The 65,117-nt window shown below is 39.9% G+C and overlaps 2 protein-coding genes across 2 annotated transcripts; both read left to right on the plus strand.

Moving 5' to 3' along the window:
- Positions 1-20,303: 20,303 nt before the first annotated feature.
- LOC127547687 (chymotrypsinogen 2-like) lies at positions 20,304-28,563 on the plus strand. The gene is made up of 7 exons (XM_051974656.1): positions 20,304-20,371; positions 23,001-23,104; positions 23,332-23,411; positions 24,276-24,354; positions 26,363-26,543; positions 26,695-26,828; positions 28,337-28,563. Exons 1-7 carry the CDS (start codon positions 20,320-20,322, stop codon positions 28,496-28,498), a joined length of 792 nt encoding a protein of 263 aa, XP_051830616.1. The 5' UTR covers positions 20,304-20,319; the 3' UTR covers positions 28,499-28,563.
- A 23,308-nt stretch (positions 28,564-51,871) lies between these two features.
- On the plus strand, positions 51,872-60,573 carry LOC127547688 (chymotrypsinogen 2-like). Its single transcript, XM_051974657.1, has 7 exons — positions 51,872-51,965; positions 54,498-54,601; positions 54,823-54,902; positions 55,815-55,893; positions 58,486-58,666; positions 58,818-58,951; positions 60,347-60,573. The coding sequence occupies exons 1-7, from the start codon at positions 51,914-51,916 to the stop codon at positions 60,506-60,508; spliced, it is 792 nt and encodes a 263-aa protein (XP_051830617.1). The 5' UTR covers positions 51,872-51,913; the 3' UTR covers positions 60,509-60,573.
- Positions 60,574-65,117: the final 4,544 nt, after the last annotated feature.

Here is a 65,117-nt window from a genome sequence, read left to right on the forward strand (position 1 = left end):
GTTCAAAGCAAATAGCATAAACTCCTTTTGTTCTCTAGAGGCCTTATCTAGGCTAGCTCCATTCAAGCCATGCCTGTATTAAACTACCCAAGTGCCAGGTTTTTTAAGTTTAAAATCACAAGCAAATTCCCAAATTTCTTAATTTAGCAGAGCTCTGAACCAACAGGACAAACAGCACACAGACATAAGACTGTGCAGCCAAAAACATGAAACAAAACATTTAACACCAACCAGGGGCTATTTAGAAATCTTATACTAGCCCTGAAGGAAACTGTCAGCTCCAGAGTCTTTCCTTCCAGAATCCAAACAGAGCTCTTTTTTTTTTTTTTTTTTTTTTTTTTTAAGCCAGATGGTGTCTTTAAAAAAGACAGGTCTTAAGACTTATAGTACCCAAAGGGTACTCAGACAGACTTACTCTCTAATGGCCTAAATGGGAGTGTTCACCGTCAGGCAGTTGTGGCTGGAAATTGTTGTCTTTCCCTGAGACTCTGGAAAAAATTCCAGGGGGCCAGTCTCTCCAGGCTAAGAATCCAGATCCCCAGCCACCCAGAGACCCAAGGGGGAGACCTGAAAGTCTCTTATCTCTAATCCTACAAATCTTCTAACACCTTGGTGGGAAGCCTCCAACATGTAATGCTGGGGAAACTGAGGCAGGGTAGAGATTAGAGAGTATTTAATAATTTATTTAATGGAGAGATATGCTGAGAGCAGATAGATCCATGGTTTGGTCCCAGGACTGAATGAGACTATCATCTCCAAGAATCCAGCAAACAATGTGAGTTCTCAAAGACATATATACATACACATGGCTCAGAAGCAGGGGGTGGGCTAAGGTGGGAGCAGAGTCAGGGTGCTGAGAATGGGAACAGGACTCTGATAATCTGGTTCTCACAGGGCTTGGGGGATGGGATGACCTAATGGAGGAAGGAACTTCAGAGATAGGGAGAGGCATCTTGATAAGTCGGTATCTGACATTCCAGTAATTTGGGATGGGGAGAGGTATTCTGATCTTCTAAAACATGAGATCTTTTATCCTTATCAAATATTCTGATAAAGAGGGAGGGGAAGTTTTGCAGGCCTGAGCTTTAGCTGAAGCAGAGAAACTGAGTCAGGACTGGGTCAGGATAATTAGGGAGACTGAGAACAGTGGCACAACAAATCCGTTTTGATAAATGCTTGTTTTGTATTTTGCCCTCTTTCCTTTTTATTCTTTGTCATAAGGTTTGACTCTTTGAGTAGAGGAGGAATAAGGGACATACACAGAGATAGAGAAGCTACAGAAACCAAAGGTGTCAAGAAAACATTCTAAAAAAAAAAAGAAAGAAACTTGTTCATATTCTTCACATACATTAAATATTTTTGATTATGACAACTTTCTGCAAGCATCCACCATGGGGCAGAGGCAATGATAATCTTTCCAAGTAGAGAGAATACTTGCATTGATGAAAACTGTTTTTGAAGTATTGGATTCATGATTAATGAATTCTACAGAGCTACAGAGCATTAAGGCAAGGCTACCATCTAGAGGCCAAATGTTTTAATTGTTTCTCAGGCTGCAGATTGGCCCTGGCAATTAAATGAGAGAGTAAGAGGAAAGCTGTCTATTTAAGTCCTTCCCCCTGTCCAATTTAACTGTAAAAAGCATTAAAAAAAAAAAATCACTTGGGCATGTGTTTCAGAGTAGTTTGTAAATATTCAAAAACTTTACCAATTCTTAAAAATAATATAGCCAGTTCAGTTTTTGTTCAATTTTTAATGGCAAGCCTATCAAAGACATAAGAACAATTAAAAGTAAAAGTGTGGGACAAATTACTGTAGGGGTTCAAAAAAGGAGGAGCTTGAGGAAAGCTGGTGAAATAATGATGACATCATAGAACAGTCAGGGATGACATCATAGATCATCCATTGTGAATAATGTCATGGAATGATCAGTGATGAATCATGGAGGGGTCAGTGATGGCTTCTTGGACTAGTCAGAAGTGGTGTCATGGAGTAGGCAGGGATTACATTAAGGAGTAGTTGGGGATGATGTCATAAAGTAGTTGGGGTGATGTCATGGAGTAGTCAGGAATGGAATAGAAGAGATCTGAGCTGCAGTGTGGGGAAAGACAGGTAGGAAAAACAGAAATCACAGAAGAGGAAAAAGGAGAAGGGAAGGAGTAGAATAATTGAACCAAGCTACATATCCATTTTGAATAGGTTGGTATTGGTGAATTTCTTGAAGGAAGGAAAAATGCTCCTCCTTCTTTGGAAAAAATGGAGAGAGACAAATGGAGCAAAAAAGGAAAAAAAGACCCTATGTAAAGGATTTCTAAGGACTTGGGGAAAACCTGGAATTGGGGAAATGGAAAGAGAGCTGGACTGGGCAAGTAGATCATAAGGACCCGCACCAAAGCTTAGTTCAATCTATTCTGTACATTGGCATTGGACAATTGGAAGAGGCTTCTCTGAGGGAATCACTAGAGGAAAGTTTGTGTACATATATATGTGGTGCAGGCATGTTTGTGTATGTGAATGGGTACCTTGGTTCTTGCCCTCTCACAGAAGGCTAGATGGCATAGTGGATAGAGCACCAGCCCTGAAGTCAGGAGGACCCAAGTCCAAATCTGAACTCAGACACTTAACATTGCCTAGCTGTGTGACCCTGAGCAAGTCACTTAACCCCAATTGCCTCAGCAAAAAAAAAAAAAAAAAAAAAAAAAGGAAAAAATTTAAAAAAAAGGAAAAAAAAGAGAGGGGGTCAGTCCTTTCTCTCTAGTTCATATGCTCCCTGCCCTGGGATCCTGGGGAAAAAATACCATAAAGCTTAGGTTGGACTCACATCTAGGGGAAGACTTATAAATACATGTTGACAAATATTGACAATAACATGCCATAATTTATCAATCCTGTTATTCTTTCTGGGGGGTGGGGGAGAGAAGGACTTCCAAGAGACTTGAAGGACTACTAGACAGATATTTCATATTCACCTCAGATCTGTATCTTCACAGATCTTATTCCTTTAATGAGTCAGGCACGAATGGCTGCAAGTAGGCGTCTCCTCTCCAAAGAATACAGAAAATCCATTCCACCAGGCAACCAGCACTTCATTAAATGGTTCTGGATCTCTCAATCTAAAACCATCATGGCTTTCTGAAAACATCTATCTCAGAAATGTTTAGTCATGTGATAAAAATAAGGAAACACAAAGCTGATCTTCAGCGATCTAATGTATCTTACATTAGAAACTTGAAATTCATCCATCCAATGCTCACTTAGGCATATAGCTTCCATAGTTACTCCTAGGGAAGGGGGAGAGGAGCAAGATCCTTTCTCCCTCCCACTTTACTGGAAATCTCAGAGAGCTAATAGGCTCAGTGAGAGAGGAAAGAGAGAAAGGCAGGGACCCCTTTTAAGCCTAAGTGGGTGGTTTTTCCTGGCTTACTTGCTGTTTGCCTTTGACAGCTTCCCCCAACCTTATCAAGAAGGACCAAGATTGCCAATTAGGAGTCTCTTGTCATCCATGCAAGGAATAAAAGCACATACATTAGTAAGATAGATCAAATATATTACTATCATTATACTGACATTGAATTATATTGAGGAAAACATCCTCTGTAAAGCACTATATAAATGTGATATATCTATATGTACACACTTTTAAATGCACACACACATACATGTACATATATACATACACACATGTGTATACATGTGGGGAGCATACATAATGGATGCTCTTCTGATAGTTAATCAGTCAATAAACATTTTTTGCGTTTATTATTTGCCTGGCACTGGGCTAAGTGCTAGGAGTACAAATACAAGCAGAAAGAAAGATAGTTCTTGCCCTCCTACTCTCAGGCAGTTTGCATTCTAACTGGGGAACATATAACAGAAAGCTCAGAATGAAATGGGGAGACAAGTCCCAGCTCAAGGATATGATAAAGTCCTGAGTTCAGCTTGGAGAGAATCTCAGAATTTTTAGTTTCCTTCCAGCTTTTTGGGGGGTTCCTCTCCTAATATTTCTCTTGTGATTAATTTCTTTTCTTCTTCAGATTATTTTACTTTTCTCTATACCTGTCAAAGTAATGAGGAGTTTGCTATAAGGTTTTTGAAAGATTGATTTTCCTGTTACGTTTATAGATGTAATATCTAACACAATGTTTCCTCCTGTAGTAGACATTTTTAACAATTACTTATTGATTGAGTAAATCTACAAATAGGGGAGGGGGGATGAGGGCAGCTCTTCCTGACTTCAGACCTCCCATTGTAAGCACCAAGAAATCATCCACGTGCCCTTTCAGAGCAAGTCCCAAAGCTGATTGGGTATAGGGGTCTTTTTGCTCATTGACAGAAATCAATGCCTTGTTCCTGTGGAGGGTAGGAGTAGGACAGAACTGATAGGAGCAGAAAGGGAAGAGATTCAGACTTCTGGCACTTCAGGCTCTTCAGACTCTGCAAACACTTTTAGGTTTCCAGCTTTGAGAGAGATTAATGGTGCTCATTGGACACTAGAGCTGACAGTCTCCATCATGTTCCTGTCTCTTTTGTTGTCAAGCCGTTTCAATTATGTCCAACTTTTCATGACCTCATCTGGGGTTTTCTTGGCAAGGATACTGGAGTGCTTTGTCATTTCTTTCTTCAGCTCATTTTACAGGTGGGAAACTGAGAAAAATAGGGATAAGTGACTTGTCCAGGGTCATATAGCTAGTGACTGAGGCCAGATTTGAATTGGTCTTTCTGACTCTCAGGCCAATTCTCTATACACTAAGTTATTTAGATAGTTTAGGAAGTTTTCTCTCTGGGTGACATCTAGGATTGTCTCCCTTGATCCCAATGGGCAAAATTGTTTTTTTTTTTAATAATAATAGCTTTTTATTTTTCACAATAGATACAAAGATAATTTTCAACATTCACCCTTGCAAATCCTGGTTCCCAAATTTTTCTCCCTCCATTTCTCTCCACTTCTCCCCTTTTGTAGACAGTAAATAATTAAATAGAGGTTAAACATGTCCAATTCTTACAAACATATTTCCACATTTATCATGCTGTACAAGAAATGCAAAAAAATGCTGTACAAAAAAAAACAAAAGCGGGGTGGGGGGGAAGGGGAGGAGAGGATGAGAAAACAAAGCAAGCCAGCAAACAATAACAAAAAGGTGAAAATATTTTGTTGGGATCGACATTCAACCCCCATAGTCATCTCTCTGGATGCAGATGACTCTTTCCATCACAAGTCTCTTGGGGATTGGCCTGAATCACCTCATTGTGGAAAAGGGCCAAGTCCATCACGTGTGATCATTGTCTAATCTTGTTGCAGTGTACAATGTTCTCTTGGTTCTACTCACTTCACTTAACATCAGTTCACATAAGTCCAAGTCTTTCTGAAATCAGCCAACTGATTATTTCTTCTAGAACAATAATACTCCATTACCTTCATATGCCATAAGTTAGTCAGCCATTCTCCAGCTGATGGGCATCCACTGAGTTTCCAGCTCCTTGCCATACAAAAAGGGTTGCCACAAACATTTTTGCACATGTGGGTTCCTTTCCCTCTTTTAATATCTCTTTAGGATATAGACCCAGCTGGATCAAAGGGTATACACAGTTTGATAGCCCGTTGGACTTAGTTCCAAACTGCTCTCCAGAATGGTTGGATCTATTCACAATGTATTATTGTAATGGGCAAACTTCTTTATTGTGTATTTTCTGGTATATATTCTCCTATATATAATTTCTCTGATCTCAATTTCTTTCTTTTTTTTTGGCATCAATTTCATTTACCTTCCTTTCCCAACCTCCCCGGCACTATGATATCTGCCACCCAACTGTCCACAGCTCTTCCTGAATGGTACCCAGGGACTCAATTGTATTCTGCTTAACTTTTTATTCATTAGACATCATTTATAATTGGGAGGTTTTGTGTGTGTGTGTGTGCTTACTCAGCTTCCTGAAGTCCTCTCCTCAGGTACCTATGTCTTTCATGTGTCTTGCCATAGACAAGGCTGGGTATATACCACGTTTAATAAGTGCAGTAATTTGTTCAATTCAATTGGACTGATTATTTGGAAATGAGCCCATCTGTGGAAAAATGACTATGTCTTAGATCTGTGGCCCCAGTCAAATTCAGGGAAACCTCTAAGGCCCAAAGCAGCAGAAGAAACCAATTCTCATCATGTGGGAACCAGACCTGCTGTGTCTGCCTTCATTGACCCACCAAGGAAAAATTCCTAGGGCCAGAGTTCCCAGAATCTGTTCCCCTTTTCATTTACTCTGCAATCATTTCAAATAAGTGACGCAATCCTCTTTCCAACAGCTCAATTTCAAATAATGTCAAATGAACTTTCCCATATGGCCAGCCTATGTCCTTGGAGTTAGTTTTTTTTTTTTTCCCCACAAAGATTAGGATCCTTCCGGCTTTGAGGAAGAGTTTAACCAAGGATTCTCAAAGTTCTGGAGATGCAAGCCCCCACCTTAATGGCTTCTATCCTAGAACATCCAGAGGAACAGGAGACTTGGGATCCAGCCAGGGATATGCTGGAGCCAGCTTGAACCAGCTCATGAGAACTAGTTGTTAAATTTTCACTGTGAGCATTTGACAAAAACTATAAATCAAGGCATCATTTATTGTTTTATTGACAGTCTAGAGTTAAAAAAGCCTTTCCCCCCCCAGTATTTGATGAATTAATTTTATTATTTAAAACACTAAATCAATGGGAAAAATCCTGTACACAATTGTGGACACAATTTTTAAAAAATACAGTGTTTCCAAAACCTCAGTTTTCCCCTCAGTCTGGATAATGATTACAAAAACATCAAAAGCAAGATTTTTTAAAACTTGCCTATTTGTCTTTGCTTCAAGCAAAAAATAAAGTTGAATATGATTGTTATTTAAACAGTTTTGGAAATCCACAAGTGACATTCTGATAGCAACATTATGAACCTTCGTTACATGGTTGGAGATACTCTTTATCTTCCTTGGTTAGCTGGTGCTTTCTTTGTGGAGATATGAGAGGAGATGAATTCATGAAAAGAGTGATTTGAGAGAAAAGATTAGTTGTAGGTCAAGAAAAGGGGTTCACTGATAAAATGAGCACTCTAAAGCAGAAATTACATCCAGGTAGAGAAATGTAACAATCCCTACTACCCACATGTATGTGTCTATTCACAATTTAAGAAATATTAGAAAGAGACATTATCTTCTTGGGGATGATGACTTTAGGGTGTCCATTTAAGAAAGTCTTAACAGTGTGTTGGGCAAACATTTTCCCCCTTAGACAACTGGTTGTTAAATACTTGCGCAGCAGACAGCATTCTACAACCCTGAGGATAGGAAAAGAGAAATGCCATTTCCAGAGGATCCTGAGATCTATCTTCCATCCCCAATCCCAGTTGCCTGGCCCCAGGCCCAATGAGCCAGATAACACAGGCTTCTTGCCATTAAGAGTAACCACAGCTTTTTCCTACCCACCCTACCCAATGATCTTGCTCAGAGATCATTTTTTAAATGCATGAGGGCCAGAGGAGAGGAAGGTCACAGTTTTTGTGACACCTTATTATTGTTGTTTGTTTTTCATTTTCAAAAAGCACCAATGATATCATAAGGTGATATCTTGACTCATGGGTGGATTGGATTAAAGTGAGATAGAGCTGTCCAAAGTCATCAGCCTCATTCTCTTGTCCAGAGTCATAGAAGTCCAATGGCAAGACAAAGGATGATTGGCAATAAACCAGGATGCAATCGATGGTGTTTGGTGTCTTTGATGTCTGACCAAGTTCTAACCATCCTCCTTCATTGGCCATTGGAACCAATTGTTTTTATCTAACCATCTGCCAGAAAAAGTCTTCCCATGCTAGAGGTAGACACCCTTCAGACTCATGGGTGGGTCTGTTGGTTACCCTCAATCTGGTTTAGTCCATCTATCAAGACGGTCTGCCAGGATATAGTCACTACATGTGCTACAGCTTCTTGGAACCCCAGGCGAGAGTTGAGAGTCAAGTAGACCCCAGAGATGAATGAGCTGCTCTGAAAAAGGCTCAGCAGCCCTCACACTGCAGGGGCCAGTGTTCTTTAAACATCTCATATTGCTAAGTGAAATGAGCAGAGCCAGGAGATCATTGTACATGGCAACAACAAGACTATATGACGATCAGTTCTGATGAACGTGACTCTTCTCACCAATAAGATGATTCGAACAGTTCCAATTGTCCAATAATGAAGAAAGCCAACTACACCCAGAGAGAGAACCATGGGAAATGAGCGTGGTTCATAACAAAGCATATTCGCTTTTTATTGTTGTTTGCTTGCATTGTATTTTGCTTCTCTTTTTTTTTTTCGGGTTTGATTTGATTTTTCTTGTGTGGCAAGATAATTGTATAATTATGTATGCAGACATTAGATTTAACATCTATTTCTACCATGTTTAACACATATTGGATTACTTGCCATCTAGGGGAGGGGGTGAGGAAAATTACTACACAAGGTTTTGCAAGGGCTAATGTTGTAGCATTGTCCACACATATGTTTTGAAAAATAAAAAGCTGACTTCCAGCAAAGATAGTGGAGAGGACACACACATCTACTAAAGTTCCATGTTTTCTCTCATAATTTATTTCATGACAAGCCTCAGAATTAGTGCTTGACTGAAGAAAAAAAAACACAAATAATTACCAACAGAAGACATACTTGAAATTTGCCAGAAAAGGTCTGTTTTTGCTCAAGGGCAGTGATGGTTAGACAGGGCATAGGCTAAGGGCAAGCAGCAGCAGGGAGAACACAGCAGGCAGCTCATAGCTGAGCAGACCAGAGTGGGGTGGGGTGTGATCTCAGCCATCTCTTCAGGGAGAGTTTTATTACAGTAATGGCTACTTTGCCCTGGCAGCAAGCCAGTAGACAAGCAGAGAAGCTAAAAACACAGGAGGTGAAGACTATAACCCTGAAAAGCTAGGGACTCTCAGGACCTGGCCACACCCACCCACAGTGTCTCAGCATGCTCTCAGAGTCTCAGAGCACAGACACAACGCAGCCATTGCTGTCCTGCTAGTGCCTCACTGCTGCCCCCCCACCCCCGCAGGCTGTACAGGAAGCTCGGTAATACCATCCACCCCCTCATCCCCCAAAAGAAAAAGCAGATTGCATTTGTTTTTTTGGGGTTTTTTGCTAGTTTCTCTTCTTTGATTCTTCTCTGACAAAATGAGCAAAAAATGTAAATGGACCTTAACCATTTATAGCTTCTATATGGATAGAGAACAAGCTTTAAACCCTGAGGAAACTAAAAACAAACTGTCTCCAGATGAATTCCCAAAGGGAGATATGATCTGGTCCTCAACACAAAAGACTCTCAAAGAAGAAATTTAAAAGGCTTTCACAAGAGAGCTAGAAGAAAAATGGGAAAAGGAAAGGGAAGCTTGGCAAGAAAATCTGGATAAGTCATCCCACTCATTTAAAGATAGACTGGATAAAGAAATCAAATCCTTGAAAAACAGAATTAGTGAACTGGAAAAAGAAAACAGTTCTCTAAAAAATAAAATTGGTGAGATGGAAAAAAATTCCATAGAACAAAACAACTCACTTAAAAATTCAATTGGACAATTAGAAAAAATAAAAAAGTGAGTGAAGAAAATACTTCATTGAAAATCAGAATTGAACAAATGGAATTGAATGACTCGAGGAGACACCAAAAATCAGTCTGGCAAAACCAAAAAAATGAAACAATGGGAAAAAATGTCAAATACCTTCTTTGGAAAACAACAGACCTGGAAAATAGATCTAGGAGAGACAACCTGAGAATTATTGGACTTCCTGAAAAATATGATGAAAAAAAGAACCTGGACACTATCTTCCAGGAAATTATCAAAGAGAACTGCCCAGAAGTTATAGAAACAGAAGGTAAAATAGAAATTGAAAGAATTCATTGATCACCTACTGAAAGGGATCCTAAAATCAAAACACCAAGAAATATAGTGGCAAAATTCCAGAACTATCAGATGAAGGAAAAAATACTGCAAGCTGCTATAAAAAATCAATTCAAATATAGAGAAGCCACAATAAGGATTATCCAGGGTCTAGCAGCAGCCACATTAAAGGATCAAAGGGCCTACAATATGATATTCCAAAAGGCTAAGGAACTTGGTATGCATCCAAAAATTAACTTACCCAGCCAAAATGAGCATCTTTTTCCAGGGAAGAAGATGGACATTCAACGAAATAAGTGAATTTCACCTATTTTTGATGAAAAAAATGGAACTAAACAAAAGGTTTGATCTACAAATATAGAACTCAAGAGAAACCTAAAAAGAGAAAAAGAAATCCTGGGAACTATATTTCTGCTATAAAGATATATATAAAGAACACATGTATATTTAGTTCTAGAAACTAGAGGTGGAAAGGAAATTGGACCCAGAAAAGGATAAAGTGGGGGTACTACATCTCACAAAGAGGCAAAAGAAACCTATTATATCTGAGAGAAAGAATGGAGGGGGATGAACATAGTATGTATCTTACCATCATCAAATTGGTTTAAAAAGAAAAATATTAGACATATTTGATTTATGGTGAAACTTCTCCCATCTCATTGAAAAGTGGGAGGGGAAAAGTGAAAAGGGAAGGAGTAAGCTAAGTGGAAGGGAATATAGAAATTGTGAGGAAAAGGAGTATGATAGGGGGAGGAACTCTAAGGTAGGGCAGGGCTGTGAGAAGCAAGTGGTACTCACAAGTTTAATACTGGGGAGGCAGGAAAGGGGAAGGAACAGAGAAAAGCATAAACAGGGGTTAACAAGATGGCAAGTAATACAGAATTGGTAATTTTAACCATAAATGTGAATGGAGTAAACTCCCCCATAAAGAGGAAATAGTTAGCAGAATGGATTAAAAACCAGAACCCTACAATATGTTCTTTACAGAGACACTCCTGATGCAGAAAGGTAAAAGGTTGGAGCAGAATCTACTATGCTTCAGGTGTAGTCAGAAAAGCAAAGGTAGCCATCCTCATCTCAAAACAAGCAAAAGTAAAAGCTGATCTAATTAAAAGAGATAAGGAAGGGCACCATATCTTGCTAAAGGGTAGCATAGATAATAAAGCAATATCAATATTAAACATATATGTACCAAGTAGTGTATCATTTAAATTCTTAAAAGAGAAATTAAGAGAGCTGCAAGAAGAAATAAATAGCAAATCTATAATAGTGGGAGATCTCAACCTTGTACTCTCAGAATTAGATAAATCAAATCACAAAATAAATAAGGAAGAAGTCAAAGAGGTAAATAGAATACTAGAAAATTAGATATGACAGATCTCTGGAGAAAACTAAATGGAGACAGAAAAGAGTACACTTTCTTCTCAGGAGTTCATGGAACTTATACAAAAATTGACCACATATTAGGACATTAAAAACCTCAAACTCATGCAGTAAGGCAGAAATAGTAAATGCATCTTTTTCAGGCCATGATGCAATAGGAAAATAGACCAAAAAAATTAATTTGAAACTAAATATTCTCATACTAAAGAATAATTGGGTGAAATAGCAAATCATAGACATAATTAATAACTTCACCCAAGAAAATGACAATAATGAGACATCATACCAAAATGTGTGGGATGCAGCCAAAGTGATAATAAGGGGAAATTTCATATTTCTAGAGGCCTACTTGCATAAAATAGAGAAAGAAAAGGTCCATGAATTGGGCTTGCAATTAAAAATGCTAGAAAAGGAACAAATTAAAAACTCCCGGTCAAACACTAAACTTGAAATTCTAAAAATAAAAGGAGAGATCAATAAAATGGAAAGTAAAAAAACTATTGAATTAATTAATAAAACTAAGAGTTGATTCTATGAAAAAACCAACAAAATAGACAAACCCTTAGTAAATCTGATTTTAAAAAAGAAAGAGGAAAATCAAATTGTTAGTCTTAAAAATGAAAAGGGAGAACTCGCCACTAATGAAGAGGAAACTAGAGTAATAATTAGGGATTACTTTGCACAACTTTATGCCAATAAATTCACTTTAAATGAAATGGAAGGATACCTTCAAAAAATAAGGAACTTTTTACCCAGATTAACAGAGGAAGAAGTAAATAGATTAAACAGTCCCATTTTAGAAAAAGAAAGAGAACAAGCTATTAACCAACTCCCTAAGAAAAAATCCCCATGACCAGATGAATTTACATGTGAATTCTACCAAACATTTAAAGAACAATTTACTCCAATGCTATATAAACTATTTGAAAAAATAGGGATTGAAGGAGTCCTACCAAATTCCTTTTATGACACAGACATGGTACTGATACCTAAACCAGGTAGGTTGAAAACAGAGAAAGAAAATTATAGACTGATCTCCCTAATGAATATTGATGCTAAAATCTTAAATAAAATATTAGCAAAAAGATTACAGAAAATCATCCCCAGGATAATACACTATGACCAAGTAGGATTTATACCAGGAATGCAGGACTGGTTCAATATTAGGAAAACTATTAGCATAATTGACTATATCAATAATCAAATTAACAAAAACCATATGATCATCTCAATAAATGCAGAATAAGCATTTGATAAAATCCAACATCCATTCCTAATAAAAACACTTGAGAGGACAGGAATAAATGGACTTTTCCTTAAAATAGTCAGGAGCATATATTTAAAACTGTCAGTAAGCATCATATGCAATGGGGAAAAACTGGACCCTTTCCCAGTAAGATCAGGAGTTAAACAAGGTAGCCCACTATCACCATTATTATTCAATATTATATTAGAAATGCTAGCCTCAGCAATAAGAGTCAAGAAAGAGATTAAAGAAATTAGAGTAGGTAATGAGGAAACCAAACTATTACTCTTTGCAGATGATATGATGGTATACTTAGAGAATCCCAGAAATTCTACTGAAAAGCTATTAGAAATAATTCACAACTTTAACAAAGTTGCAGAATATAAAATAAATCCACATAAATCCTCAGTATTTTTATACATCATCAACAAAATCCAACACCAAGATATACAAAGAGAAATTCCATTCAAAATAACTGTCAATACCATAAAATATTTGGGAATGTATCTACCAAAGGAAAGTCAGGAATTATGTGAGTAAAATTACAAAACACTTTCCACACAAATAAAATCAGATTTAAATAATTGGAAAAATATTAAGTGCTCTTGGATAGGCCAAGTGAATATAATAAAGATGACAATACTCCCTAAACTAATCTATTTATTTAATGCTATGCCAATCAGACTCCCAAGAAACTATTTTAATGACCTAAAAAAAATAACAAAATTCATATGGAAGAAGAAAAGATCAAGAATCTCAAGGGAATTAATGAAAAAAAAAAATCAAATGAAAATGGCCTAGCTGTACCTGATCTAAAACTAAAATATTATAAAGCAGTAGTCACCAAAACCATTTGGTATTGGCTAAGAAATAGATTAGTTGATCAGTGGAATAGGTTAGGTTCACATGACAAAATAGTCAATAACTATAGCAATCTAGTGTTTGACAAACCCAAAGATCCCAACTTTGGGGATAGGAATTCTTTATTTGACAAAAACTGCTGGGAAAACTGGAAATTAATTTGGTAGAAATTAGGCATGGACCCACACTTAACACCATACCAAGATAAGATCAAAATGGGTCCATGATTTAGGCATAAAGAATGAGATCATAAATAAATTAGAGGAACATAGGATAGTTTACCTCTCAGACTTGTGAAGGAAATTATGACCAAAGAAGAACTAGAGATCATCATTAATCACAAAATAGAAAATTTTGATTATATCAAATTAAAAAGCCTTTGTACAAACAGAGCTAATGGGAACAAAATTAGAAGGGAAGCAACAAACTGGGAAAACATTTTTACAGTTAAAGGTTCTGATCAAGGCCTCATTTCCAAAATATGTAGAGAACTGACTCTAATTCATAAGAAATCAAGCCATTCTCTAATTGTTAAATGGTCAAAAGATATGAACAGTTTTTGGATGATGAAATTGAACCTATTTCCACTCATATGAAAGAGTATTTCAAATCACTATTGATCAGAAAAATGCAAATTAAGACAACTCTGAGATAACATTACACAACTGTCAGATTGGCTAAGGTGACAGGAAAAAATAATGATGAATGTTAGAGGGCATGCAGGAAAATTGGGACATTGATGCATTGTTGGTGGAGTTGTGAACGAATCCAACCATTCTGGAGAGGAATCTGGCATTATGTCCCAAAAGTTATCAAACTGTGTTTGATCCAGCAGTGCTACTACTGGGCTTATATCCCAAAGAGATTTTAAAGAAGGGAAAGGAACTTGTATGTGCCAAAATGTTTGTGGTGGCCCTGTTTGTAGTGGCTAGAAACTGGAAACTGAGTGGATGTCCATCAATTGGAGAATGGTTGGGTAAATTGTGGCATATGAATGTTATGGAATATTATTGTTCTGTAAGAAATGACCAGCAGGATGAATACAGGGAGGCTTGGAGAGACTTACATGAACTGATGCTAAGTGAAATGAGCAGAACCAGGAGATCATTATATACCTCAACAACAATACTGTATGAGAATGTATTCTGATGGAAGTGGATTTTTTCGACAAAGAGAAGATCTAATTCAGTTCCCATTGATCCATGATGTACAGAAGCAACTACACCCAAAGAAAGAACACTGGGAAATGAATGCAAACTGTTTGCATTTTTGTTTTTCTTCCCAGGTTATTTTTACATTCTGAATCCAGCTCTTCCTGTGCAACAAGAGAACTGTTCATTTTTGCACACATATATTGTATCTAGGATATACTTTAACATTTTTAACATGTATAAGACTGCTTGCCATCTAGGGGAGAGGATGGAGGGAGGGAAGGGGAAAAGTCGGAACAGAAGTGAGTGCAAGGGATAATGTTATTTAAAAAAAATACCCAGGCATATGTTCTGTCAATAAAAAGTTACAATTTAAAAAATAAAATAAAATAAAATGCACTCCACTAAAATGCAAGCTTCCCAAGGACAAAAAAAAAAAAAAAAGAAAGAAAAAGCTTTAATAAAGAAAAAACAAAACAACACAGCACAACAACAAAAAGAAAACGTCATATAGCCCACCACTATGTTAGATTCAATATGAATGTACTTTTGCAACCACAGACTATTTATAATAGTTCACAGTTTATTATAAAACCATTTTTTGCTCGTTCATACTGGAATGTTTGTGCCTGTTAATGATTTTTAAGTTCACAATAAGAGAATTTTTTTTTATCCCTGAAGGGAATCAAACAGTAACACAAGAAAAGCATGAAAATGTTTGGAGGTGTATACTTCCTGCAATTCTCAAGTTTCTTCTTTCTTTGCCTTTGAAGAAACTCATTCTGGTTTGGAGATAGAAAGACAGAGAATAAGGGAGCTCTACGTGAGCAAAGGTACCTCCAGGTACTTATTACTTCTGGCTCCTGACTTAATACTCTGAGGCTACATTGAAAGGCAGAACTGAAACAGAACAAAGAGTTTTTAGGGAAGTTCTAGGGTCCTGGAGCAGGCTTTGGGCTGAGAAGACAGGCAAGTGACAGGTAAAGGCTAAGAAGGACCAAACAGGATGGGCAATTATTGTGAGATCTCGGCCTCTGGGGATGTCAGATTCAAAAACTCATCCCTACCTAGTGCATCTTTCCTGTTTTCCCTGATCTTTGGCAGAGTTGATGTTGCTGGGTTCCAAACATATACTTTCCTTATTCTTTCCCCCAACTACTAGCTAGGAGGAGGGATGGGGAAGAAGGTTGGGTGAACCAATTTAATTATAATTTTGCTATGCAAAAGCTCTTTTTGCTCTTTTGTTTTTACTGTGTTTTAATAAACACTGTAGCCAGATGGCTCTGTGAATAGAGCACTAGGCTAGAGTCAGGAAGACCTGAGTTCAAATGTAGCCTCCAAACTTATCAGCTGTGTAATCCTGGGCAAATTACTTCTGTTTGCCTCAGTTTCCTCATCTGGAAAATAAGCTGGACAAGGAATTGGCAAACCCCCCAGTATCTTTCCCCAGAAAACCCCAGTTGGGGTCACAAAGAATCAGTTGGTAGTCATTTTTTGTTCTTGAAGAGGACCGGAATGACATCACTAACAGTCAATTTACAGTGTGGCTGATCAGACCAATCCAAGTCCAGAATGCTCTATCACAGAGCATTAATAGACTATGTGAACATCTGGGATAGATTCTCCAAATTTCTATGTCTCACAATTCTTTTGAGTTACTTCAATTCTGCTTTGCCCTTAGAACGCCGGACTTTTGATGACAGCATGCAGTGCTGGGCAGTCCTGAGCCATTGTCTCCCATGTCACCCAGCCAATTCCAGGGATTCTTCAGGCTGCTCTTGAGAGTGTCCTTGTATTAATTTTTTTGACAAAGAGCTGGATGCAACTATAAACGAAATAATGAAAGCCACTGAGAAGTTGATCATATTCAACTATGTGCTAGGAAATGTTTAACAACTATCTCTTTGGGGGAAAACAATATACCTATGACACATTTTTTAGGTTTCATCTGCATTAACACTTTTTCTGTCACTTATTTAATTTTAAAAATCAACAAAGCAATAAATCAAACCCTGATTTGTAGCATGTAACTATTTCCAAGATGTAGCCACACTAAAATGTAACAATTGGCTCTCACAATCGAGTAGGAGCTGAATCCCGCCAATCCCTGCATATAAGTCTTATACATAAAGTTTCTCAACTGCAGGATCAGGGAAGAGCCACTGAATTTTCATAATGTTCAGAATGAAGAGTGATATTCCATTTGTTTTCCTTTAGGCTAAATTTTTGGTAGAGTTATTGAATGCTATTAAACCTATTAAGCAGAGAAAATAGATTTAATTTCTTCTGGTAGGAAAATGAGTACTTTGCAAGTTATTGCAAACCCTTGCAAGTGTAGGGAGATAAGCAGAGGGAATCCTGAAGCCTTTGAGAATGCCAGGACATATCCTGGCACACTTGGTTGGTGGCTCTAGGATAGTGCCACCTAGTGGAACAAGTTACATATTATATTCCTTTATTGGTTAAGAGACAGCTGGCTTTTCTGTAGGTTGCAAAAAGTAGGGCTGTATTCTAGTGTCACTGGATTATTTGCCATCTAAGTGAGGGGGTGAGGGAAAAAGAGGGAGAAAAAAATTTGCAACATAAAGGTTTTGCAAGAGTGAATATTGAAAATTAAGCAGATGTTTTGAAAATAAAAAGCTTTAATTAAAAAAAAGAAAAGTATAAAAATAAAATAAAAAAATAGTTCAAGCAATGGTCAATGAAACGTAGTAAATTCCTTTTATGAATGACATATAGTATTGATGAAAATTGCAGGGAGAATCAAAGAAAAAAAGAATCAAAGGTATCTAGATAAGTATAACAAAGATGCAAATATTTGAAATAAAATATTAATGAAGAAAAAGATAATATACTCTGGTGAGATTGAATTTGTAAGAGAAAGTCAAAGCTGACTTAATATTAGGAAAACCATGAAATGAACACTATTAATTTTAAAAAATTAAATGATAATGAGGTAAAGACTAAATGCACCCATTTGTGTTAACACTAAAAAACACAGGAATAATTAGACCTTTCCTTAAAATAATAAATAATTTATCTCTCAAATTGAGATTACTATTATTTGTAATAGAGATAAATTAGAATCTTTCCCAATAAAGTCAGAGGTGATACAAGGATGTCTGTTGTTATTTCTATTTGACACAATTTTAGAAATATTGGCTCTAGGGATAGGACAAGAAAAATAATTTGAGGAATAAAGTATAGATTAAAAAAGGAAATGGAATTATCACTTTTCATAGAAGATATGATGGTGTGCTTCAAGAACTTGTAATATAATACATTACAGCAACTAGAGTATTAGGCTTGGACTCGGGAAGATTCATCTTCATGAGCTGAAATCTGGCCATGGACATTTGTCTGCTGTCTGACCATAGGCATGTTACTTATCCTTGTCTGCCTCAGTTTCCTCATCTGCCAAATGAGCTGGAGAAAGAAATGGAAAACCACTCCAGTATCTTTGCCAAGAATAACTTAAAATGGGGTCATGAAGAGTTGAACAGAGCTAAAAGAATTTAACAACAACAACAAAAACTGAAAACAAATTGAAATCAGTAACTTCAGCAAGTTTTTAGTATATAAAATAATTCACACAAACCATTAATATTGCTATAAAATGCTGATAAAACTCAACAAGAAAAGACAGAAAAAGAGATTACATTTTAAATTACTACAGAATGTATAAGGAGTCTACCTCCTGCCAAAATATACATAAAACCTATGTGATATAAATACAACTCCAAGCCACTATTTACACACATAGGGAAATCTAAATAATTGGGAAAATATGGATTGCTCATGAGTAGAATAAACCAATATAATTAAAATGACAAAACTACCTAAAATAATTTACTTGTTCAATGCTATATCAATAAAAGGGAAGAAAAGTCAAGAATCTCAAGAGAAAAAAAATGGGGAAAAATAAAAAAGAAGGGGGCCTAGAAATATAAGATCTCAAACTATACTACAGAGGTATAAATATTCAAAGTATCTGTTACTAGTTACAAAATAGTTTCATCAGTAGAACAGATTAAGTAAAAAATAGAGAGAAGCAAATGCATCCAATAATTCAGTGTTCGATATAAGGGGGTTGTTATTATTGTTGTTGATAAGTCCTGTCCCATTCTTCGTGACATAATGGATCATATTATGCTAATACTGTCTGGGAGATTATCTTGGCAGAGTACCAGAGGGGCTTGCTATTTCCTTCTCCAGTGGATTAAGGCATATAGGGTTAAGTTACATACAGTTGGTGAAAGTTGGAGGCCACCTTTGAATTGAGGACTTTCTGACCCCAGGCCCAGTGTTTTATCCTCTAAGTTGCTACTGAGATAAGGACTCACTATTTGACTAAAACAGCTGGGAAAATTGGACAGCAGTGGAGTTGAAATTAAACCAATAGCTCATACCTCATACAAAAATAACCTCCAACTGGGTACATGACTTAGATATAAAAGGTCAAATCATCAACAAATGAGCGAAACATAGAAATAATCATCTGCCAGATCCATGGATTGGTTTTTGTTCTTTGTGCTGGACAAGGACCAAAATGACATCACTATGTTGGACTCAAAGTCCTGTATGTCTGTGACTAAGAGAGAAAAATTCATGACTAAGCAAGGAAGAGAGAGGAACATAGACAATAATAGACCTGTTAATAATTACATAAAATTAAAAATCTTTTGCATTAAGAAATAAAGTTACAATTAAAAGGGTAACAATTGACATGGAAAAATCTTTGTACTTTTCCTCAGATGTATGAGAAATTGATTATAATTTATTTTTTTAAAAGAATATTCCCAAATTGAAAAAGTCAAGTCTAAGGACATGAATAGGCAGTTTTCAAGGGAAGAAACTTATGCTATTTATAACCATATGAAAAAAATGCTCCCACACACTACTAATTAGAGAAATGTAAATTAAAGCAGTTCTGAGATTCTACCTCACACCCATCAGAGTGGCAAAAAAAGGGAGAGGGAATAATAAATATAGGAAGGGTGGTGGGAAAACAGGCATTTTGATGCATTGTTGGTAGACCTGTGAATGGGTATTGCCTTGTCCCGTTATTTTTTCAGTTGTATCCCACTTTTGATGACCCTTTTTGGGATTTTCTTGGCAAAGATATTAGAGTGCTTTGCTGTTTCCTTCTCCAGTTTGTTTTACAGATGAGGAAACTGAGGCAAACAGGGTGAAGTCATTTGTCCAGGATCACACAACTAGTGAATATGTGGGAATTGAATTCAAGTCTTTTGGACTCCATATCTGGCACTCTATACACTATGCCACCCAGCTAGCTGCCCCTTGGGAATGGGTACCACCATTCTAATGGAAAACAATATGAAATTAAACACAAAAACTCACCCAACAGTACATGCTTTTTGGTGCATCTATATACAAAAATGGTGTGAAAAGATCAGGAGGGAACCTCCCCCTGGGAATCCTGCTGGATTCAGTGGGTACTTTGGCTGACCTTCCACCAGGAACCTTGGGCTGAGCCAGAAGGACGGCAGCTGTTACAGTCCCAAGTAACATTGCCAGCTCCTCTTTGGCATGAAGTGGGTTCTCGGGCAACCTCCAGAAAGGTGCTCAGAAGTGCACGCGCTTATCACCCCAAAGTCTCTTGATAACAGATATAGAGGAGAAATAAATGATGAGAACCAATCGATAGACACCATCCCACCCCTGAGCAGGAAAAGGCAGGGCCGGTGTATGATTGGTGGGACAGGAATATATAGGGAGAAGGCAATGCTGAGGCAGGAACCCATTCTACATTGACCCATCACCATGGCCTACCTGGGACTTTTATGCTGTTTTGCCTTCATTGGCGCCTCTTTAGGTAAGTGCTTGGGTCCCCTCAGGGAGCCAGGAAGGGATGTTTTCATGGGTGGGCTCTTCCTTGGCAATAAGGAAGGGCCTGAAAAATCTAGGAGACAGAGAGACAGAGAGAGAGAGAGAGAGAGAGAGAGAGAGAGAGAGAGAGAGAGAGAGAGCGCACTAGTTCTAGGGCTAGAAGGAACCTTAGAGATCATCTAGTCATTTTATGGAGGAAGAAACTGAAGGCCACAGATCTAAGTGATTTATTCGTCACCAAGATGTGAACTTAGATCCTCCAGATGCCTGAGATCTACCAATGACCTTGCAAAACCAGACATCAGGCTAGAATCCCAGCATGAGCCTCTGTGGCATTTCCCCATAATCAGTACTCTTGCCGAGGCTTGGTCCAGACCAACGATCGGACCCAGGTAGTGAACTTCCATTGTGAGACTCAAGAATTCAGCCACAGCTTAGAGGTAACTGAGGCACTGGAAGATTAAAGGGCTTGCTCATGATCACACAGCTGGTATTGGACTGAGGTAAGATTGGATCTGATCTTTGGAGTCAATTAGAACTGCTCCCAGTCCAGGGTCACTGCCCAGTAGCCCAAAAGGGACATGGGACCCTCTCAGGCTAGGTGAGAATGAAAGAGGAAAATACATCGACCATGGGGTCGGGGCAGCTTTATCAAAACTGTTTGAGTCTTTCCTGCTGAGTGGGCTGGGTAGTAAGCAGGGCATACGTCGGTGAGATTCTGGGGGAGCAGAATTCTGTAGCAATTCTCTCTTCTCTATCAGACAGATTCAGGAAACCCAAACCGCTTGATTAGACCCATTGGCTCAGGCTGCTGCTGTCCTTGCTCCCCTGAGCCAACAGACTTGGACACAGCCTTGGTGGTCCCCCCAACCAAGGGCTTTGAGGAGAGAATTTGGGTCATGGTTCTCTGAAGTTAGCTTCTCAGTAATCCCATGATCCTTCAGGTGAGACAGTAACACTGCCCATAAATTAGCAAGTATTTTTTTAGAGCCTATTCTATGCAAAGTACTGTGGGAGCTACAAATATAAGACAGTTCCTGCTCTCACATAACTAATCTAGTTGAACAGATCTCTCTCTGTCTCTATCTGTCTGTCTGTCTCTCTCTCTTTCTCTTACACACACACACACACACACACACACACACACACACACACGAACACTGCAAAGCAGTCTAAGACAGAATGACATCCAGTTGTATGGGAAGTGAAAGATTGAGAAATTCCTGGTAGACTTCTGGGAGAAGATGAACTCTGAGAGATGAATAGGAGTCTGACAAAGAGTGTGTGTATTTACATTGATTCATCAAACATTTATCACACTTTATATTGCTAAACTGGAGATAAGCTAGAAACTAGAATGGTCAAGAGTCTTGAGGTAAGGGCCATATATAGATTGGTTGATGGGATTGGGGATCTCCAGCCTGGAGAACAGAAGGCGCAGGAGTCTTCAAACTTTTTAAATAGGGGGCCAGTTCACTGTCCCTCAGACAGTTGGAGGGTCGGACTATAGTAAAAACAAAAACTTTGTTTTGTGGGCCTTTAAATAAAGAAACTTCACAACCCTGGATGAGGGGGATAAACGTCCTGTTTATCTGGCCCGTGGGCCGTAGTTTGAGGACCCCTGCTAGGACCTCAAATATTAGAAAGGTCCAAGGCAATCCTAATACATCTTGGATGGAAAAGGCCATCCACCTCCAGAGAGAGAACTATGAAGACTAAATGTAAATCAACACGTACTATATTCACTTCTTTTTTATTTTTCTTCTGTTGTTTTTTCTCTCTTGATTTTTCTTTTTGTTTTGATTTCTTTTCTCTGAACATGATTTATAAGGAAATATATTTTTAAAAAATTAATGTATATATATAACCAAAAATATTGTTTTTACATGTAACTCAGAAAAATGAAAATTAAAAACAAATATTAGAAGCGGGATCATGTGGAAGGGAGAGAGTAGCACTAGAAGCCATGGGCTGAGGGTGCAAAGAAGAGGATTTAAGTTTGAGACAAAGAAATGTCTCCTAACAATGAAATCTGTGCAGAAAGAACTCTTTAAAAGTGAGTAGGTTCCCTTATTGGAGGACTTTATCTCAAAGGCTAAATGATCATCAAAAACAGGATTCCTTTTTTTTTTCCCTCCATGAATTAGACTAGATGCCCACTGAGGTCCCTTATAGCTCTGAAATTCTGAGTTATATGATTTATTAAACCCTTACTGAGGTTTGTGATAGAAGATCTATAAAGTGATCAGACAGAGCTTTTGTTCTAGTAAGGCCTTAAGGACTCTAGAATATGGACAATAATAATGCAGATACTGGAACCAAAGATTTAGAGCTAAAAGGAACTTTGGAGGTATCCCTTTCCCTTTGCCCATGTAACAAATGAGAAAAATGGGCCCCAGAGAGCCATCTGATTAGTAAGTATCTGAGGCTACATTTGAACTCAGTTCTTTGCTGTCTCCTCACCTCACAAAGTACATTTTTCAGCGACTTGTGAAAAACAGACTTTTGGGATCTGAGAGGAAGTTGTTCTCCATCGAAGCTCCCTAACCTGGCTTTGGACTTTTAGGGATCATCAACATCCCGAAGTTCTTACACTATCTTGACATCTCCCCCAGGCTGTGGTGTCCCTACCATCGAGCCTGTCCTGAGTGGCCTGGCTAGGATCGTCAATGGTGAAGAGGCTGTCCCCGGCTCCTGGCCCTGGCAGGTTTCCCTTCAGGTGAGAGTCTGGGCTGGGCTCCCCAGGTAGGGGTGCTGACCAGGTAGGACCCTGAGGGTGGGGTATCCTAGAGCCAGAAGGCCTGAAGTTCAGTGCTAGAGTAGACAAACTCCTTGACCACCTCAATCCCTAGGCTATGACTGAATCCCAGACTCCCTGAGATTTCCCTGCTTTGTAGTGTGTAAAACATGGGAAGTAATGGGTTTCTCTGACTTCTCTACTCCCAGGACACAACTGGCTTCCACTTTTGCGGGGGATCAATCATCAGTGAAGACTGGGTGGTCACTGCTGCTCACTGTGGTGTCAAGTAAGCAGTGGGAAGAATTATCTTTCTTCTGGGGGAGAATCAGTGAAGGAATACATTGAAACAATTCATAAGTCCAGTAAAGTAGCAGGACACCAACTAAAACTACCAAAAAAAAAAAATCAGCATTTCTTTATAGTAATAACAAAACCTAAGGACTATACAATAGAATGAGAAATCACATTCCAAAAGGACAAAATATTGGGGATCAATCATAGAAATACATATATTCCTTCCAGAAATAATGGAAGACATAATTGGAAAACTATTTATGGCTCTTGGTTGGGTTGCACCAATATTAACAAAAATGAAGATTTTGCTTAAAAAAAGCATAGAATTAGGACAATTAAAGGATTAGGACCATAAGATCACAGATGTAGAGCTGGAGGGGACCAAAAATATTATCAATGTCCAACCACATATACTTTATAGTCAAGGAAAATTGAGACCTAGCGATATGAAATAATTATTTGGGGTCCCACCGTTAGGAAGTAGCTTCTCTTTTCAATGTGCCAATTTTCTTCTGACAACTTTATGAAATGAGACAAAATAATAAACAAATTCATTTACAAGATGGCACAGTTGAGAATTTCTAGGAAAATGTGGAGCATTGGGGAAGTATGACAAAGGAAAGATTAGCACTTTTAGCCTTGTGAGGGTGTGGGCTGCTCTACAGAATATGCCCCCCATTCAGAATATGATTCTGAAATGAATATCCATCCCTCCTCCTAAGCACAGCACACAAATGCATAAACCAGATGAATGGTGTTCCATGCATAGATAATAATCCCATGGGGTAGAAACTCTCCGATGTGATCTGGTTCTTTGTTCCCTCTATTATCTAGTTTTTTGTTCCCTCTATTACAGGAAAACTGACCTGGTGATTGCTGGTGAGTTTGACCAAGGTTCTGATGAGGAGAACATCCAAGTGCTGAAGATTGGCCAGGTATGACCATGTCCAGAGGCTTCCAAGGCAGCGAATGGGAAAAGCAATGAGTGACCCTCAAGTTTTTCCCAGTCCAAACCTCCCACCAGACCTAAATCCCTCGAGGGGTCAGGCCGCCATGTTTACCTCTGAGATTTCCTAACTCAAGATATACTTCTGCCTAAAACATACTTAGTAGCTCAGGGGTCCAAAGATTTGGAAATGGAAGGTACTGTTAAGATCATTAAATCCAATCCCCTTTTTTAGAGATGAAGAAACAGATTTAAATGATTTGCTTATTTTTCTCATAGACAATGATTAGTAGAGCCAAGTCCCTTTCCACTGTACCAAAATCAGTGGATAGAGAATATGTGTTTCTTGGGTCCAATCACCCAAGGATGGACCTTTAACAACCAGCTCTGTAGGAGAAACATTGTATGCAGGATACACTTTTAAGCATGATTAATCTGCATTATGAACTTTTGTCCATCATTTTATTAAGTCTAAACAATTAACAAAACAATAAATCAAGCCCTAATTTGTAGTGTTTGCAAATGTTCAAGCTAAAAATTTAACAGTCAGCTCCCACAAGCTGCACATCCCTGGCTAAATTATTGCCATTGCCAAAACTAGCATGATACTGCCCATTTTATGAATCAGAGATCTGAGCCACCATGTCAGGGTCTTCACAGGAATGAGGAATAAGAGGGGGAGCCATTGCATGAATGCAGCTTGTGCGAGGGGAGGTGGGCTAGGAGATCAGGGAATTCTATATCCTCTCTCCTGCCTCCTTTAGGTAGTGAAGCTCAGGGATGGGGACTCTCAGCTGGAGGATGAACAGATATGGAATATAGAACGAGCCCCCAGGCCGACCCCAGCTGAGCCTTCAGGAATAGGGCCATATGTCCTGGGGGATCATGGGAGCAGTTGTGACGCTGAGCCTCTGAACTCTTGGCCCTCTGTTCTGGCCAGCTCATGTGTTCCTTGATCAGTATGTGGCAGGATCCCCAGAGGCATGGAGGCAAGAGTCACTCATTGATTCATTCATTTGAAGAGCATTTATCCCAATCCTACCAGGACATGGAGCTAGACCTAGAGATACAAATAAAAAATTCAAGGACTCATTGCCTTATGCTCTACTATGAGAAAAACCTTCTACAGATCAATAGATTCAAAATATTTGCATTAAATGCGCCTCTTTAGGGTTCAGCAAAGTTGTAGTGGTGAAAGGAAGGAAAAGGACAACAAGGCTAAAGGACAAGGCCCTTTCTGGTGGGACTTCACTGGCTCTCGGTTAATAATCTCATTTGCATATGAAAAGGTCAGAGAAAATGAACTAGTTCCCAGGACCTGGACTGTCTTGAGTACCTTCCTTCCACTCTCCAGCAGCTCATTTTCTTTTTTTTTAATCATTTATTTGCTTTTTTATTTTCCCCTGATTTCAGGTTAAAACAATTTTTGACATTCTTTTTAAAATTTTGTGTTTGAAATTCTCTCCCTATCATCTCCTTCATTGAGAAGGCAAACAATTAGATAACACATGTGTAGAGCTCATTTTCATAAACCAAAAAGTGAGGGTTTTTTAAAAACTGAGCAAAACTGATCCCCAAAGCCCTGTGGACATGATTGGGCAAATGGCCATTACCTAGTTCTGACCCAATCTGCAGAAATGAAGACTTGGGAAATGTACTAAATAATCACCATCGTGTTAGACTGAGCTGTCTCACTGAATCAGGATAATGTGCCCAAGTTCTAAAATGGAGCACATGCTTTCCAGCACAAAATAAACAACATTATGAGGGGGGAGAGCATTAGCTACTGGGGCTATCAGAAAGAAGACAGAGTTTGAAGTGACTTGAGCTTGGAAGGAAATGAGGAATTCTAAGAGGTAAAAAAAGGCCATGGACTTTAAGAGTGATGAAAGAAGCTGAGCTAGCTCTTCAGGGGCCAGGATAGCCCATAAAAGTGGGGGTGGGGAGAAGGGGGCTAAAGGGAGCATCTCCTTAGCCACGGCTGTCTCTCCCCACAGGTCTTCAAGAATCCCAAATTCAACTTCTTCACCATCACCAATGACATCACTCTGATCAAGCTGGCCACACCTGTCCAGTTTTCAGACACAGTGTCCCCCGTCTGCCTTCCCAACTCTGCTGATGACTTCCCTGCAGGCTCCAACTGTGTCACCACCGGCTGGGGGCTGACCAAGCACACCAGTGAGTTTGCCAACCAAGGTGGGGGGGTCCTAGAGGGAAGTATTGGGTGGAAGATACAGAGGCACCCTTGTCTTCCTCTCCCTCAGAATTCTTGGAGTGAGGTGAGATTCTGCCTCCTGGCTAATGTTGCTCTTGTCTTGGGGTCTTCCAGACAGCAAAACCCCCGAGAGGCTCCAGCAAGCTGCTCTGCCCCTCCTGTCCAACAGCGAATGCCAGAAGTACTGGGGTAGCAAGATCAAGGACAGTATGGTCTGCGCTGGTGCCAGTGGTGTTTCCTCCTGCATGGTACTTGCCTCTCTCCCCCCATTCTTCCCTAGACTGGCTAGTCTTTAGAAGAGCACTGGGGGTTGTGTTGCCCTACAGTTAGACTTAATTCTGCCTTGTCCCCCACCCATCTTCTGATCCCACCCCTCAGTTCTCCAACACTCCCTTTAGTCAGTCGCTGAACAGGTATTAAGTGCTTGTTATATGATTATCTCTCTGCTAGACACTGGGGGAGTCCAAAAAGAGAAGGCATAAACCCTAAGAAACTAAGTTTCTAGACAAAAGTCAATAAGCATTTATTAAGCACCCATTATATAACAAGTATATATATATATATGTGAGCTAGACAGCTCACACACATATGAGCTAGACAGCTCAATGGGACAATAAAGTCATATATATATATATATATATATATTATATATATATATATATATATATATATGACTTTATTGTCCCATTGAGCTGTCTAGTTAAAATATGACTTTATTGTCCCATTGAGCTGTCTAGTTAAAATGAACCTGACTGGGGTGGTATTTGTGGGAAGAAGACATTTCTAAGAAGTGTGAAGGTAGAAATGAAAGACTAGAAAACAGATAGAATAGGTGAAGCAATATGAGGGGGAAATCATTACTGGATGATGCTGAAGTTGTGACTTTGGCAGAAGTGTGAGAAGGGAATTCTAGGAAGGGAACTGGCAAGAGTAAAACAGTGAGGAGCCCCACCTCTGAGAGTATTGTATAGAAGGGATTGGATTATTCTATAGAAATAAGGAGGGAAGAAAAAAACAAGCATTTATTAAATAGCTACTATGTGTCAGGCACTATGCTAAGTGCTTTAAAATAGTATCTCTTGATCCTTACATCCCTACATCCTCTGTGATGTAGATGCTATCATTATCCCTATTTTATAGATGAAGAAACTGAAGTAGACAGAGGTTATGTCTCTTGTTCAAGGTCACTTAGCTATTAAATGGGTGAGGTTAGTCCCTACTCTCCTTAGCTCTAAACCTAATACTCTATCCACTTCATTACACGGTTATCTGAGGAATCAATAGTCTTGAGCAGGTGGTAATGTGATGAAAGTGATACTTCAGGAAGATTAATCTGGCAGGGAGAAAAGTATGAAAAGGGAGGAGAGCTCAGAAGTCATTATAGAATTCTAAGAAGTTAATTAATAAGAACTGGGATAAGCGTCAGCACAGTGGGAATGGGTAGATTTGGGAAAGATTTCAAAGGAAGAAATGACAAAACTAGGTAACAGTTTGGATGCAGGGAATGAAAGACAGAGGCACAGAGAGACACTGAGAAAGAGAAAGAGACTGAGAAGAGAGCCTCTCCCATTTCTCATCTCACCTCTACCTCCAACTTCCCTCTCTCTTCCCTTAATGGCTCAGCCCCTCTTCCCTCACCCTGCCACTCCTGTTGTCCATTTCTCCACCTTCTTCAACCACTCTTCTCCATCTCTCCTCTTTCCTCTTTCTGCCATCAAGAAAGCTGGACCCAGAACTCCCTTCTTTTTCTCTACAGGGTGACTCCGGTGGCCCACTGGTCTGCCAGAAGGATGGCGCCTGGACCCTGGTTGGTATCGTCTCTTGGGGCAGTAGCACCTGTTCCACCTCCAGCCCCGGTGTGTATGCCCGGGTCACAGAACTCATGCCCTGGGTGCAAGAGATCCTGGCTGCCAACTGAGTTTCCTGCAGGGGATGGGTTTCCCTTGTGATGGTGTGAGATCTCAATAAATTTCCTGGAAAGAAGAGTTGTTTCTCATTCTTGGGTCTGTGCCTGTGACCTCTTCTAGAGATTTCTCCCCCTTCCTTCTCTTCCTTCTTCCAAGAGACCAGTTCTGGGATGATCCCTTCCCCATACAGAGAAGTACAGAGAACACAAGGCAAGAGTTCTGGATATTGGCCCTAGTTTATGGCCTAGTTTAGGGAGCCCTTTGCCATCCTCCTGATCACCTCCCATCCCCAAAATTTCCTCCTCCCGGGGTCTCTCCCTTACCCAAATGCTCCCTCATGTCTGGCTCAGATCTAGAGGAAGATGCTTCTTTTTCTCAGCTGTCAGATATAGATTTTGGGGGGAAGGATGGTCTTCAGAGGGTAGAGCTTACAGTTCATAATAGTTGATTGAAGAGAGAAAGCGTAAGTATGTCATTTCTCAGGAGCCTCAGAGCCAATCAGTCTGGGGAGAGAAAGTATAAGGATAAAAGTAGTTTAATTTTTAAAATAGATTTTTATTGATATCTTTGGTGGTGTGGTAGAGATACATTGTAAAAAGAGAAACAGGCCCTGCCCTCCAAGAACTTACATTCGTCTAGAAGGAAGTCATATGTAGACAGACAGACAGATAGACAATATGTACATACATACTTAGACTGATGAATTGCAGAAGGACGGATGGATAGTAAGATGGATAATGGATGGATGGATAGTAGGATGGATGATGGATGGATGGATAGTAGGATGGATAAGGGATGACTAGATAGACAGAAAGATCAATTAATGCATGATGATTGGACAGATCATTTATTTACTATGTATTGGGTCTTGTACTAAGTTCTGGGGGCTACAAATTGCTGTTTGCCCTTGATTTTTTTTTTTTACTTTTTGTTTTGTTTTGTTTTTAAATGATACCTTTTTATCTTTAAAATATATACAGAGATAATTTTCAATATTCACTCTTGCAAAACTTTGTGTTCCCAATTTTTCTCCTTCCCTTCTCCTACCTCTTCCCCTAAACAGCAAGTAATCCAATATATGTTAAACATGTATAATTCTTTTTTTTTATTTTCTTAGTTCTTTTTAATTTTTATTAAAGCCTTTTATTTACACAATATATGCATGGGTAATTTTTCAACATTGACCCTTGCAAAGCCTTCTGTTCCAAATTATCCCCTCCTTCCTCCCACTCCCTCCCCTAGACGGCAGGTAGTCCCATACAAACCATGTACAATTCTTCTACACATATTTCTACATTTATCATGCTGCACAAGAAAAATAAGATCAAAAAGGAAAAAAATGAAAAAGACAACAAAAAGCAAGCAAACAACCACAAAACAACTGTGTTGTGATGCACATTCGCTCCGACAATACTCTTTCTGGGTGCAGATGGTTCTCTCCATCCAAGTCTATTGGAATTTTGCCCTTCATTTTTGAAGACCAGTGAATCATGGGTGATGTCTGTGTGTGTGTGCCTGCAGGCTTTATTGGGGGCAAGCCCTCTTAGTCCTGCTTCAGGCTCAGCCTTTCAAAGAGGTGCTTGCCCACCCTGGTCTGGGGATCGGCCTGCACATGGTGCAAGATGGGCAGTGGCCACCCAGGTGCTTCATCAGCTTGTCCAGGTTGTGGCTCTCCAGGAAGTCACAGGGGTGGGCGTGAGTCCAGGAGAACCAGGGCCTGATACAGACCCTTCTCCAGACTCAAGACCAAAATTCCTACCAAAATCCTCTTTTTTCTCTCAACTTCCTTCCCATCCGTGGAAAGGAAAAATCTCCACAGGAACAATTTATGTCATCTCTGTGTAATCATGGCTAAGTTAGTGAAGCTCACTGAGCTTGAGTTTCTTTATCTAGAAAATGGCAAAGACCTGCATTCCCTACTTCACAAGGGATCAAATACAAATATACACAGCCTGCTTTGAGACTCAGCTCCATCCTACCCTCTGCATGAGACTTTCAGCTGCATGAAACAGTAGATGTTGGGCTAGACTGAAAGTCAAGGAGACTTGAATTCTAATTCTGCCTTAGATATTGACTAGCTGGGTAAACTTGGTCAAATCACTTCATCTCTGCCTGCCTCAGTTTCCTCATCCACAAAATAGGGATAATAAATATCTCAACTTACCAAAGTTACTTGAGAACACAATGAGGTAGTATTTGTAAAGTGCTTTCCAAGTCTTAAATTGCTATAGAACTATTTCCTAGTGCCCCTGTCCCTTCCTTCTGAGACTGCCTCCAATTTACCCTTTATGTACACAATTATTTAAACATAGTCTTCCCCATTTGGGATCCTGGGCTTTCAGATTTGGGGGTTTTTTGTTTGGTTGAATTAGGGGGGTTAAGTTTTTTTTTCCTTTTGTGGTTCCCCCAAGTTCAAGAACTTAGCACAATGTTTGGCACATAAGAAGCACTTAATAAATGCTTGTTGGCCAAGTATACATGTAAGCCCTTTTTAAATGCCAACTTTTAATAATCGTAAATCATAGCTTGGGTTTTATTAGTTCCCATCAGAGAGCTGACCTTTATTTACACAGGGCCTGCTCGCCATAAATCTTGAATTCTCCCTTGTACATGCTCTTAGTCCATGCAGGAAGCCCCAGCTGCCACATCCCCAGCACACCCCACACTCCTCCCATCTCCTTCCCTGGGCCAAGCCTGTATCTTGGCAATCCTCAGAACTTGGACCTTTTCTCTATAAGATATCAGGTCATGCCTTCCAGCAACCACCTTGTCTGTTGTCCTAAAGAAGAGGGAAAGGCTCATGGATCAAAGGTCACCGGATAGCCCAAGAATTCATCCCATTTCACCATCACCACCACCTTCCAAAGGAGGGAAGGAAAAACCTTTGAGTTTGACCTACTTTACATTGCAATGAGCAGCTATGACCACCCATTCGTTACTGATGAGGGAGCCCCCGCAGAAGTGGGCACCTCTTCTCTGGAAAGGAAGGGAACAGACAGGAATTATATGCATTTTGAAAACTTCAAGAGCTCAGAGGCCTCCTCTGGGCATCAAGGGACAGTCTCAAAGGCAGACAAGAGGTCCAGCAAGCCTTGAGCCAGAGAACGTAGTCATGATGCACGACCCGGAGACTGGGATGAAGAGGGATCCCAGACAAGACTGGCTGGGTCTCCTGCCAAGCTGGACATTTCTTCCTTGCCTAGTAGGGCAGAAGTTGCTGTGGGTCACGGAGGCTGATGTTTATGAGATTGAATTGTTGCCAACTCCACAGGAGGCTTCTTGGAACCTCTCAATCCCTCTTTTCTCCCTCACTGGCCATTCCACCCTCCACCCACTTCCCTTGATCCTGTAGGGAGAGGAAAAGATCTGGGGGTGGAGAAGGAAAGGGGGTGATAATAGCTACACTCCCCATGAACCAAGTCTAGATACTCACCTGCACAGGGACTTGTTAGGGCCAAGAACCAGCAACAGCACCTTTACCATTGACAATTATGAGGATATTATTCAGGACAGACTCAATGGCAGGAACACCACAGCTTAGGGACATGGTGAAAATAAAGGTGCTTAGGGTTCCTGGTCTTGGTGGAGCTAGGTGAGCCCTAACCATCCCCCCCACCCCAGTCTCTCAAGCCTGCTGAAGTCTTAGCTGCTGCTGGAGACCCCCTCCCCCAAACCCTCACCAGCCTCTTGTTCCAAGGAATAATCAGGGTTGAACCCAGTTCACCTGCAGGAAATAGAAGAAAGGGGATAAGGAAGCTGAAGGCCTTTAAGAAAGCTGCCCAGCCCCAGGCAAAGAGACAACAAAGGATTTGGACTTTAACATCTGGCTATTCTCTTGGTGATTACTGAACTCAAAGGAAGGCTGCTCCCAGAAACCACAAGAAAACCAAACCAGAGAATATTACAGATATGGGAAAACTGGGACACTGATACATTGTTGGTGGAGTTGTGAAATGATCCAACCATTCTGGAGAGCAATTTGGAACTATGCCCAAAGAGTTATCAAACTGCATATCTTTGATCTAGCAGTGCCATTACTGTCTCTGTATCCCAAGGAAATCATAAAGGAGGGAAAAGTCTGACATGTGCAAAAGCGTTTGTGGCAGCTCTTTTTGTGGTAGCAAAGAATTGGAAAATGAGTAAATGCCTGTCAACTGGGAAATGTTTGAATAAGTTTTGGTACATGAAGGTAATGGAATATTATTGCTCTATAAGAAATGATGAACAAACTGTTTTAGAAAGGCCTAGAAAGATTTACAGGAACTGATGCTGAGGGAAAGAAGAAGAACCAGGAATATATTCTACACAATAAAAGCCAGATTTACAATGACCAACTATGACAGACGTGGTTCTTCTCAATGGTTTAATGGTTCAATGAGCCAAAGCAATCCCAATAAACTTGGATGGAAAATGCCACCTGCATCCAGAAAAAGAACTATGAAGATTGAATGTAAATCAACATGTGCTATGTTCACTTCTTTTTTTTTTCTCTCCCGTGGTTTTTCCTTTTATTCTGATTTTTCCTTTCCCAAAATGATTCATAAAGAAATGTACATGTATAACCAGGAAAAAAAAAACAATAAAAGAAAAAAAAAAAAAGATGAGTTCAATCCAGTCTTAGATACTTAATAGCTGCATGACCAGGGCAAGATATTTTATATCTATGGATCTATAAAATGAAGATGCTAATAAGTAGTTAATGTGTGAACCAGAGATATGATATGTGCTTTGCAAACCTTAAATGATAACTATAATTATTGGATAGTCAAATTGTTTCCCTTTTTTTGTAATTAATAAAATACTGTTCAATTCCAATAGACTTGGAATGGAAAATGCCATCCTTACGCAGAAAGAGAACTATTAAGACTAAATATGGATCAAAGCATACTATTCAAGTCTTGTTTATTTTTTGTTTTGTTTTTTCTTTCTCATGGTTTTTCCCTTTTGGTCTGATTTTTTTTTTTTTTTTGCACAACATGACAAACATGGAAATATGTTTAAAAGAATTGCACATATTGCTGTTTTGAGGAAGAGGGAGGTAAGGAAGGGAGAAAAATCTGGAACACAAAGTCGTATAAAAACAAGTGTTTAAAACCATTTTTACATGCATTTGAAAAATAAAATACTATGGAAATTTAAAAAATAAAAATAAATCATGCCTTCGAGTTATATTTCTAAAAATAGAATTCCTGGATCAGTGGACACAATAATTTTTGTAACTTTTACTATGTACTACCAGAACATACTCCAAAGATTCTCTGCCAGCCATGATTTCGTTGCTTTTTGTTATTTTGGTCAATATAACATCTATGGAGTGGTACGCCAAAATTGTTTTAATTTGCATCCCTTTGATTATTAGATTGAGCACTTTTTCAAGTAATTAGTAACAATTTGTAACTCTCCTCTCAAAAATTGTATGTTCATCAGCAAGAGATCAAAGCTAAACATTGAATGCCATGTAATTGTGATAGAGCTTGATCCAGAAGAAAAGTAAGAATGTCCTTCCCTTTTTTTCTCTGTGGAAGTGAGAGATTTGGCATGTGGACTCAATTTATGTGACAATCCATTTTGTTAAACTGCTTCTTTTGTATTTTGCCCTCTTTCCTTTTTATTCTTTGTCATAAGGTTTGACTCTGAGTAGAGAAGGAGTAAGGGACATACACAGAGATGGAGAAGCTACAAAAACCAACGGTGTCAAGAAAACATTCAATAAAAAAAGACAATTGTTCATATTCTTCACATAGTCATTAAATATTTTTGATTATGACAACTTTCTGCAAGCATCCACCATGGGCCAGAGGCAATGATAATCTTTCCAAGTAGAGTGAATATTCTCATTGATGAAACTGTTTTTGAGGTATTGAATCTATGCTTAATCAAATATGCTTGATGATGGAACTAGACAAGACAGAATTTTGTTTTTAATAATACCAGAAGGTCTTCTAGTGCCTCAGTCCATTATTCAATTCATTGATTAAGCAGCTATTGTGGGCAAAGATTGGAAACTCAGGTGCTTTATAGTCTTCCCTCCCTCCAGCCATTTTATAGACAAGAAAACTGAGTGAGACCTAGAAAAATGAAACAATTTGCACAAAGTTGCAAAGATAGAAAGTATTTGTGGTTATTTTTGTTTTAAGCACTGGATTTATAATTTCATTGGTGTTTAAGAAACTTGAGCCAAAGAAAACTTCCTCCACAAATACAAATCTGCAAATTAGATAGTTAATCAGGAAGATGTAAATGACTTTCCCAGGCAATCAGTTCATATCTAAGTCAAAGCATGAATCCAGGATTTCCTGACCCTCCCCCCCAAAATTGGCTATATTCACTGTACCATACTGCCTGCCTCTCTGTAGAGATAAGTAAGACAGTTTATCTGGCCATTTTGGAAAGCCAGAGACAACTTGGCATTCAATTTTCTTTTCTTTTTTTTAATAATACCTTTTTATTTTCAAAATATATGTAAAAATAGTTTTCAACATTTACCCTTACAAAACTTTGTATTTCCATCCAAGTTTCTTCCCAATTACCTTCATAAATAATTCCCAATGCTCTCTTTTTACAGAGCCAACTTTTTATTTTTCCTATTATTGGACATTTAAATTTCAAATTATTATTGTTCTTCAGAAGCTTTATGTCTGATTAAACCTCACTGATCTGTCATTTCTCCCAGAATTCTAAAACTTTCTGCTTTCTCCTAAAGTTGCTTGAAAAGAGTTAATTTTCTCATCCCTAGAAGCCTGTTGTTCTATTTAGTTCAAGTCATCAGAGAAAACTCTGTTTTCTCAGCTCTTTGACAATGATCTCATTATTAGATCAAAGATCTGAGGTCATAAAATCAGTGACTAAATAGTTCTAAAAATATACTCATGGAGAGATGAACAAATCTAATTGTTTACAAGAAAAAGGAATTCCCTGTGAAGACTCTAGACCTATGTCTAGGCAAAGGAGATTAGACCCTCCTTAGGACTCACTATTGTGGTGAACTTTTTCTTCTCAAAACACAGCCAGGGGATAAAAGTTCAGATCTTTTATTATCTCCAATATAGCCCGGTTAGCTTAGAGGCCTATCTCTCTGCTTGGTTCCAAGAGCTCTCTCCGAATGTCACCAAATCCAAAGGTCTGGTCCTTCAGCCTCTGCCTCTGCTTTCTTCAGCCTCCAGCCAGCTCCAACTCTTCATGTCATTCCGCTGAAATCTTGACTTGTAGCGTCTTCCTCTCTCTAGAGAACCCTCCGACTGGCCCATTGGCCTATTTATGCTCCTTCCAGAGAGAGGGATTATGGGTAGATCAACTCTAACTACTTAGCAGTTAGTAAGGATTCCAACATCTCCCCCTTTCTTTTGTTTTAAAACATAGGGGGTTTCTGAGGGGGTATACATAAATCCATCAATATGGGCCAGAACTTTGTAACAGATATACATGGTATACATAAATCCATCAATATGGGAGGCATTATACACAATTTACAAAAGCACACAGCAATATAACACAGGCTAGTGGTAATGTAACAAATAACATGAATCAACATGAAAATTTAACTACTGCAAAAGTCTCATCAACACTCTTTCATCTCAAGAAATCCAATGATTCTTGCAATTGCTTAAAATACATAAGCACATAGTAATATAACACAGGCTAGTAGTAATGTAACAACATAAATCGACCTGAAAATTTACAAATGTCCATAGTTCATGCGCCAGGAATCTAATAATTCCTGTAAGCTCTGAAGTACTGCAAAAAGTCTCATCAACAATTTTTCATCTCAGGGAATCCAGTGATTCTTGCTGGTTTTTCAGGAACTGAAAGCTGAAGATTTTAAAGTTCTTTTGACAGTCTCATTGTTAGCCATCTGATTCCTTTTCCACCTGTGGAAATATAAGCAGATCCTCTTCCCCAAGCAATTAATCTAATTCTCTTCTATTTACCACTTTTGGGATTTCTCCTCATCATCTGGTAATTACATTGGAGCTGTTTGCATTGGATATTGTCTTGTTGTCTTAAAAGGCCTGTATTCTTCCCAACTGTAATCCTGATTGCTTTTCTTTTGGTTGATGACATCAGAGTTCTGAATTTCTAAAGTCTCTCTGGGTGTAACCTCAGCTGCTATCATGCCCCACCTGTCCTTTGATTGATACTTTAGAGCTGGGCCCTGCCTCTCATTCCTCTGGGTCAATATACATTTAGAGGCCCAGTGAAAGCCTTGGTTACATTTTGGACATGGGGTTTTGGGTTTTCTCTCACCCTGTCTTCTCACTCTATCTCCATATCTACAATGAGCTCTCAAATGTCCAATTTTTCTGCACTGAAAACATCGACGAGTTTCTCTAGAATTCCTCTGCCAAGAAGGACCTTGTCTTTCCATGTTCATCATAGTCTGGGCATAATAAGCATTTGTGCCCACTGTGGCACAGCGTCTAATGATTTCTTCTAAAGGAGCATTTTTGTCTAGCCCCCATATAATTCTCTTGCAAATCTCATTGGCATTTTCCTTAGCCAAATGTCTAGTCATTATTTCTGTTGCTGCATTGTCTCCAATGGTTCTTATTACAGCTGTTTGTAAACGTCCCACAAAATCTGTAAAAGGTTCATTGGGACCTTGCTCTATTTTTGTGAAAACATTATTTCCATCTTTCTGTCCAGGGAGAGAATTCCAAGCTTTTATTGCAGCCTTAGAAATTTGCTCATACACTGTTATGGGATAATAAATCTGTTCTGAACTCTCTACATACTGACCTTCACCAGCTAGTTGGTCAAAAGCAACTTGTACAATAGCTCCTGTTTGCCTATTGCGTTGGGCTTGAATCCTACATAATTCATGAAACTCCGAAAGCCACAATAAATTTTGTCCCGGTTCTAGACAAGTTTTTGTTATAGATTTCCAGTCATTCGGGGTTAGGATTTCATAAGATAAATTATCCAGTAACATCTTCACATAAGATGATGTAGCCCCATAAAGAGTGCAACCCTTTTTCAAATCTTTAATTTTTTCCAAATTAAAAGGAGTGTATCTTCTCCCTTTCTGACCTGAGGAGTTGAGCTCTTCAATCACAGGATATGCATTTATAAAATCAGATATATCTTCTCCTTCATTTTTTGCCTTAATTAATGCTTTTTCTAATCTTGTTAAATTCTGCTTTATAGGAGAAGCTGACTGTGTTTCTGTCTCTCTCCCTCCCCCTTGTTCTACCCATGAAGGGTTAATTGCGGGGGGAGGGTCATGAGATGTGGAATCACCTAATTCCTCCTTCTGTGAAGTATCATACTCAGAATTGTAATTAACTCCATTCTCATCTGATTTGTCCTCCTTTTCACCTAGTAAAGTTGGCACTTCCTCCTGTACTTTCCTTTTCATCATTCTATCACTTAAATAACTTCTTATAGCCAATTGTATTACATTATATGTATTAATTATTGAGTTAGGCCCATTTTTATCATAGAATTGACAAAGATCCTCTCCAACCAATTTCCATTCATTTAGATCTAATTCCTTATCAAGAGAGAAACAAGGACATATGTCCTTTACAGTTTGTAAAAGTTCAGTGATTTGCTGTAAACTTATAATTAAACCTTGGCTTTCCATAATTTTGACAATGCTCTCTAAACATTTTCCTTGAACAGAAACAGACTGTTTTCTAAATATCTGTCCCATCTTAGCTGAAATTCTACTTTAACTCTTCTAACAAAATTTCTTTATTGCACTCACCCTAATTTCTGGGTTGAAGAGTCTTTTCCACTGGATCAGGATCAGAGGCTTTTCCACTTGAATCAGGATCGGAGCTTTTCCACTGAAATCCACTGAGGGGTCTGTTTGTCCCACGTTCAGGGCGCCAAAATGTGGTGAACTTTTTCTTCTCAAAACACAGCCAGGGGATAAAAGTTCAGATCTTTTATTATCTCCAATATAGCCCGGTTAGCTTAGAGGCCTATCTCTCTGCTTGGTTCCAAGAGCTCTCTCCGAATGTCACCAAATCCAAAGGTCTGGTCCTTCAGCCTCTGCCTCTGCTTTCTTCAGCCTCCAGCCAGCTCCAACTCTTCATGTCATTCCGCTGAAATCTTGACTTGTAGCGTCTTCCTCTCTCTAGAGAACCCTCTGACTGGCCCATTGGCCTATTTATGCTCCTTCCAGAGAGAGGGATTATGGGTAGATCAACTCTAACTACTTAGCAGTTAGTAAGGATTCCAACAACTATGGTTTCTGGCTCTATAGAACAGGAGATCTGCATCTAGGTTGGTCTTCAGTGGTTATTAATGTGAATTAACCTCAGTTTTCCAGACTGTTATTTCTCTCTAGCTGGTGGCTTCCAATCTAGCACTTGCCACAATATTAATTAGCGGGTTTTCTTCCATTCTTGAAGGGGAGCTCCAAATACAGTCTTGAAAACTTCCATTGGCTTCAAAGCCAAATCCACCCAGGACGGGATAGTATAACTCACTTTTAATAAATCATCCACTAACAAATGTTCCAAGCTACTTATAGCCAAAGGCTTCTTGGTTAAAACTTCCAAGCCACCTGAGTTGCCATCACTATATATTTCAAAAGGGTTGCTTGGATCTGTGGAAACCAATGTCAACCCAAAATTCATTGGTCTAGACTTGCACGATTTCTCAGTAGGGAAATTACATTCCTCAATGCTTTATTCTATCCTCAATTTAGTTTTTCAAGAAAAGTTGCTGCTTATAAGGTTGGCAATTTTAGAAATGGTTATGAGCTTAAAGTCTTAGGTTTTCCCCAAAAAAAGAAGGAGATAAAAACAGTATCCAAAACGCAACATAAATTGGATATGGAACACACAATTTATTTCCACATAGAAAAGGAAATACTAAGCATTAAAGAATCATAAAATGAATGAGATCTATATTGTCGAATATTGCCATTGTGCGAATCTGTTTTGATTGACTATTCATATTGGGTCATCCCTCACCCCCGACTTTTACTCTTTTATTTATTTATTTTCTCAATAATATTTTGTTTTTCTAAATACATGTAAAGATAGTATTTCAATATTCATTTGGGTAAGACTTTGTATTCCAAATTTTTCTCCTTCTGCCCAACTATTCATATTGTTATAGGGATTTTTTTTCTTTTTTTTTTTTTTTTCAGGGGAAAGGAGGACAGGGGAGGAGTAAGGAAAGAAAAGTAGTAAAAAGGAGACAAATAACTAGATGTAAATGGTCCTGGTAACTGAGAAGAGAAGACTCTAACATCTGGAGGGAAGGGGAAAAGGCTTCCTACAGGAGATGGCATTTAATCTGAATCTTGAAGGAAGCCAGAGACTTGAAGACTGCAGATCTATAACATGAGAGGGTTGGACTAAATGACCTCAAAGTTCCCTTCCATCTGCAAAGTTGATCCTATGGTCTCATGACCCTGATTTCCCTCTTCTTCTTCCTCACCCCTTCCCTGGCAGGTTGAATCACAACTGAGTAAGCTGGAGGGAGAGAGAGAATTCCACCTAATTGGCAGAGAACAGCTGCAGAGCACCAAGGCAAGGCTACCATCTAGAGGCCAAAGGTTTTAATTGTTTCTCAGGCTGCAGAATGGACCTGGGAATTAAATGAGAGAGTGAGAGGAAAGCTGTCTACTTAGTCCCTCCCCCTGTCCAATTTAATTGTAAAAAGCATTAAAAAAAAAAAAAATTGAGCATGAGTTTCAGGGAGTAGTTTGTAAACATTCAAAAACTTCACCATTTCTCAAAAAATTTTTTTCAGTTTTTGTTCAATTTTTAATGGCAAGACAATTAAAGATATAAGAACAATTAAAAGTAAATAGTGTGGGACAAACTACTATAGGGGTCCAAAAAAGGAGGAGCTTGAAGAAAACTGGTGAAATAATGATGACATCATAGAGCAGTCAGGGATGACATCATAGATTTTCCATCATGAATGACGTCATGGAATGATCAGTGATGAATCATGGAGGGGTCAATGATGGCTTCTTGGACTAGTCAGAAGTGGTGTCATGGAGTAGGCAGGGATTACATTAAGGAGTAGTTGGGGATGATGTCATAAAGCAGTTGGGGTGATGTCATAGAGTAGTCAGGAATGGAATAGGAGAGATCTGAGCTGGCGTGTGGGGAAGGACAGATAGGAAAAACAGAAGTCACAGAAGAGAGAAAAGGAGAAGGGAAGGAGAAGAATAATTGAACAAAGCTACATATCCATTTTATACAGGTTGGTATTGATGAATTTCTTGAAAAAGAAAAGAAAATTGCTCCTCCTTCTTGGAAAAATTGGAGAGAAAAAAATGGAGTAAAAAAGGAAAGAAAGACCCTACTTAAAAGATTTCTAAGGACCCGGGAAAAGCCTGGAATTGGGGAAATGGAAAAAGAGCTGAACTGGGCAAGTAGGTCATAAGAACTTGCAGCAAAGCTTAGTTCAATCTATTCTCTACATTGGCATTGGCCAATTGGAAGAGTCTGCTCCAAGGGAATCACTAGAGGAAAGTGTGTGCACGTGTATATGTGGTACGGACATGTTTGTGTGGGTGTAGAGGGGTACCTTGGTTCTTACCCTCTCACAGAAGGCTAGATGGCATAGTGGATAGAGCACCAGCCCTGAAGTCAGGAGGACCCAAGTTCAAATCTGAACTCAGACACTTAACACTGCCTAGCTGTGTAACCCTGAGCAAGTCACTTAACCCCAATTGCCTCAGCAAAAAAAAAAAAAAAAAAAAAAAAAAAAAAAGGAAAAAATTTTAAAAAAGAAAAAAAAAAAGAGAGGGGGTCAGTCCTTTCTCTCTAGCTCATATGCTCCCTGCCCTGGGATGCTGGGGAAAAAATACCATAAAGCTTAGGTTGGACTCACATCTAGGGGAAGACTTATAAATACATGTTGGCAAATATTGACAATAACATGCCATACTTTATCAATCCTATTATCCTTTCTGGGGGGTGGGGGAGAGAAGGACTTCCAAGAGACTTGGAGGACTACAGATATTTCACATTCACCTCAGATCTGTATCTTCACAGATCTTATTCCTCCAATGAGTCAGGCACGAATGGCTGCAAGTGGGCGTCTCCTCTCCAAAGAATACAGAAAATCCATTCCACCAGGCAACCAGCACTTCATTAAATTCTGGATCTCTCAATCTAAAACCATCATGGCTTTCTGAAAACATCTATCTTAGAAATGTTTAGTCATGTGATAAAATAAGGAAACACAAAACTGAAGATAACATTAGAAACTTGAAATTCATCCATCCAATGCTCACTTAGGCATATAGCTTCCATAGTTACTCCTAGGGAAGGAGGAGAGGAGCAAGATCCTTTCTCCCTCCCACTTTACTGGAAATCTCAGAGAATTAATAGGCTCAGTGAGAGAGGAAAGAGAGAAAGGGAGGGACCCTTTTTTAAGCCTAAGTAGGTGGTTTTTCCTGGCTTACTTGCTGTTTGCCTTTCACAGCTTTCCCCCAATCTCATCATGGGGGACCAAGGTTGTCAATTAGGAGTCTCTTGTCATCCATGCAAGGAATAAAAGCACATACATTAGGTAAGATAGATCAAATATATTACTATCATTATACTGACATAGGATTATATTGAGGAAAACATCCTCTGTGAAGCACTATATAAATGTGATATATCTATATTTATGTACACACTTTTTACATGCATACATACACACATGTGTATACATACATGTACACACATATACATACACACGTGTGTATACATGTGGAGGCATATGTAATGGATGTTCTTCTGACAATTGGGTAATCAGTCAATAAACATTTCTTGTGTTTATTATTTGCCTGGCACTGGGCTAAGTTCTGAGAATACAAATGCAAGCAGAAAGAAAGATAGTTTCTGTTCTCCTACTCTCAGGGAGTTTGCATTCTAATTGGGGAACATATAAAAGAAACCTCAGAATGGAATGGGGAGACAAGTCCTAGCTCAAGGGCATGATAAAGTCCTGAGTTCAGCTTGGAGAGAATCTCAGAATTTTTAGTTTCCTTCCAGCTTTTTGGGGGGTTCCTCTCCTAATATTTCTCTTGTGATTAATTTCTTTTCTTCTTCAGATTATTTTACTTTTCTCTATACCTGTCAAAGTAATGAGGAGTTTGCTATAAGGTTCTTGAAAGATTGATTTTCCTGTTATGTTTATAGATGTAATATCTAACACAATGTCTCCCCCTGTAGTAGACATTTTTAACAAGTACTTATTCAATGAGTAAATCTACAAGTAGTAAGGGAAAGGGGGATGAAGGCAGCTCTTCCTGACTTCAGACCTCCCATTGTAAGCACCAAGAAATCACCCACGTGCCCTTTCAGAGCAAGTCCCAAAGCTGATTGGGTATAGGGGTCTTTTTGCTCATTGACAGAAATCAATGTCTTGTTCCTATGGAGGGTAGGAGTGGAACAGAACTGATAGGAGCAGAAAGGGAAGAGATTCAGACTTCTGGCACTTCAGGCTCTTCAGACTCTGCAAGCACTTTTAGGTTTCCAGCTTTGAGAGAGATTAATGGTGCTCATTGGACACTAGAGCTGACAGTCTCCATCATGTTCCTGTCTCTTTTGTTGTCAAGCCGTTTCAGTTATGTCCAACTTTTCATGACCTCATCTGGGGTTTTCTTGGCAAGGATACTGGAGTGCTTTGTCATTTCTTTCTTCAGCTCATTTTACAGATGGGAAACTGAGAAAAATAGGGATAAGTGACTTGTCCAGAGTCATACAGCTAGTGACTGAGGCCAGATTTGAATTGGTCTTTCTGACTCTCAGGCTGGTTCTCTATACACCAAGTTACTTAGATAGTTTTGTAAGTTTTTTGGGTGACAACTAGGATTGTCTCTCTTGGTTGAACCTCAATCCCAATGGGAAAAATTATATTTTTTAATATAATAATAGCTTTTTATTTTTCACAATAGATGCAAAGATAGTTTTCAACATTCACCCTTGCAAATCTTGTATCCCAAATTTGTCTCCCTCTATCCCTCTCCATTTCTTCCCTTTCCTATACAGTAAATAATCCAATAGAGGTTAAACATGTCCAATTCTTCCAAACATATTTCCACACTTATCATGATGCACAAGAAAAATCAGATCAAAAGCCGGGGAGGAATGAGAAAAAAAAAAAGCAAGCCAGCAAACAATAACAAAAAGGTGAAAATATTTTGTTGGGATCCACATTCAACCTCCATAGTCATCTCTCTGGATGCAGATGGCTCTTTCCATCACAAGTCTCTTGGGGATTGGCCTGAATCACCTCATTGTGGAAAAGGGCCAAGTCCATCACGTGTGATCATTGTCTAATCTTGTTGCAGTGTACAATGTTCTCTTGGTTCTACTCACTTCACTTAACATCAGTTCACATAAGTCTAAGTCTTTCTGAAATCAGCCAGCTGATTATTTCTTCTAGAACAATAATACTCCATTACCTTCATATGCCATAAGTTAGTCAGCCATTCTCCAGCTGATGGGCATCCACTGAGTTTCCAGCTCCTTGCCATACAAAAAGGGTTGCCATAAACATTTTTGCACATGTGGGTTCCTTTCCCTCTTTTAATATCTCTTTGGGATACAGACCCAGCTGGATCAAAGGGTATGCACAGTTTGATAGCCCATTGGGCTTAGTTCCAAATTGCTCTCCAGAATGGTTGGATCCGTTCACAATGTATTATTGTAATGGGCAAACTTCTTTATTGTGTATTTTCTGGTATATATTCTCCTATATATAATTTCTCTGATTTCAATTTCTTTCTCTTTTTTTGGCATCAATTTCATTTACCTTCCTTTCCCAACCTCCCTGGCATTCATAATATCTGCCACCCAACTGACCACAGCTGAATGGTACCTGGGGACTTGATTGTGTTATGCTTAACTTATTATTCATTAGACATCATTTATAATTGTTTTTTTTTGGTATGTGCTAACTCAGCTTCCTGAAGTCCTCTCCTCAGGTACCTATTTTTCACTTGTCTTGCCATAGGCAAGGCAGGATATATACCATGTTTAATAAGTGCAGTAACTTGTTCAGTTCAATTGGACTGAATATTTGGAAATGAGCCCATCTGTGGAAAAATGACCATGTCTTAGATCTGTGGCCCCAGTCAAATTCAGGGAAACCTCTAAGGCCCAAAGCAGCAGAAGAAACCAATTCTCATCATGTGGGAACCAGACCTGCTGTGTCTGCCTTCCTTGACCTACCAAGGACAAATTCCTAGGGCCAGAGTTCCCAGAATCTGTTCTCCTTTTTGTTTACTCTGCAATCAATTCAAATTATTGATGCAATCTTCTTTCCAACAGCTCAGTTTCAAATAATTTCAAATAAACTTTCCTATGTCCTTGGAGTTAGTTTTTTTTTTTCCACAAAGATTAGGATCCTTCCGGCTTTGAGGGAGAGTTTAACTAAGCATTCCCAAAGTTCTGAAAGTGCAAGCCTCTGCCTTAATGGCTTCCATCCTGGAACATCCAGGGGAACACAGTTCAAAGTTAGCAAGTATATACTGAGGGCCAACTGTGGGCTCAACCTTCTACTCTACCATGGAGGCAACAAAAGAGAAATATTTCAAGGGGGCCCTGCCCTCCAGGACCTTCTCACCACTAGGGAGACCTCTAGGACAATTACTGAGCAATAACTGATGCAGGGAATGGGCCACTGACGAGTATTGATACTGTAGGTGCCCAACATAGGGCTGGTAGATTCTGGGAAGAATTTGTAGAAGAGGTAGGCATAGAAATGGACTTTGGTTTGATTCAACAGGTAGCAAGAGATCCAGCCAGGGATATGCTGGAACCAGCTTGAACCAGCTCACGAGAACTGGTTGTTAAATTTTCACTGTGAGCATTTGGCAAATACTATAAATCAGGGCTTCATTTAGTGTTTTATTAATTGTCTAGAGTTTTAAAAAGCCTTTTCCCCCCAGTATTTGATGAATTAATTTTATTATTTAAAACACAAAATCTATGAGGAAAATCCTGTACACAATTATGGACACAATTTTAAAATATACAATAAGTTTCCAAAACCTCAGTTTCCCCTCAGTCGAGATAATGTTTACAAAAACATGAAAAGAAAAGCAAGATTTTTTAAAATCTGCCAATTTGTCTTTGCTACAAGCAAAAAATAAAGTTGAATATCATTGTTAATTAAACAAATTGGGAAATCCACAAATGACTGATTGTGGTAGCAACATTGTGAACCTTCGTTACATGGTTGGAGATACTCTTTAGCTTCCTTGGTTAGCTGGTGCATTCTTCAAGGAAATATGAGAGGAGATGAATTCATGAAAAGAGTGATGATTTGAGAGAAAAGATTAGCTGTAGGTCAAGAAAGGGGATTCACTGATAAACTGAGCACTCTAAAGCAGAAATTACATCCAGGTAGAAAAACATGTTAATCCCTACTACCCTCATGTATGTGTCTATTCACAATTTAAGAAATATTAGAAAGAGACATTAGCTTCTCAGTGTTGATGACTTTGGGGTGTCCATTTAAGAAAGTCTTAAGAGTGTGTTGGGCAAACACTTCCCCCCTTAGACAGCTGGTTGTTAAATATTTGCCAACAGACATCATCTACAACACTGAGAGAAACAACCATTTCCAGAGAATCCTGAGATCTATGTCCCATCTCCAATCCCAGTTGCCTGGTTCCAGGCCCAGTGATCCAGATAACACAAGCTTCTTGCCATTAAGAGTAACTACAGCTTTTTCCTACCCACCCACAACTTTCTATTTCTTTCTCAGAGATCATTTTTTAAATGCATGGGGACAAGGGGAGAGGAAAATCACAGTTTTTGTGACACCTTGTTATTGTTGTTTGTTTTTCATTTTCAAAGAGTACCAATGACATCATAAGGTAATGTCTTGACTCATGGTGGATGGGATTAAAGTGAGACAGAGCTGTCCAAAGTGATCAGCCTCACCCTCTCTTCCAGAGTCATACAAGTCCAATGACAAGACACAGGATGACTGGAAATAACCCAGGATGCAATAGATGGCATTTGGTGTCTTTGATGTCTGACCAAGTTCTAACCATGCTCCTTCATTGGCCATTGGAACCAATTGTTTTTATCTAACCATCTGCCAGGGACTCATATACCCCACCACCTTGTTAGATTTGATACAAATGTACTTTTACAACCATAGACTATTTATAATAGTTCACAGTTTATTATAAAACCATTTTTGCTCTTTCATACTGAAATGTTTGTGTCTGTTAATGATTTTTAAGTTCACAATAAGATAATTTTTTTTAGCTCTGAAGGGAATCAAATAGTAACACAAAGAAAGTATGAAAATGTTTGGAGGCATACACTTTCTGAAATTCTCAAGTTTCTTTTTCTTTAGCCTTTGAAGAAGCCCATTCTTTCCACTGGTTTGGGGACAGAAGGGCAGAGGGTGAGGGAGCTCTAGGTGAGCAAAATTGACTCCAGGTACTTATTACTTCTGGCTCCTGACTTAATACTCTGAGGCTACATTGAAAGGCAGAATTGAAACAGAACAGAGAGTTTTCAGGGAAGCATCAGGGTCCTGGAGCAGGCTTTGGGCTGAGAAGACAGACAAGGGACAGGCAAAGGCTAAGAAAGACCAGACAGGATGGGCAATTATTGTGAGATCTCAGCCTCTGGGGATGTCAGATTCAAAAACTCATCCCTACCTAGTACATCTTTCCTGTTTTCCCTGATCTTTGGCAGAGTTGATGTTGCTGGGTTCCAAATATATACTTTTCTTATTCTTTCCCCCAACTACTAGCTAGGAAGAGGGATGGGGAAGAAGGTTGAGTGAACCAATTTAATTATAATTTTGCTATGCAAAAGCTCTTTTGTTCTTTTGTTTTTACTGTGTTTTAATAAACACTGTAGCCAGAAGGTTCCATGAACCTTCTAGAGCACCAGTCAGGAAGACCTGAGTTCAAATGTAGCCTCCAAACTTATCAGCTGTGTAATCCTGGGCAAATTACTTACCCCTGTTTGCCTCAGTTTCCTCACCTGGAAAATAAGCTGGACAAGGAATTGGCAAACCATTCCAGTGTCTTTTCCCAGAAAACCCCAGTTGGGTCACAAAGAATCAGTTGGTACTCGTTTTTTGTTCTTGAAGAGGACGGGAATGACATCACTAACTTAGAGTCAATTTACAATGTGGCTGATCAGACCAATCCAAGTCCAGAATGCTCTATCACAGAGCATTAATAAACTATGTGAACATCTGGGATAGATTCTCCAAATTTTATGTCTCACAATTCTTTTGAGTTACTTCAATTCTGCTTTGCCCTTAGAGCGCCAGACCTTTGATGACAGTACGCAATGCTGGGCAATCCTGTCTTCCATGTCACCCAGCCAATTCCAGGGATTCTTCAGACATGCTCTTGAGAGGGTCCTTATATCATTTTTTTTTTTTGACAAAGAGCTGGATGCAACTGAAAACTAAATAATGAAAGCCGCTGAGAAGTTGATCACATTCAACTATGTGCTAGGAAATGTTTAACAACTATCTCTTTGGGGAAAAACAATATACCTATGACACATTTTTTAGGTTTCATCTGCATTAACACTTTTTCTGTCACTTATTTAATTTTAATAATCAACAAAGCAATAAATCAAACCCTGATTTGTAGCATGTAACTATTTCCAAGATGTAGCCACACTAAAATTTACACACAATCGAGTAAGAGCTGAATCCTGCCGATCCCTGCATATAAGTCTTATGCATAAAGTTTCTCAACTGCAGGATCAGGGAAGAGCCACTGAATTTTCATAATGTTCATCATGAAGGGTAATATTCCATTTGTTTTCCTTTAGGCTAAATTTTTGATAGAGTTATTGAATGCTATTAAACCTATTAGGCAGAGAAAATAGATTTAATTTCTGCTGGTAGGAAAATGAGTACTTTGCAAGTTATTGCAAACCCTTGCAAGTGTAGGGAGAGAAGCAGAGGGAATCCTGAAGCCTTTGAGAATGCCAGGACATAAGATATCACCATACTTGGTTGGTGGCTCTAGGATAGTGCCACCTAGTGAACAAGTTACATATTGCATTGCTTCATTGCTTAAGAGACAGCTGGCTTTTCTGGAGGTTGCAAAAAGTAAGGCTGTATTCTAGTGTCACTGGATTATTTGCCACCTAAGTGAGGGAGTGAGGGAAAAAGAGGGAGAAGAAAATTTGCAACATAAAGTTTTTGCAAGGGTGAATGTTGAAAATTAAGCAGATGTTTTGAAAATAAAAAGCTTTAATTAAAAAAAGAAAAGTATAAAAATAAAATTTAAAAAGAGTTCAAGCAATGGGCAATGAAACTTACTAAATTCCTTTTATGAATGACATAGATATAGTCTTGATGAAAATACCAGGGAGAATCAAAGAAAAAAATTTATCTAGACAAGTACCTCTAACAAAGATGCAAATATTTGAAATAAAATATTAACAAAGAAAAAGATAATATACTCTGGTGAGACTGAATTTGTAAGGAGTCAAAGCTGTCTCAATATTAGGAAAACAACAAAATGAACACTATTAATTTAAAAAATCAATTGATAATGTGGTAAAGACTAAATGCATACATTTGTGTTAACACTATTGTGTTAACACTATTGTGTTAACACTAAAAACCACAGGAATAATTAGACCTTTCCTTAAAATGATAAATAATTTATCTCTCAAATTGATATTACTATTATTTGTAATAGAGATAAACTAGAATCTTTCCCAGTGAAGTCAGAGGTGATACAAGTATGTTGTTGTTACTTCTATTTGACACAATTTTAGAAGTATTGGCTCTAGGGATAGGACAAGAAAAATAATTTGAGGAATAAAGTATAGGTAAAAAAGAAATAGAACTATCACTTTTCACAGAGGATATGATAGTGTGCTTCAAGGACTTGTAATATAAATTATAATAAATTGTAATATAAAACATTACAACAACTAGAGTGTTAAGATGGACATCTTCATGAGCTGAAATCTGGCCAAAGACATTTGCCTGCTGTATGACCGTAGGCATGTTACTTATCCTTATCTGCCTCAGTTTCCTCATCTGCCAAATGAACTGGAGCAAGAAATAGCAGACCACTCCAGTATTTTTGCCAAGAATAACCTAAAATGGGGTCATGAAGAGTTGAACACAACTAAAAGAACACAACAACAAACACTGAAAACAAATTGAAATCAGTGACTTCAGCAAGTTTTTAGTATATAAAATAATTCACACAAACCATTAATATTGCTATAAAATGCCAATAAAACTCAAAAAGAAAAGATGGAAAAAGAGATTACATTTTAAATTATTACAGAATGTATAAAGGCTTGGGAGTTTTACCTCTGCCAAGATATACATAAAAACTATATAATATAAATACAACTCCAAGCCACTATTTACACATATAGAGAAATCTAAATAATTGGGATAATATGAATTGCTCATAAGTAGAATAAACTAATATAATTAAAATGACAAAACTACCCAAAATAATTTACTTGTTCAATGCCATATCAATCAAATTATCAAAAGATAACTTTTGTGATGCTAAAAATTAGAAAATATATTCATATGGAGGGTGGAAAAGGTCAAGAATCTCAAGAGAAAAAATGGGGAAAAAATAAAAAAGAAGGGGGCCTAGAAATATAAGATCTCAAACTATACTACAGAGATATAATCATTCAAAGTATCTGTTACTAGTTACAAAATAGTTTCATCACTACAGAGATATAATCATTTAAAGTATCTGTTACTAGTTACAAAATAGTTTCATCAGTAGAACAGATTAAGTAAAAAATAGAGAGAAGCAAATGCATTCAATAATTCAGTGTTCGATATAAAGGGATTGTTATTACTGTTGTTGTTAAGTCCCGTCCCATTCCTCGTGACATAGTGGACCATCCTATGCTAATACTGTCCTGGCGGTTTTCTTGGGAGAATACCAGAGAGGCTTGCTATTTCCTTCTCCAGTGGATTAAGGCATATAGGGTTAAATTACATACAGTTGGTGAAAGTTGGAGGTCACCTTTGAATTGAGGACTTTCTGACTCCAGGCCCAGTGTTTTATCCACTAAGTTGCTACTGAGATAAGGATTCACTATTTGACTAAAACAGCTGGGAAAACTGGACAGCAGTGGAGTTGAAATTAAACCAATAGCTCATACCTCATACAAAAATAACCTCCAACTGGGTACATGACTTAGATATAAAAGGTCAAATCATCAACAAATGAGCGAAACATAGAAATAATCATCTGCCAGATCCATAGATTGGTTTTTGTTCTTTGTGCTGGACAAGGACCAAAATGACATCACTATGTTGGACTCAAAGTCCTGTATGTCTGTGACTAAGAGAGAAAAATTCATGACTAAGCAAGGAAGAAAGAGGAACATAGACAACAATAATTACGTAAAATTAAAAACCTTTTGCATTAAAAAATAAAGTTACAATTAAAAGGGTAACAATTGACATGGAAAAATTTTAGTAGTTTTCCTGAGATATATGAGAAATTGATTGTAATTTTTTTTTAAAGAATATTCCCAAATTGATAATGTCTAAGGATATGAATAGGCAGTTTTCCAGGGAAGAAACTTATGCTATTTATAACCATATGAAAAAATGCTCCCACACACTACTAATTAGAGAAATGTAAATTAAAGCAGTTCTGAGATTCTACTTCACACCCATCAGAGTGGCAAAAAAAGGGAGAGGGAATAATAAATATAGGAGGGATGGTGGGAAAACAGGCATTTTGATGCATTGTTGGTAGACCTGTGAATGGGTATTGCCTTGTCCCATTATTTTTCAGTTGTATCCCACTTTTGATGACCCCTTTTGGGATTTTCTTGGCAAAGATATTAGAGTGCTTTGCTGTTTCCTTCTCCAGTTTGTTTTACAGATGAGGAAACTGAGGCAAACAGGGTGAAGTCATTTGTTGAGGATCACACAACTAGTGAATATCTGGGAATTAAATTCAAGTCTTTTGGACTCTGTATCTGGCACTCTATCCACTATGCCACCCAGCTAGCTGCCCCTTGGGAGTGGGTACCACCATTCTAATGGAAAACAATATGAAATTAAAAACAAAAAGTCACCCAACAGTACATGCTTTTTGGTGCATCTATATACAAAAATGGTGTGAAAAGATCAGGAGGGAACCTCCCTCTGGGAATCCTGCTGGATTCAGTGGGTACTTTGGCTGACCTTCCACCAGGAACCTTGGGCTGAGCCAGAAGGACGGCAGCTGTTACAGTCCCAAGTAACATTGCCAGCTCCCCTTTGGCATGAAGTGGGTTCTCGGGCAACCTCCAGAAAGGTGCTCAGAAGTGCACGTGCTTATCACCCCAAAGTCTCTTGATAACAGATGTAGAGGAGAAATAAATGATGAGAACCAATCGATAGACACCATCCCACCCTTGAGCAGGAAAAGGCAGGGCTCGTCTATGATTGGTCGGAGAGGAATATATAGGGAGAAGGCAATGCTGAGGCAGGAACCCATTCCACATTGACCCATCACCATGGCCTACCTGGGACTTTTATGCTGTTTTGCCTTCATTGGCGCCTCTTTAGGTAAGTGCTTGGGTCCCCTCAGGGAGCCAGGAAGGGATGTTTTCATGGGTGGGCTCTTCCTTGGCAATAAGGAAGGGCCTGAAAAATCTAGGAGAGAGAGAGAGACAGAGAGACAGAAAGAGAGAGAGCACTAGTTCTAGGGCTAGAAGGAACGTTAGAGGTCATCTAGTCATTTTATGGAGGAGGAAACTGAAGGCCACAGATCTAAGTGATTTATTGATCACCAAGATGTGAACCTAGCTCCTCCAGATGCCTGAGATCTACCAATGACCTTGCAAAACCAGACATCAGGCTAGAATCCCAGCATGAGCCTCTGTGGCATTTTCCCATAATCAGTACACTAGCCGAGGCTTGGTCCAGACCAGCGATTGGACCCAGGTAGTGAACTTCCATTGTGGAGACTCAAGAATTCAGCCACAGCTTAGAGGTGACTGAGGCACTGGAAGATTAAAGGGCTTGCTCATGATCACACAGCTGGTATTGGACGGAGGTAAGATTGGATCTGATCTTTGGAATCAATTAGAACTGCTCCAAGTCCAGGGTCACTGCCCAGTACCCCGAAAGGGACATGGGACCCTCTCAGGCTAGGTGAGAATGAAAGAGGAAAATACATCGACCATGGGGTCGGGGCAGCTTTCTCAAAGTTGTTTGAGTTTTTCCTGCTGAGTGGGCTGGTGATGAGCAGGGCACATGTGGGTGAGATTCTGGGGAAGCAGAATTCTGTAGCAATTCTCTCTGCTCCATCAGACAGATTCAGGAAACCCAAACCGCTTGATTAGACCCATTGGTTCAGGTTGCTGCTGTCCTTGCTCCCCTGAGTCAACAGACTTGGACAAGCCTTGGTGGTCCCCCCAACCAAGGGCTCTGAGGAGAGAATATGGGTCATGGTTTCCTGAAGTTAGCTTCTCAGTAATCCCATGATCCTTCAGGTGAGACAGTAGCACTGCCCATAAATTAGCAAGTATTTTTTTTAAAGCCTATTCTATGCAAAGTACTGTGGGAGCTACAAATATAAGACACAATCGCTGATCTCACATAACTAGAACAGATCTCTCTGTTTCTCTCTCTGTCTCTCTCTCTCTCTTTTTCTGTTTCTCTCTGTCTCTCAACTACTCTAGTTGTACAGATCTCTCTCTGTCTCTGTCTCTGTCCCTGTCTCTCTTATACACACACACAACCACACACACACACACACACACACACACACACACGTACACACACACACAGGAACACTCCAAAGTAGTCTAAGAAAGAATGACTTCAAGTTGTATGGGAAGTGAAAGATTGAGAAATTCCTGCTAGGCTTCTGGGAGAAGATGGACGCTGAGAGATGAATAGGAGTCTGACAAAGAGTGTGTGTATTTACATTGATTCATCAAACATTTATCACACTTTATATCACTAAGCTGGAGATCAGTTAGAAACTAGAATGATCAAGAGTCTTGAGGTAAGGGCCATATATGGATTGCTTGATGGGATTGGGGATTTCCAGCCTGGAGAACAGAAGGCTCTAGGAGAACACAAGATTTGACCTCAAATATTAGAAAGGTCCAAGGCAATTCTAATTCATCTTGGATGGAAAAGGCCATCCACCTCCAGAGCGAGAACTATGAAGACTAAATTAAATCAACAATACTATATTCACTTCTTTTTTCTTTTTCTTCTGTTGTTTTTTCTCTCATGATTTTCCTTTTTGTTCCAATTTTTTCTCCCAACATGATTCATCAGGAAATATATTTTAAAATGAATGTACATGTATAACCAAAAATATTGTTTTTACATGTAACTCAGAAAAATGAAAATTAAAAACAAATTTTGGAAGGGGGATCATGTGGAAGAGAGAGAATAGCACTAGAAGCCATGGGCTGAGGGTGCAAAGAGGAGGATTTAAGTTTGAGACAAGGAAAAGTCTCCAAACAATGAAATCTGTCCATAAAGGACTCTAAAAGTAAGTAGGTTCCCTTGCGGGAGGAATTTAACTCAAAGGCTAAATGACCATCTAGACAACAACAGAATTCCTTTTTTTTTCCTCCATGAATTAGACTAGATGCCTGCTGAGGTCCCTTACAGCTCTGAGTTACATGATTTATTGAACCCCTACTAGGTGCAAACCACTGGACTTGATAGAGAAAATCTATAAAGTGGTCAGACATAGGGCCTGCTCTCACGGAGCTTTTGTTCTAGTCAGGACTAAGGACTCTAGAAAATGGACAACAATAATGCAGATATTGGGATCGTGGAACCAAAGATTTAGAGCTAAAAGGAACTTTGGAGGTATCTCTTTCCCTTTTCCTTTTTCCCAAAAATGGGCCCCAGAGAGCCATCCAATTAGTAAATATCTGAGGCTACATTTGAACTCAGTTCTTTGCTGTCTCCTCACCTCAAAAAGTACATTCTTCAGCGACTTGTGAAAAACAGACTCTTGGGATCTGAGAGGAAGTTGTTCTCCATCGAAGCTCCCTAACCTGGCTTTGGACTTTTAGGGATCATCAGCATCCCGAAGTTCTCACACTATCTTGACATCTCCTCCAGGCTGTGGTGTCCCTACCATCGAGCCTGTCCTGAGTGGCCTGGCTAGGATCGTCAATGGTGAAGAGGCTGTCCCCGGCTCCTGGCCCTGGCAGGTTTCCCTTCAGGTGAGAGTCTGGGCCGGGCTCCCCAGGTAGGGGTGCTGACCAGGTAGGACCCTGAGGGTTCCTAGAGCCAGAAGACCTGAAGTTCAGTGCTAGAGTAGACAGACTCCTTGACCACCCCAATCCCTAGGCTATGACTGAATCCCAGACTCCCTGAGATTTCCCTGCTTTGTAGTGTGTAAAACATGGGAAGTAATGGGTTTCTCTGACTTCTCTACTCCTAGGACACAACTGGCTTCCACTTTTGCGGGGGATCAATCATCAGTGAAGACTGGGTGGTCACTGCTGCTCACTGTGGTGTCAAGTAAGCAGTGGGAAGAATTATCTTTCTTCTGGGGGAGAATCAGTGAAGGAATACATTGAAACAATTCATAAGTCCAGTAAAGTAGCAGGACACCAATTAAAACTACCAAAAAATCAACATTTCTTTATAGTAATAATAAGACCAAGACTATACAATAGAATGAGAAATCACATTCCAAACGGACAAAATATTGGGGACCAATCTATCAAGAATACTTGAGACTCATAGAAATACATATATTCCTTCCCGAAATAAAGGAAGACATAATTAGAATGCTATTTATTGCTCTTGGTTGGGTTGCACCAATATTAACAAAAATGAAGATTTTGCTTTAAAAGTCTAGAATTAGGACAATTAAAGGATTAGGACCATAAGATCACAGATGTAGAGCTGGCTGGGGGGGAGGACCTAAAAGATTACCAATGTCCAACCACATACATTTTACAGTCAAGGAAAATTGAGACTTAGAGATATTAAGCAATTATTTGAAGTCCCACCATTAGGAAGTAGCTGAGTAAAGATCAGTTTGACTTCTCTTTTCAATGTGCTAATTTGTTTCTGACTACTTTATGGAATGAGACAAAATAATAAACAAATTCATTTACAAGACTGAACAGTTGAGAATTTTCAGAAAATTATGGAGAAACAGGGAAGTATGACAAAGGAAAGATTAGCCCTTTCAGCCTTGTGAGGGTGTGGGAACAGGGGGCTGCTCTACAGAATATGCCCCCCATTCAGAAAATGGTCCTGAAATGAATCCATCCCTCCTCCCTAGCATGGCAGCACACAAGTGCATAAACCAGATGAATGGGGCTCCATGCATAGATAATAGCCCCATGAGGTGGAAACTCTCCCATGCCATCTAGTTCTTTGTTCCCTCTATTACCTAGTTCTTTGCTCCCTCCATTACAGGAAAACTGACCTGGTGATTGCTGGTGAGTTTGACCAAGGTTCTGATGAAGAGAACATCCAAGTGCTGAAGATTGGCCAGGTATGACCACGTCCAGAGGCTTCCAAGGCAGCGGATAAGGAAAAGCAATGAGTGACCCTCAAGCCTTTCCCAGCCCAAACCTCCCACCAGACCTAAATCCCTTGAGGGGCTCAGGCCACTATGTTAACCTCTGAGATTTCCTAACTCAACATATACTTCTGCCTAAAACATACTTAGTAGACTCAGGGGCCCACAGATTTGGAAATGGAAGGGACTGTCATTAAATCCAATCTTCTTTTTAGAGATGAAGAAACAGACACCCAGAAAAGTTAAATGATTTGCTTAAAGTATTTTTCTCATAGACAATGATTAGTAGAGCTGAGTCCCTTTACAGTGTACCAAACCCAATACGTGTTTCATGGGTCCAATCACCCAAGGACGGGCCTTGTTGCCAACCCAATGAGAGGTAGGGGAAGACAGGGAGGGCTCCCTTGGGGAACCTGTAGTCAAGGCTGGACTTCCTAGTGAAGTTTAAACACAATATGAGGATTCAGAAAAAGAGGCAATAATAAAGACTGAGGGATGACTGGCTACTCCCCCAATCCTCCATATTTGGCTTTTGATGTGGCTGTCTGTTGTTGCAAAGGACAGAGTTCACTCCTCACTCTGTCAAGCTGCAGCCAATGCTGAGCCAACATTTCTGGGACACAACCTAAGCACATTCCTGGGGGAAGGGGTGCAGAAAGCCAGCCTGGATTGGTGAGTTTGCCCTGGATGATGGGGTGAAGGGCCGTGTGGAAATGTTTCTTGCTAAAGCTCTGGTGGGGGTCACGGGCAAGGATTTAGAGCGAGTTTTGAATATATGGCACTTGGGTCAAAATTTGGGAAGCATTAAAGCTTAGGATCATAGATTTAGAGCTAAAAGGGATCTCAGCAATGGAACCCTCTCACTTTACAGATGAGGGAACTGAGGCAGAGTGATTTGCTTAGGGTGACACATGTATAAAGAGGCACACTCAAGGCAGGATTTGATGGCTCTCCCAAGTCCAGTGTATTATGCATGATTCCAGACTATTTCAGGTCTGCAATTCTAGGATGCTCAGCTAGAGAACAGACTACAGAGAAGGCTAGAATATGTTTAACAACCAGCTCTGTAGGAGGAACATTGCATGCAGGACGCACATTTAAACATGATTAATCCGCATTATGAACTTTTTGTCCATCATTTTAATAAGTCTAGGCAATTAACAAAACAATAAATCAAGCCCTAATTTGTAGTGTTTGCAAATGTTCACGCTAAAAATTTAACAATCAGCTCCCACAAGCTGCACATCCCTGGCTAAAATTATTGCCATTGCCAAAACTAGCATGATACTGCCCATTTTATGAATCAGAGGTCTGAGCTACTTTGTTGGGATCTTCACAGGAGTGAGGAATAAGAGGGGGAGCCATTGCATGGATGCAGCTGGTGCGAGGGGAGGTGGGCTAGGAGATCAGGGAATTCTATATCCTCTCTCCTGCCTCCTTGAGGTAGTGAAGCTCAGCTGGAGGATGACAGCTATGGGCTCCCAAGCCGACCTCTGCTCTGGCCAGCTCATGTGTTCCTAGTGGTCAGTATGTGGCAGGATCCCCAGAGGCATGGAGGCAGGAGTCACTCATTGATTTATTCATTTGAAGAGCAATTATCCCAATCCTACCAGGACATGGAGCTAGACCTAGAGATACAAATAAAAAATTCAAGGACTCATTGCCTTATGCTCTACTGTGAGAAAAACCTTCTACAGATCAATAGATTCAAAATATTTGCATTAAATGCGCCTCTTTAGGGTTCAGCAAAGTTGTAGTGGTGAAAGGAAGGAAAGGGACAACAAGGCTAAAGGACAAGGCCCTTTCTGGTGGGACTTCACTGGCTCTCGGTTAATAATCTCATTTGCATATGAAAAGGTCAGAGAAAATGAACTAGTTCCCAGGACCTGGACTGTCTTGAGTACCTTCCTTCCACTCTCCAGCAGCTCATTTTCTTTTTTTTTAATCATTTATTTGCTTTTTTATTTTCCCCTGGTTTCAGGTTAAAACAATTTTTGACATTCTTTTTAAAATTTTGTGTTTGAAATTCTCTCCCTATCATCTCCTTCATTGAGAAGGCAAACAATTAGATAACACATGTGTAGAGCTCATTTTCATAAACCAAAAAGTGAGGGTTTTTTTAAAACTGAGCAAAACTGATCCCCAAAGCCCTGTGGACATGATTGGGCAAATGGCCATTACCTAGTTCTGACCCAATCTGCAGAAATGAAGACTTGGGAAATGTACTAAATAATCACCATCGTGTTAGACTGAGCTGTCTCACTGAATCAGGATAATGTGCCCAAGTTCTAAAATGAAGCACATGCTTTCCAGCACAAAATAAATAACATTATGAAGGGGGAGAGCATTAGCTACTGGGGCTATCAGAAAGAAGACAGAGTTTGAAGTGACTTGAGCTTGGAAGGAAATGAGGAATTCTAAGAGGTAAAAAAAGGCCATGGACTTTAAGAGTGATGAAAGAAGCTGAGCTAGCTCTTCAGGGGCCAGGATAGCCCATAAAAGTGGGGGTGGGGAGAAGGGGGCTAAAGGGAGCATCTCCTTAGCCATGGCTGTCTCTCCCCACAGGTCTTCAAGAATCCCAAATTCAACTTCTTCACCATCACCAATGACATCACTCTGATCAAGCTGGCCACACCTGTCCAGTTTTCAGACACAGTGTCCCCCGTCTGCCTTCCCAACTCTGCTGATGACTTCCCTGCAGGCTCCAACTGTGTCACCACCGGCTGGGGGCTGACCAAGCACACCAGTGAGTTTGCCAACCAAGGGGGGGGGGTCCTAGAGGGAAGTATTGGGTGGAAGATACAGAGGCACCCTTGTCTTCCTCTCCCTCAGAATTCCTGGAGTGAGGTGAGACTCTGCCTCCTGGCTAATGTTGCTCTTGTCTTGGGGTCTTCCAGACAGCAAAACCCCCGAGAGGCTCCAGCAAGCTGCTCTGCCCCTCCTGTCCAACAGCGAATGCCAGAAGTACTGGGGTAGCAAGATCAAGGACAGTATGGTCTGCGCTGGTGCCAGTGGTGTTTCCTCCTGCATGGTACTTGCCTCTCTCCCCCCATTCTTCCCTAGACTGGCTAGTCTTTAGAAGAGCACTGGGGGTTGTGTTGCCCTACAGTTAGACTTAATTCTGCCTTGTCCCCCACCCATCTTCTGATCCTACCCCTCAGCTCTCCAACCCTTCCTTTAGTCAGTCGCTGAACAGGTATTAAGTGCTTGTTATATGACCATCTCTCTGCTAGACACTGGGGGAGTCCAAAAAGAGAAGGCATAAACCCTAAGAAACTAAGTTTCTAGACAAAAGTCAATAAGTATTTATTAAGCACCCATTATATACCAAGTATATATGTATGTGTGTGTGTATACATATATATATGTATACACACATAGAGACACACACACATATGACTTTATTGTCCCATTGAGCTGTCTAGTTAAAATGAACCTGACTAGGGGTGGTATCTATGGGGAGGAGACATTTCTAAGAAGTGCGAAAATAGAAATGACAGACTGTAAAACAGATAGAATAGGTGAAGCAATATGAGGGGGAAATCATTACTGGATGATGCTGAAGTTGTGACTTTGACAAAAGTGTGAGAAGGGCATTCTGGGAAGAGGACTGGCATGAGTAAAACAGTGAAGACCCTCATCTCTGAGAGTATTGTATAGAAGGGATTTAACTATTCTGCAGAAAAAAAAACAAGCATTTATTAAATAGCTACTATGTGTCAGCACTGTGCTAAGTGCTTTAAAATAGTATCTCTTCATCCTTACAACAACTCTGTGATGTAGATGCTATCATTATCCCTATTTTATAGATGAAGAAACCGAAGCAGCAGAGGTTGTGTCTCTTGTTCAAGGTCACTTAGCGGTTAAATGGGTGAGGCTTTAGTCCCTGCTCTCCCTAGCAATAAAGTCTAATACTCTATCCACTTCACTACATAGCAATCTGAGGAATCAATGGTCTTGAGCAAGTGGTAATGTGATGAAACTGATACTTCAGGAAGATTAATCTGGCAGGGAGAAAAGTATGAAAAAGGAGGAGAGCTCAGATGTCATTATAGAATTCTAGGGGCATAATTAATAAGGATTGGGATAAGCATCAGCACAGTGGGAATGGGTAGATTTGGGAAATATTTCAAAGCAAGAAATGACAAAACTGGGTCACAGTTTGGATGCAGGGAATGAAAGACAGAGGCAGAGAGACACCAAGAAAGAGAAAGAGACTGAGAAGAGAGCTTCTCCCATTTCTCATCTCACCTCCACTTCCAACTTCTCTCTCTCTTCCCTTAATGGCTCAGCGCCTCTTCCCTCACTCTACCACTCCTGTTAGTCCATTTCTCCACCTTCTTCAACCACTCTTCTCCATCTCTCCTCTTTCCTCTTTCTGCCATCAAGAAAGCTGGACCCAGAACTCCCTTCTTTTTGTCTACAGGGTGACTCCGGTGGCCCACTGGTCTGCCAGAAGGATGGCGCCTGGACCCTGGTTGGTATCGTCTCTTGGGGCAGTAGCACCTGTTCCACCTCCAGCCCTGGTGTGTATGCCCGGGTCACAGAACTCATGCCCTGGGTGCAAGAGATCCTGGCTGCCAACTGAGTTTCCTGCAGGGGATGGATTTCCCTTGTGATGGTGTGAGATCTCAATAAACTTCCTGGAAAGAAGAGTTGTTTCTCATTCTTGGGTCTGTGCCTGTGACCTCTTCTAGAGATTTCTCCCCCTTCTTCTCTTCCTTCTTCCAAGAGACCAGTTCTGGGATGGTCCCTTCCCTATACAGAGAAGTACAGAGAACACAAGGCAAGAGTTCTGGATGTTGGCCCCATTTATGGCCTAGATTAGGGAGCCCTTTGCCATCCTCCTGATCACCTCCCATCCTCAAAATTTCCTCCTCCCGGGGTCTCTCCCTTACCCAAATGCTCCCCCATGTCTGGCTCAGATCTAGAGGAAGATGCTTCTTTTTCTCAGCTGTCAGATATAGATTTTGGGGGGAAGGGTGGTCTTGAGAGGTAAAGCCTACAGTTCATAATAGCTGATTGAGGAGGGAAAGGATGAGTATGTCATTTCTCAGGAGCCCCAGGGCCAATCAAGCTGGGGAGAGAAGCTTTAAGGATAAAAGCAGTTTTCTTTTTAAAATAGATTTTTATTGATATCTTTGAGTGGGGTGGTACTTTTGGCTGTTTCTATCATTGTCCCCTATTCATTCTCTCTTCTGTCCCCACCTTGTGCCCCTCTATATTCCACACATGGGGTCTCCTCACATTATTTCTGAGGTTCCCTTTTATTCTAGGGTCTCTCCTCACATTCTGAGGTCCCCTCATCTCCCTAGGATTCTATTATATTCCAGAGTTTCTCCTCACTCTCCAGGGTCCTCTCTCATTCCCAGAGGCAGCCTATCCAAGGGGTTTCATTAAGGTCTCAGGGGACAACTCCAAAGGCTGACTGGGGCTCTCCGCCTCCTGGGAGAGCTTTGTCCTTTGAGGTTTGGGGCCCTAGCTGAGATAAGAGCTGCCCCATCCCCCAAGTTGGGCCCAGTTCTGTCCCTGTGTTTGGGTCTGGGAGCTGACTTATGCCTAAGGGCCCAGAAACTTCTCGGGGTTGGAGCCAAATTCCAAATTCAGCATCTCCAGGAGCTAAGACCATTAAAAGACTGAGATGGGGGTGGGGGAGCAGGGATCTCATCACTGGGGCCTCAGCTGGACTGTGTATGTTGGGAGTGGAGCTGAGTCCCAGCCCTATAATTCTAACCCCTGCCCCCGGGCTGTGGAGCTCTAGCTACTGAACCAGTCCAGTGGCCCAACCAGGAACTCGGATAGTGAGGGTGCCTTCCCTGGCTCCTCCTTTTAGTTACCCAGGAAAGGGGTACAAGGTGCTGGAGTGCTTGGCCCAGGAAGGGAAGTGCGCTATGACAGGGGGCGGAGCCAAGATGGCGGAGAAGGCACACACGACTCTCTAAGCTCCTCTCATTACCCTCATAACCAACTATTTAATCCAGCCTCAAAAACAACTCTTCACTGCTTAAATTCATGAAGATTAGAAGCACTAAAATTTACCTAAGTCACTTTGGAAGCTCGCCAGGAAAGGTTTGTCCTAAGGGGCCAGGAACAGACTAGTGCAGGCAGCGAGACTCTAGCTTCCGGAGCAGACCAGGGCCTGGGGTGCTCTCTGTGGCAGAGAAGTTGTAGAGACGACTCTGCTATAGGCTGACTGTTCTACTTTGACTACAAAGCAGTAAACTGACAGAGAAAGTAAAGCCCAAAACAGAGGGTCCTCTAAAAAACGCCAGAAACTAAAGAGATCTGGCTGTAACCCCTCAAACCCAGAAGTGATTCAGGCACACTGTAAGGCAGCCCTGCAGCCACATCCTGCAGTTCGGGGTTTTTGCGGGGGCAGTTACAGATCTGCACGGCAGGGGGGCACAGCCTGGGCAGCCTCTAATTGGCAGAGTGGGGGGCTCAGCCTGGGGCAATAGAACCTCCCCAGCTGACTGTGCTTCCCAGGCAGACACTTCTGGTCCCTGCAAATCCATTCACTGCTCAACTGCTAACACCCACAGCCCCAGGGCAGGGTTTGGCTTGGGAAGTGAAACTCTCACTGCTAAGTGTCTAGCCCCAGGGCAGTTGTTATCTCACACAGCAGGGGTTCTTTGCCCCGCACTTTCCCAGCCCGGCCCTGCAGGCCTGAGTAACTCCCGGGTGGGGAACTCTTTCCCAGAGCACTCCAGTACCTCGATGCTTTTTGTAGCCGCTGGCAGGACAGCTACCCATCCATACACCTTTCACTGCTCTGCAGAGGAAGCTGGTAACCTCCTGGCTCTGAAGGCAAATCTTACAGGCTTTAACAAAATGAGTAAAAAAGTCAAAAGAACGATTGATAGTTTCTATACAGAAAAAGAACAGCTTTTCAACCCTGAAGAGACTAAGAGCAGACAGTCTCCAAACAATTGTTGGTCTCCAATACAAAAAGCTCTCCTAGAAGAGAATATTAAAAACCTTAAAAGAGAACTAGAAGAAAAATGGGGAAAGAAAAGAGAAGCTATGCAAGAGAGCAACAACTTCCTAAAATGTGAATTGGAAAAGAAAAAACTCCCAAGAAGTGCAGGGAAACAGAATTTGCGAATTGGAAAAAGAAAATAACTCACTAAAAAAAAAAAAAATAGTGAAATGGAAAAAAAATTCCATAGAGCAAAACAACTCAATTGGACATATACAAAAAGAAGTAAAAAAAGCTAATGGAGGAAGGGAAGTGCTTGGACACTTAGGGCCTACTGGGGACAGGGTTCTGAAGAAGGTGTACAGTTATGAAGTCCCAGAGACTCCAACACGCAGCAGGATTAGGCTAGGACCTCAGGATCTATAGTTGGAAGAGACCATTCGATCAATAAACATTAAGCACCTCCTATGTGTCAGGCACTTGTGCTTAAGACACAAGGCAAGGCAAGTATATCATTCCTGCCCAACATGGATATGTATGGAATGGAGAGATAAGGTGAAGAACTTCCAGGAATGCTTAAATTCTTTTTCTGCCTTTTATTATTCATTATTTCTATGTCTCTGTGACCTGCATAAGTATGTTGTGTGCTAGCCAATATTTACGTAAACTTTAGATATATTTACTTAACCTGAAATGATGACATTTATCACTATTCAGTGTTATCAATATTTAGACTATTAGTTGAATGCTGTTAGCTTAGTAATCTAAATTTTGAAGGTCTGTTGGCACCCATGTCTAAGATTCAATTAAGGGGAGAGGGCACCTATTTTCTTAATGCTCCCCACCCTATGATGTAATCCTTTGTAACCAAACCTATAAAAACTGTATACCTTTCCTAACTCTTTAGCCCTCCTACCACGAGCTTTCTCTTTCTTATTTCGTGATGGGATGGCTCATCCTCCGAAGGTTTTAATAAACAACTTTTCTGCTTTCTACTGAATGATCTCTGAGTAGTCATTTTGGGTAAGGGTCTTCTACATCCCTAACAGTTGGGGGCTCATCCGGGATGGGATCTTTTGGGGAAACGGCTGTGTGCACTACAGACAGGGACAGGCACTGACAGAGTAGTTTTCTCCATGGTCTCTGGCTCTGAGTGAGCAGCCTCTCTCCCTTATTAGACAACTACTTGAAGCAGGGATACTCAGTTGAAAGCAAAATTGAAGATCGAAGTAAGTAGAGTCCTGATGGCCAGCATTGCAGCTTGAAAGATATGTACATGTGTAAACTTGAGGTAACACTCTCAGAGGTCTGGGGGTCCATTAGTTGGGTCGAGGTAGACCCTGAGGGATTAGCCCTCCTAAATTTGTTTTTGGGATGGACTGCTGTTGACCCCAGTGATAAAGGACTTTTCCTGAGGAGGCTCTCGGGTGGCTGCGGGGCGTGAGGGTAACAAAGTGCCTCCACCAACACCTGGATTGGGTTCAAGGTAATAAAATGGGATAGAAGCAGTCCAAGAATTTGTATCAGGACGTTAGCTAGGGAATTCAAGACTGGAATGAACTTCCCAGATATAAAAGGGAAGAAAATTGGGAGGATGTTCCCAGGACTATTTGGATATATTAGACTTAAATCTGTATGTAAAAAGTGAAAATAGAGTTTTGTGTATGTCTCTGTGTGTATGTTTGTTTGCTTTGCACTTTGTTCTGTGTTAAAAGTTAGCAAGCTCATAAGAGATAAGAATTCAGCCTTTGTGTTTCAGGCTTAGAAAAATATCAGGCTGAATTATGGGAATTGGGATTCCATTTAGAGTAGTAATTCTTTCAGAAGTGGCTCAGAAGGTATTGGTCTTAGATCATCGTAAAGTAAGTTGGGAACTAGTTTTGGACTTCTCAAGAAAAGAAAATCTTTTTTCTCTTTCTCTCTCTCTGCCTCTAGCAGCGGCTTTGCAGGAAGGGGGAGAGAAGGGGGAAAAAAAAAACATAGATTGAAAGTTTGGAAAGTTTTGAAAAAATAAAAGAACAGTGGCAATCACTCCTGTACATCAGGGGCCCTGTTGCCAATAACTCAGGCTTGTGGGATTCTGCCAGAGAGTAAAAAATCTCAAGATAAAGCAAGGATTGGTGCTTAACTCTTTACTGGCTTACTAAAAAAAAGAAGTTTGAATGGAATAGCTAGGTAGATTTTAGGAAATTTCACAAACTAAAGTACTGGTTAATTTTAAAGTAACTTTAAATTGGTATGTGTGTTAAGATTGGAAACTTAAGATTAGAAATAAGAA

The sequence above is a fragment of the Antechinus flavipes genome, chromosome 2 (assembly GCF_016432865.1).
Source record: "Antechinus flavipes isolate AdamAnt ecotype Samford, QLD, Australia chromosome 2, AdamAnt_v2, whole genome shotgun sequence".
In the NCBI taxonomy this organism is placed as follows: domain Eukaryota; kingdom Metazoa; phylum Chordata; class Mammalia; order Dasyuromorphia; family Dasyuridae; genus Antechinus; species Antechinus flavipes.

Excerpts from the sequence above, each read along its gene's own strand:
- LOC127547688 (XM_051974657.1), top strand. The coding sequence starts at position 51,914 with ATGGCCTACCTGGGACTTTTATGCTGTTTTGCCTTCATTGGCGCCTCT. Across the intron at positions 54,903-55,814 it reads GCTGCTCACTGTGGTGTCAA|GAAAACTGACCTGGTGATTG; the intron begins GTAAGCAGTGGG and ends CCTCCATTACAG. Across the intron at positions 55,894-58,485 it reads AAGTGCTGAAGATTGGCCAG|GTCTTCAAGAATCCCAAATT; the intron begins GTATGACCACGT and ends CTCTCCCCACAG.
- LOC127547687 (XM_051974656.1), top strand. The coding sequence starts at position 20,320 with ATGGCCTACCTGGGACTTTTATGCTGTTTTGCCTTCATTGGCGCCTCT. Across the intron at positions 23,412-24,275 it reads GCTGCTCACTGTGGTGTCAA|GAAAACTGACCTGGTGATTG; the intron begins GTAAGCAGTGGG and ends CCTCTATTACAG. Across the intron at positions 26,829-28,336 it reads GTGGTGTTTCCTCCTGCATG|GGTGACTCCGGTGGCCCACT; the intron begins GTACTTGCCTCT and ends TTTTCTCTACAG.